Here is a 60948-nt window from a genome sequence, read left to right as displayed (position 1 = left end):
AGTTTGTCAATAATAAGGCCTTTGATTAAGTTGTTATATGCCGAGTCTTGCAACAGGGTATTATTAAGAATCCAGAGTCCAGGGCCTCTTTCGCTCGTATCAAAATTAAAAATACTGCATACGAAATTATGATCAGAAAAGTTATTATTTTGAATAAAATTATGCTGGGAGTAATGAGCTATGGGTGAAGTATAAAAAATATAATCAATACGACTCATTTTAATAGAGTTATCTCTCTTCTGAATGCGAGTAAATGCTCTTTTTGTAGGGTGTGTATATCTATATATATCTACCAGATTATTCCTTGCTACAAAGTTGTTAAACGCTGTGGATGAACTATGAATAGTTTGCATATATTTACATCTATCTAGGGTTTTATCTAAAACATCATTAAAATCACCTGAAATGATATTATTACATGTATCGTTAATATAATTAGAACTTAAATCATTAAAAAAGACAATTCGCTCTCTATAATCATTTGGTGCATAAATATTTACGATGAATACAGTTTGGCCACAAATTTCAGTTTCGACTTTCAAGACTCTGCCTTCTTTGTCTTTCCATACATTGTTAACACAGTTTTTGAATTTATCATTAAAAAATATCGCAACACCACGTCTGTTGTTATTGTAATTGTTATATACAATGCGTCCGTTCCCCAGTTTTTCGCATATTGCCACAGTTTCTTCGTCCCAGAAAGTTTCTTGGATGCAAATAATATCAAAATTGTAGAATATAAAAAGTGCGAACAAATTATTTATTTTTGAAACATTTCTAAGTCCATTAGAGTTAAAAGTTAAGAGTTTAGGCATTGCGGTGTTATTGTTTATTATTTTTAGATGGTTTCCATATCATACGGGTTCTTATCTATAAAGGTTTCATGATGATCTTCTAGGTCTTTTAATTTTTTGTTTGGGTCGGTAGGGCTTGACTGGGACAGGGTTCGTTTTCCAGCGTTGGTTAATTTTTTCGCGTTGGGTTCAGGAATATTTTTATGTTGTTGTCTCCCTTTAATTCGCCACGCATCGTTACGTTTGGGTAGTCTTGATCCGTGATTAGTATCGTTAGCTTGGTCGGATTTTGGTTCATTAGTCGCCTTTGTTGACATAGTGTCTTTTGTTTTTGAATCACTGATTAAACTTGTATTTATAGCCTTTTTTACAACTGTTTTGTTAGGGTTTTCAATCGATTCAGTGGGTTGAACGATATCTTTATTATTCGATGGGGGTGGGGATGAAGTTAAATTGACTGTAGTATTTACATCTTCTTTATTATTTGTATCTTCTGTTTTGTTTGGGTGGGTGGGGATGGTAATTCGTTCTTCTTTATTAGAGGAGGTATCATCGTTTGTTTCGTTTTCTGCTGTAGAGGGCGGTGGTTCACTGCATATGCAGACATATTCATAACATGCAGGGCATATTTGAGTAGTGCAGTTCCTAGCATAATGACCAGTCTTTTCGCACTTGCGGCATTTAAAGTCAGGACAATCGGCCTTCAGGTGGTCTCTCGATAGGCATCTAAAACATACTTTATTCTGGTCGTCGTGTTTCAAGCTAAAGTATTCGTAACCCTCTAATGTAGTAAAACCCACAGAAAAAGGGAGGGAACTTATTCCTGGAGGGAAAGTTACATTCATAACTCTTGTTCCGTCTGCACAACCGGTAAGCCTGTCCACCCTCTCCCTAATCTCTCCTTCAATTTTTACGCCCCATTTTTCGAATTTTTCTATGATATCCTCGTCTTCAATGTAATATGGTAAGTTCATAATACTCACTGTTTTTATTTTATTTGTGACATAGCAGCATCTAATTATCTCCTGTTCAATATTAATTCCATTTTGAATCAGTAGCTCACAATCTACAGAATCCATCAATGTCACTTCATACTTGTCGAAACGTGGGACACATGCTCTAACACAATCGATCCCACAAATATCCTCTATTTTATCAATCAGTTCGCTTGCACTTAATCCACGGCAGTTAATTGGAATTCTCACAGTTTTATCTTTAAACTTGTGTCTATTTTTTCTGTATCTCTTATCTTTATCCATAATGAAGATGTGAAAGTAAACTTTGCTAGTATAAACAACAGTGAGAGCGTATCGACACGTCCGTCTCTCGAGACGCACAATCGGCTTACCAAGCCAACGTCTTACTCACTGAGCCACTGCGACTCCCATGTCCCATTGAAAGGATTGTTCATAATTTCCTGACATAGAAAAATCATTTATTATAAAGATGTTTTACAATACAGTTTGTGTTTATTTTTAATTGAAATCTTGTTGTTTTTTTATACAGAAGCTGGACGAATGTAGACCACAAAAGTAGAGACAACCTGTACATATGTTTTAAATAGCTTACCTTAAATTACAATAAATATTTATTGTTATGTTCATAATAGAGTTTCTATTAAATTACAATAAATATTTATAGTTATATATCTAATAGAGATGCTATTAAATAGTTTAAATTGAAAAATACTAAAATTATTAATTATAATGTATTGTAGCCCAAAATGAAAATTTCGTGGATTCTGATTGGTCGAAAAGTGGCGTCGAATGAGTATAACAGTCCTCTAAATTTCCTGGGCGACTTACTGCGAATGAATATTTTCTGGGTGCTAGACTCTGTTTGCAGTGGCCAAAAATTCTACACCTCAAAACTTTATTCTAGGAAATCTTCACGAATTTTTTCTTGTATGTCATCAGGGTTGGGGCAACTTTGAACGTTTTTCAGTATTTTGTTTAAGCATCATATATATTTTATTTATTTGTTTATATTGTATAAATAATAATTGATTTGAATAAATATATTATTTTAGATAAAACAAAAATGTTTTGTATTTTATGAAATATTACTCCCATCATGCATCTGTAACCTTACTGTCAAGGTCGTGCCTAGAACAAATGTACAGCTTGTCAACTTTATACTAGAAATATGTAAGTATAGATTATTTAACCTTAGAAAACTCCATTTTATGTAGATTAAACATTTCTACCAAAGTTGAAACAGTTACTTTATGATTTTGAACAAAAATGAAAGTTTGAGCTTAACAAATTTTAAAATACACCATTTTCAAAGAAAAACGGGGCAACGTTGCCCCAAAGACATTTATTCATAATAATTGTCATGTTTCTGACATATCATAAACATATGAGTATTAGTAATGAATAAATTAACTACTCTTTTTGTATTTTTACATTAAATATGGTTCGGAATTACAAAAGAAAGCTTGGATCACATACATACAAGAACTACTCCGAAGATTCGTTAAAGATGCAGTAACATCAATTAAAAATGGCACTAATAGTTTAAGAAAGGCATCTATTATTTATAACACCTTGGTATGCCTGGTCGGCCTCCAGTTTTCTCACAAGAAGATGAAGATCATTTAATTAGTCATATGGTATTAGTGTCTGAATGGGGATTTCCTTTGGATCTATTAGATTTACGACTCCTAAATCATATTTAAATCGTCAAAATCGCACCATAGTTCAATTTAAACAAAACATCCCCAGTGTTGATTGGGCAACATTTAGTAAGAAGAAATTGCCAAAATATCAAATCAGCTCGGGCAGGTATATCGTCGTCGACTGTTGAAAGTTTTATTTTTTAATAATTTACAGCAAAGTTTACTTAATGATGATGGCAGCCAAATAAACCCAGAAAACGTCTTCAATTATGACGAAGCAAATTTATCTGATGATCCAGGTCCAAAAAATGTATTTTCCAAAGAGGTGTAAAATATCCGGAAAGAATTAAAAACAGCTCAAAAACAGCAACTTCCATTATGTTTTGTGGGTCTGCCGCTGGAAAAATGCTCCCAGCATACGTAGTATATAAAAGTGAACATATATGGTCAACTTGGATAGCGGGTAGACCCGCAAATACCAGATACAACAGGAGTAGAAGTGGCTGGTTTGATAATACGACTTTTGAAGATTGGTTTGTAACAGTTTTTGTTGCATGCACACGTCATTTAGAGGGTAAAATTTTAATTATTGGAGATAATCTTAGTAGCCACTTTGGTGAACGGGTTCTCAAAGTTGCAAAGGAAAATAATATTGTTTTTACTTGTCTACCACCAAATGCAACTCATATTCTACAGCCATTGGATGTATCTTTCTATGGGCCACTGAAACGTACTTGGCGAAAAATATTGGATGAATGGAAAACTAAACAAGGCAAGAAATCACAAGTTTTAAGTAAAGATCAATTTCCACGTCTTCTTAAATCATTATACTCTGAAATATACCCTACAGAATCTGAAACAAGTGAACATCTAGTTGCAGGATTTAAAAAATGTGGCATTTTCCCACTAGACCAAGATATTGTTCAAGCACGACTTCCTGACAGCTCATTAAATAAATCTTTGGATGTATCTAATTCATTAATATATTTGTTAATGACATTAAGAGGAGTTAATCCGGAAGACGAACCGCTAAAAAAGCGAAAGAAGAGAATAGATGTTGAACCAGGTTGTAGTATTAGTGTTGAAGATATTAATTCGGTAAAAGAAAACATACCGGTAGTCATGGAAGTTGATAAAGAAAATGAGAGTGGATTCGAATCGGATACTGTTAGTAGTATTGGTATGCTGGGAAGTGTTGATGTTGATGATGTGGAAGAAATTGATACTGATGATGCTGTAAAACAAATCCGAGAACCAACTGTTGGTCAATTTTGTGTTAAGTCAACCGATTCCCAAAACTATATGTATGATGTTTCTTTTCTCCGTGCTTCGCAAAAGGTGCCTTGTAGGTGTTTATGGCCGAATATCCCTGATGTTGGCACTATTGAGTTCAAACAAATTATTAAGGTTTTATCAGTTCCCGAAATCGATAGAAGATTTGGACTAACCTTTTTGAAACGTGAATTAGGTTCATACCTATGTAATTTACAGTAAATTGTTGATTCTTCTTAAAATGATAATTGAATTGTTGATGAATTGATTAAGTAAATATCTTAGATATTTTTATTTATATTTTTTTACAATAAATTGTTAATTTCTGTTAAATTGTTAATTCCTGTTAAATTGTTAATTTCTTTTCAATTGTTGATTATTTATTAAATAAATTTAATTAATATTTTTTTGTTAAAATGTTAATTCTATTTTAATAAATTTATTAAAATATCATAATACGTCTTATACAGTGTCTTAGTTTTTCTTCCCAGATGTCTCCAACGTGAATTGACATTTATCGAATGGAATTTTATGTACTGTTCAAAGTTACCCCATTGACGAGGCAACATTGAATACCCACAATTTTTTTAAAAAAAATGAAAAAGTGTTTTCCCATACCAAATCTAACCTGACTTTCCAATAAAACTTGTCCTTCCCCACCAATTATAGCCAAAAATTTTATGTAGAAATATGAAATAGCTGTGCAATCATAAATAAAGAAAAAAAACGTTCATATTAACACAAGGTACAATTTTATGGATATACAATTACTGAGTTTGATACACCATTTGCTTGATAAAGATGAGAGTATCCTCGTCGAAACGTCGCTTAGTATGAAACTCAGTAATTGTATATCCATAAAATTGTACCTTGTGTTATTGAAACACACCTGAAACCCACAAAAAACCCCAAAGTTAAGGCCCGGTCCCACTGCACGTACGGATGCAAAGAGGGTGTAAAACGGGGAAAAAACGTGCACTCAGTTTGAAAACGCCATGCATCCGTTGTGTACTCATTGCATACGTACCCCTCACGCAAATGAAGTGATGACGCCACCCATATGAAGTGTAGGTGACACTAAACCGAGACATGCTTGTTCTGTCTCGCTGACAGAGACGACCGCGCACGTGTTCTCAAACGTACTTTATGCTCAGTCTCAACTCAAATGGCCGTTCCGTCAGCTGCCCAGATAGCTTACGCGCACCTTTCTAATGATGAAAAAACACAACACAGTATTAGGTGCTAACCCATATTATTATTTTCTTCAAGTAAGTAGCGGTAAAAAGATTATGCGACGAAAACCCTGGTCACTTCGCTCAGCTCCTCGTGTTTATATTTTATTTTCGGTGATAATGCGCAGACGCGAAGTAAAACAGACTCGATTAACTACACTCCAAAAATGATCGGCTCGCTCAGTGACCAGAATTACCGTACACGACAAAAGTAAACATGAACACGCGAATATACTACAGTCTCAATGAACAGCACACTCCCCACTTAAAAGATGAAGTCTTTTACCATTGTTCACATTTCTCCTAAAGGTTTATCGTTATCGATTCGGCACAAAAATACAAGTTCACAAATGGGTCTCTTATAGGTTTTGTATTGTCCATTTAAACGCGGTTGGAAGGGATTCTCATCTCGGTAAATGGTGACCTCAGCTACTCTTGCTACTCCATCTGGATCCAGCTTGACACCAGTAACTCTTCCCTTGCTCCATTCACCTCGTACGACATCTTTATCTTTGACTAAAACTATGTCGTTAACTTGTATATTGCTCGTGGTATTCTGACATTTTCTTCGTGGTTGAAGACTCTGTATATACTCTCGTCTCCAACGGATCCAAAATTGGTCCACCAGGTACTGAACTCTTCTCCATTGCGTACGACAGTATAGGTCTGGTTTGGTAAATTCTCCTGGTGCTGGTAGATAGGGTCTCGTTTTAAGAGTAAGTAGGTTGCCGGGAGCTAAAATCTCAGGATTCTCAGGATCTGTTGATATGGCTGTTATTGGTCGTGCGTTTACAATGGCTGCTGCTTCTGCCATCAGCGTTACCAAAAGGTCGTGGGTTAGCTGCTGCTTACCAATACCAAGAAGCATGCCTTCTAATACCCTTCTCAGCGTACCAATTTGGCGTTCCCACACGCCACCAAAGTGTGAGGCGTGGGGTGGGTTAAATCTCCACTCACATTCCTTTGAAGTCAGGAATTTCTTCACAGATTCGTCTTTAATCTCACTTAAGGCTTCTCGTAACTCAGTTCTGGCTCCGACGAAGTTGGTTCCGCAATCTGACCATAAAAGTGCTACAGGTCCCCGGATTGCTATAAATCGGCGAAGGGCGTTGATGAATGCTGATGTGTCCATAGCATCTACAATCTCTATATGTATGGCTCGACTCACAAGGCAAGTGAACATAATGCCCCATCTCTTGCTATTTGCTGATCCTCCACGGGTTTTTCTGGTCATGACTTCCCAAGGACCGAATGCATCCATACCAACGTTGGTGAAAGGAGGCATGTTCTCGAATCTTTGCTCTGGTAGATCGGACATCTTGGGTGACTCTAAGGGTCTTCGTAAGAAGTTACAGCGAATGCAGTTTCTAATTTGATGATTGACTCTCTCTGCTCCACTGATAATCCAGAATCCAGCTTGCCTCACTGCTCCATGTGTGATGGACCGGCCTTGGTGGTGGTTCACGTCGTGGTAATGCTGGATTAATAAGGGCGTTATCAGACTCTTCTTGGGTATAATCCAAGGATGTTTCTCTTGATTGGAATAGTTTGCTCTACTCAGACGTCCTCCAATTCTCAAAGTACCATGGTTGTCGATAAAGGGGTCTAAACTTCTAAGTTGAAGGGTTTTCAGCTCGGTTTTCTTCATGGACTTCTCAGGATGTTTTAGGATCTTAAGCTCATCAGGAAAGGTCTCTTGTTGAATATGTCTGACGACTGCGGTCTCGGCTTCTTGTATTAAAGAAGGATTGATCTCTACCACGGGCTTCTCATTGTTCATATATCTAGTGAACAGTTTAAGACAACAAACTGCTCTCAGAAGCTTCTCCCAGCTGTTGTACGAACTGATTAGCGTACAGAATGAACAGGTCTTTTCTACAAGGGTTGTTCTACAGGATCTAATCTCAGCGTCTTCTTCGCTCAAAGAACTGGTGTAGTCCTCAAAGCTTGGTGTTTTCAAAGATTCCCATAAATGCTCTGGTCCTCTTAACCAATCGCTCTTAAGAAGTTTATGGATTCCACAACCTCTGCTCACTAGATCGGTAGGATTCAACTTGGTCTCAATGTATCTCCATTGGTTTGTGGCTGTTAGACTTCTAATGATTTGAACTCTGTTTGCTACGTAGATATAGAACCTCTTGGTTTGGTTGGTGATGTATCCCAATACTACCTTGGAGTCTGAATAGTAGATCTCCTCATCGATTGTATACTCAAGATCTCGTTTAATGTCTCTCACTGTGTTGACAAGTAGTACGGCTGCGGACAGCTCCATTCTTGGTATCGTAACCTGTTTGAGTGGTTTAACTTTGGCACATCCTTTAAGAAAGGATACCCAAATGCTCTTCTCTGAATTGATCACTCGAAGATATACGACTGCTCCGATCTGATCTTGGCTTGCGTCGCAATAACCATGAATCTCGACTCGTTCGACATTACCAAAGCTGGCTGGTTTAAGACATCTCTGTACTCGTACTTCTCCAATAGATGACAGGTCTCTGTTCCATATGCCCCATTCCAACTGGAATTCGTTAGGTAGTGGATCGTCCCATGCAAGATTTCCTCTGTGTTCGTTACCCAACTCAATCAGGCTCTGAAGTATTCTCTTACCAACTATTGTGTATGGTGCGAGGAATCCTAGCGGATCATATATAGAGTGGATTATTGATAGGACTCCTCTTCTCGTGTAGGGATTTTGTTTGTCGATCACTTGGAACGTTAACTCGTCTCGCTCTAGGTCCCACTGAACTCCTAATGACCTCTGGACTGGTAATATATCAGACGAAAAATCTAGGTTCTTCAGTCCCTTTGCTCGATCTTCTTCTGGTAGGGCATCCATAACCATGGGGCTGTTGGAGGCTACCTTGTGAAGCTTAATGTTTGACTCGTTCAATACGGCTTGTGAAGTCTTAATCAACTCAATGGCTTCTTGTGGTGTTGAACAAGAATACACACCATCGTCCACATAAAACTCCTCGTGGATAAACTTGTTTGCTGCTAACTCGTATTTATCCTTGACATCATCAGCCGCTCTTCGTAGACCGTATGTTGCGATCGCTGGACTTGGTCCATTACCAAACAAGTGAACGTTCATTTGGTACTCGATCACCGGCTTTTTACGGTCGTTGTTCTCAAACCATAGAAAGGATAGGTAACTTCTATGTTCCGGGTTCACGTAAAATGAGTGAAACATTTGCTCGACGTCGCAAGTAAATGCGACCTCCTCTTGTCGAAATCTATGCAGCCTTCCAATTAATCTGTTCATAAGATCAGGACCAGTTAATAACTCAGAGTTGAGGGAAGTGCTCTTGTACTCAGCGGATGAATCAAAAACTACTCGGATTTGGTTCTTCTTCTGTGGATGGTATACTCCAAAGTGAGGGAGATACCAAACTCTTCCGTCTTCAACAGTGTTCGTAGAAGGTGAGGCGTGGCTTTTTTTAAACAGCTTTGTCATAAACTCGAAATAATCGGTCTCAAGTTGTGGATTTCGGTTGAAATTTCTCAATAGACTCTGGAACCTTTTTTCAGCTTGAATACGGTTGTTGGGCATATAAACATCAGAATTCCGAAAAGGAAGAGGTGCTTCCCAATTCCCCAACTGGTTCTTATGGAAGCTCTTGTCCATAAGAGACAGGAATTGTCGATCCTCATGACTCAAACCAATCTCGTTATCTCTCGGTGATGTATAAAACTCATTAAAACTCAAACTCAGGTAGTCGTCTTTTGGCGATTGTTTACATATGAAGGAATTCTCACAAGGCTCATACTTGGTTTCAAATCCAACAGACGTTCTTCTAGCTATGATGTGGACGTTTCCTCCTTGGCGATCTAAGCACAGAACTCCACTCACTGTCCATCCTAAATCAAGACGCTGTGCCCATGCTGCTCCTATAGGCCCATTTATTGACTCTCGTACTTTCAATAACTCAGGTGCGTCACGACCAATAATAAGAAGGAAGGGTGCTTTATTGTCAATTGGTCGAAGATAATCAGCTATACACTGAAGATGTGGTATTTGTCTAACAAGCTCAGGATTTGGAATCTCGTTGGTACCATCAGGAACGTTACTGGATTCAGTTATGCTCGGAAGTGGAAATTCGTCTCCTCGTATTGTGCGTACACAAAGATTTTCTGCTCTGCGACCTACACATAATTCCTTACCATGACAGGTCTCGAGTGTGAACTCGTGCTCATCCCCGTACAGTTGTAGGCCCTCAAATAACTCAGTTGATCCTAATGAGTGGTTGGACTGGTCGTCTATAATGACATATCCTCGCACTGCTCTCTCAGGATTGCTCAATTCGTAAATGTCGACAAGGATTAATTTACCACAGGTTTTACCTCTCATGTTGACAGTCCCATCACCACAAATTTTGGTACATGCTGATTTTACAGCCTCCCCACTATAAGGTGCCAACTCTTTCTTCTTCGTCTCATCTCTGTCATCTTTATGCAGAACTAATAGGTGACGTCTGTTACATTTAGGACAAGATATATCTCTCCTGGTACAGTGAATGGCAAAATGTTTCCCCTCTAAACAACGGAAACATATCTCAAGCTCTTTTAATAACTGCAGTTTCTCGTCGTAACTTTTCTCTCGGAAGGTTCGACACTCAGAAAGATGGTGGTTGGTTTTGTGGATCGGACATTGGCTGTTCGACTTTTCTTGTTTAGGCTCTAAGTTAACGTCAGTCTTGAGACTAGTGGTGTGTGTACTGGGCTTATTGTCTTTAAAACCATGCTTATAAGGATTAGGCTTTGAACTCAGGTTGTTGTTAGGTCTCGAACTTGTGTATCTCGAACCTTTGTGCTCACTCTCTTGACTCGGTAATTTAGCAATAGATGGATGGTTCTGTTTTAGTGAAAGGTTATGGATCAGCTTAACAAAGGATTTGAATGGTGGGTAATCATCACTTCTATTATCGACCATGTGTTTGGTAACTTTACTGTCCCATTTCTCTTTAATGGATTTAGGTATTTTCTCAACTAAGGTTTTCATGAAATACGAAGTATTCAGGATGCTCAGGCCTTTCAAATAAGGTTCTTGTGTATTTAAGTTCTCACAAGTGTCATAAAATGTCTGAAGAGCCTCTTTATCTTCGTAACGAAAGTTAGCAGCCTTCAGTAAAGTCTCAATCAAATTATTCGCTACCTCAGCAGTATGTCCAAACCTTTCTTCTAGTGCTGACCAAAGGTCATTTAGTTTGACCTGGGGATCGGGATGTATTCGTCTGCGAAATTGATTTACAAGCTCTTTAGGTTTGCTACTGGTGTACTTCAGTAAGTACGTAATCTCTTGATTAGGTGTAGCCTCAGCTTCACATATTAAGGTTTTAAATGCTTGCCTCCAAGGAAGAAACAAGGCGGGATCTCCACTAAACACGTCAGGCTCACATTTAGGTAGTGCAAGTGAAGCAAGTAATCTCTTACTAATGTCATTAGAGTGCTCGGGTGGCCTAGTGTTAAACAAGTTGCTTTGTTGATTAGTGCTCTCAAATGGTCTAGGGTCACCATGCGTTGGCATACTAGGTGTGTATCTCAGTGTTAGCTCATGGTTAGGTTGAAATATGGGGGTGTTTGACGATTGCTCGTTATGTATATCACGAGGTGACTCTTTAGGCCTAGTCAAACATTGCTCAGTAGGCCCCTCAAACCTGGGTTGAAATACAGGTGCTGTTGGTAACAACTCAGTAAGGTTCTCATTTCTGTAGATCTCGGTAGGCCTGGATAGGGATAGCTCTGGGGGCTGCTCGAAAGGTAACTCCTTATGCCTGGTGTGGGCTTGCTCAGTGGACCTAGGGCTAGGTAGCTCAGTAGGCCGATGTGACTCAATCGTAGTAAGGCTCTTCTCGTGGGGTGTAGGCCCCTGGTTGTTCTCATGTGGGAGGTCTCCGATCTCAGAACCTATCTCGGATTGTATCCATTGTGCAGTACGCCGAGTACGGTCAGTGGAATTGAAACTATTATCAATAGGGTCAACAGAATTGACTTTTGATGAAGTATGGCTTAGTGTCTCGAAGCCAAACGACAAGGCCTCAGTTACAGCTAATTCTCGCTCATTTTTTATTTGCTCAAGTTTGGATTGGGTTTCTGCCTCAGCTACCTTCCTAGCTAACTCAATTTTGCGAATTTCCTCGTCAAATCTGAACTTCTCTCTTGCAACACGTATTTTAGTCTCAATATATTGAACAGAGCTCGATAATTCTGAACTACGAGTATGACGACTAGTCATAGACTTGTATGAGGGATGGTGACTTGAGGTTACATCGTGCGAGTCATCTTTCTCTACTGCAGAGTTGTTGGAAATTGCAGGGGTTGCCATGGCTCAACGGCAGTTTATAGTTTATATTTAAACAGTAATGTATTTTACTCGCGGCTGTCGATTCTGTCTGTTTACTCACGGTTATTAAACAGGAAACTCGGCAAACGTTTTATTCACGGCTCCGTATGGTTGTAGCCACTGCAGTCATTTTCTCACACTCACAGCTCTCAAACTCAGGAAAATTTGTAAAGTTTGTTCACAGCTCACGCACAGGCCAAGTTGGTGAAACAATCCTTTTCTTCTCAGCTCTTTTTTAAAACCAGGGAGGTCTTTTTATTCACAACTCATGGAACTAGGGAATTCTGCAATCTTTTTACTGTTCTGTCTCGCTGACAGAGACGACCGCGCACGTGTTCTCAAACGTACTTTATGCTCAGTCTCAACTCAAATGGCCGTTCCGTCAGCTGCCCAGATAGCTTACGCGCACCTTTCTAATGATGAAAAAACACAACACAGTATTAGGTGCTAACCCATATTATTATTTTCTTCAAGTAAGTAGCGGTAAAAAGATTATGCGACGAAAACCCTGGTCACTTCGCTCAGCTCCTCGTGTTTATATTTTATTTTCGGTGATAATGCGCAGACGCGAAGTAAAATAGACTCGATTAACTACACTCCAAAAATGATCGGCTCGCTCAGTGACCAGAATTACCGTACACGACAAAAGTAAACATGAACACGCGAATATACTACAGTCTCAATGAACAGCACAATGCTCGAAGTGAAAAATTTGATATCTGAAGTGTTCATTTCTACCACACTTCCGTAACAACACTTCAAATTTTCAATGAAATAAAGAAGGTAGAAATGATGTTGAAGTGAGGAAGAAGCCATGCCAAATATGCAAATTAGGCTTCAACGAAGTGTTCACTTCAACCAAGTGCTTATCGGGTGTTATTCTCACTTTAACCCAGGGCTTATCGGGTGTTTTTCTCACTCCAACCCAGTGCTTATGGAGTGTTTTTCTCACTTCAACTCAGTGCTTGCTCAGTGTTTTGCTCACTTCAACCCAGTGTTTTGCTCACTTCAACCCAGTGTTTTTCTCACTTCAAACCAGCGCTTATTGAGTGTTTTGTTCACTTCAACCAAGTGCTTATCGGGTGTTATTCTCACTTCAACTCAGTGCTTATCGGGTGTTTTTCTCACTTCAACTCAGTGCTTATCGAGTGTATTGCCCACTTCAACCCAGCGCTTATTGAGTGTTTTGTTCACTTCAACTCAGTTCTTATCTAGTGTTTTTCTCACTTCAACCCAGTGCCTATGGAGTGTTTTGCTCACTTCAAACCGGTGCCTATCGGGTGTTTTTCTCACTTCAACCCAGTGCTTATCAGGTGTTTTTCTCACTTCAACCCAGTGCTTATGGAGTGTTTTTCTCACTTCAACTTAGTGCTTGCTCAGTGTTTTGCTCACTTCAATCCAGTGTTTTGCTCACTTCAACCCAGCTTTTTTCTCACTTCAAACCAGTGCTTATCGGGTGTTTTTCTCACTTTAACCCAGTGCTTATCGGCTGTTTTTCTCACTTTAACCCAGTGCTTATTGGTTGTTATTATCACTTCTACCCAGTAAGGTTGCAGACTTCAACAGTGTGAGGCCTAGCTCACAAACCAGGTGGGGGGGGGGGGGGCTGTATTTGATCCCAGTGTCTGTCATGAAAGTTACTCCACCCTCCCAGGATTTTCTGCACCGTTCGCCTGATCAGTGGATCTGGGAACTGGCAAAGGATGGTGTTTGGTTGTGATAGTGATGGGGCTGAAAAGCCAAAGTTCCATGTAGAAATTGTCGTCCATGTAAAAAAAAAGAAACCTGTGTAATTAAAAGAGGACAATTCAGAAAAGCCACATCTGGGCTAAATTTCCCTCATAGCACACTGAATAATCCTAGTTATGCTGAAAAACCGCAAATATGAAACAAAATAACACTTTGATATTTATTATTGTTTTCAAAATATTACAACACAATTGATACAATTAACAAGTGGTTGCCATCTAAGATACACCCACATATTGCAAAAGAGAATAAGGAATATAAATAAGGCTAATCCACTCATTGTCCCAATGTTTCATATAGAATTAGAAAAAAATCTGTTAAAAAAATTGTAGCTTTATCACGTTCACATGGTTTCCAAAAAAGTGGGTTAAGTGTGGATTGCTGAAATTTATTGGATTTGTCCTCTCATGGTGCCAAAGCTACACGGCAAATTAATAAATTGTAGCCTCATCACATTCACAAGCTTTTTTGAAAAGGTTATCTTCTAATCACTGCATATCGTTGGGGTTTGTGATCTCATGAATCCAATGCTTCACACCAAATCTGAAAAGGATCGGTTAAAAACTGTAACTCCTATCAAATTCAAAGTTTTTGGCTATGGGGCATAACTCTGAACTCGAAAGTCAAATCTTCAGCAAAGAGGGGTTAATTCAGGCATGGGAAATGTTGGCATATAAAACTGCGAATTCTAGAGGATCCAGAAGTTAAAAACAATGGATCGTACAATCAGGTGTAATATTCTATGCCAAAATCCTCTGGATGGGCCCACATGCTAAAAACCCAATTTTCCACAATATAAGGGGCCATAATCCATGAGGTTAGAGTTCAAAATGAATCTGATCCCAGATGATTTGAATATAAATATACATTTAAATTTCATTAAAATCGGATAATTGTGACCACAAACAAATTTCACCGGAGGTACATCTGGACGAACAGAGGCAGCGACATGAAAATGTGGGTGCCATAAAAAATAAATAATTATAGACTCAAGGGCAGGTGTTTTGTAATTTGGATAGCGCCAGGCTATAATCCATTACAGTTTACACATTTCGTGTGTTTTCTTGCATCTTTAACACACCATATTCAACCCACATTCAATGTTGCTATTAATCACCTCCACACCTTATTCGACCACATTCATAGGTGCTGTTATTCTGGTTTGATTAACCTGAAATTAAAACAAAAAAAATGTTCAGTTAAAGATGCATTCAGAAAAAGTAATTATAGGGTGATTATTTCGAATAAAATATGGTAAGTTTGGATATGGAAAGTAGAGACACCCAATCTTACTAGAAAATACTAAATTCATGTGGAGAGAGAGAGAAATGGGGTTTAACGTCCACTTGATACAAACTAGGTCATTTCGGGACTAATATATGGGTCCATTTTATTTCAATAATTCGATAGCGCGTAGCAGTCTTTAGCAGTGGGAGGAAACTGGAGAAAACCCATGAGATTGGACAGTTGACCCTACTCCTCATCACATACAACTGAGGAATCGAAACCATGCCAGTTAACTCAATGACAGACATGAGCTAACCAGTCGGCCATCCAACCCCCCAGATTCCCATGGAAACACAGTGAAAACAAGCAGATGCCATGCAAGATACACCCACATTTTGTAAGAGGTGGACAGAGAACAAGCCAAAAAAGCGATTTAAGTTTCATCAAAATTGGATAACAGTTGTGATCTCTAGAATGTGATTTGTATAATCAGTCGCCATAATCCATAAGTTTTGGTCCGATATGCCCGAATATTCTAATGAACTGAGATCTTTGGGATATAAACATACATTTCAAGTTTTATCATAAAAATTGTCACTCTAAAGGGTCCACAAGCTAAAAATGCAATTTTTCATACGATCAGGGGCCATAATCTATAAGTTATGGTCTGATATGCATGAATATTGAAAGGAAATGAGATCCAGGGAGTTACGACACAATATGCGTGAATATTGAAAGGATCTGGGATCTTTTGGTTATATACATACATTTTAAGTTCAAAATTGCGACCTCTAGATGGGTCCAAAACCTTGGCTATTTTGTTGGGCAATTTCAGTCTGATTTTCACGAAATTTGAGCTCAACTGTTATTAAGATGTAACGGTGATATAGTTGAACGTTTTTTTTAAAATCAGATAAAAATTGTGATTCCTGGAAGTTTCACAAGCTCAAAATGTGATTTTTTCAATACAATCAGGTGCTATAATCCATGAAGGAAAGGGGATTAACTAAGACTAAGGCCTGTATTGTGCTAAGACAAATATGGATGACAGACCACAGGAGTGGATGACGGAAATATACGACTGTATTGAAATGTGAATGCCTACAAAGGATTACCTTCCATTGACTGTAATCAACATTGTTAGTACCAGTACAGAGCGTCATTAAAATCTTCAGCTGTAATGACTTTCAATGACTGATTTATACCGAATACTGTATACAGCACTTATGTGTCTTTCCATCATTCATCCATCCGGGTCACAAGCTCACCATCTGAAAACATAAAATTATCTTTTTAGATCAGATGGGATGATTCTTCTCAAAGATGAGGGTATGAAATGAAATGAAATGAAATGGAGTTTAACATCCTACTGTTCTGCTCCTAACCTGGGCTAATGAAGACGGGCATACGCCATACAGTGTGCTATGAGGGAAATTTTGCCCGGACAGCGGCACTACCGCCTACTCTTATATCGAATTCCAACTGCCAAGGGATCTTTTACGTGCACGCCAATGTGTACACAGGACCTTGGTTTTTCGTCCCATCCGAATGACTAGACAGCTTTCCTTGTCAGCCCCTCCGTATGAGTGGATGAGTTACATGTATAGTGAGAAAAAGATACAATTTAATTGCAGCAATTTACAAACAATCCCCATACTTTTTTTAACAAGCAGTTGCCATGCATGATATGCCCACATTTTGCAAGAGATGGACAGAGAACAAGCTAAAAAAAAGTGATTTTTCGTACAATCAAGGGCCATAATTCAGGAAGTTACGATCCGATATGCATGAATATTGAAAGGAACCAAGATCTTTCGGTTATAAACCTTGATATACCATATATTTACAATATTTGCGTACGAGGAGCAGCCATTTTGTCCGGCAGTTTTGGTCCAATTTGTACGAAACTTCGTACTCAACCATCATAAGGGTGTAACAGTGATATATTCAAACTTTTTTTAAATCAGATAAAAATTGTGACATCTTGAGGGATCACATCCTAAAAACGCGACTTTTCATATAATCAAGGGCCATAATTCAGGAAGTTACGATCCAATATGCATGAATATCGAAAGGAACCAAGATCTTTGCGTTGTAAATATGCATTTCAAGTCTCTACAGGGTCCACAACATTGATATACCATATTTTTACGCTATTTGACGAGGCATGGCCATTTTGTCTGTCAGTTTTGGTTCGATTTTTACGAAATTCGAACTCAACCATCCTTAGAGTATAATGGTGATATATTCAAACGTTTTTTTAAATCGGATAATAATTGTGACCTCTAGGGGGACCACAAGCTATAAATGCGATTTTTCGGCCATAATTCAGGAAGTTATGGTTCGATATGCGCGAATATCGAAAGGAACCCAGATCTGTGGGTTATAAACATGCATTTCAAATTTTATCAAAATCAGATGAAAATTGTGACCTACAGAGGGTCCACAACCCTGATACGCAATATTTTGACACTATTTTTGAACGAGGGCTGGCCATTTTGTAAGTCGGTTTCGATCCGATTTTTACGAAATTCAAACTCAACGTACCACCCTTAGGGTGTGACAGTGATATATTCACATAAAAATTGTGACCTCTATGGGGTTCATAAGCTAAAAACGTGATTTTTCGTACAATCAAGGACCATAATTTGGGAAGTTATGGTTCGATATGCGCAAATATCGAAAGGAACCGAGATCTGTGGGTTATAAACATGCATTTTAAGTTTCATTAAAATCAGATGAAAATTGTGACCTCCAGAGGGTCCACAACCCTGATACGCAATATTTTGACACTATTTGCGAACGAGGGGTGGCCATTTTGTCCGTCAGTTTCGGTCCGATTTTTACGAAATTCGAACTCAACCACCCTTAGTGTGTAAAGGTGATATATTCACACGTTATTTTTTAAATCGGATAAAAATTGTGACCTCTATGGGGTCCACAAGCTAAAAATGCGATTTTTCGTACAATCAGGGGCCATAATTCAGGAAGTTATGGTCCGATACATGCTAATATTAATATCAAAAGGAACCGAGATCTTGGGGAGATATACCTATATTTGAAGTTTTGTTTAAATTGGATAAGAATTGTGACCTGTAGAGTGTTCACAAGCAATTGTGGACGGACGGACAGGGGCGACGACAATATACGTCCACATGAAAATGTTGGTGTATAAAAAGGATCGGGGAGCGACATTAAAAGTTAACTGGAAATTTTTTATCAGACTACATAAACAATCCCACCTATATGACTTAATTATCCCACAAAGCAAAATTGATGCAATTTGTACATTTGGGCAATCAGTTTCATTTTCAGGCAAGTGAAATCATTGAACTACTTGCCCTAAAAAGTTAATGTTGAGTTAGGAATGTGTCATGTTTTATTTTCCAGCAACAATACCAAGCATAATAATTTAATCATATTTAATGTCTACTTTTAAGCACCCACCAGACTAATGAATACAGATATATGCCATACAGTGACCTATAAGGGAAATTTTGCCCAGAACCACTCCGCTAAAGCCTACTATATTGAATTCTGTCAAGGGTTCTTGTAGATCTTGTGTTTTTTGTACCATCTAATTCTGAACAATTGGATACTGTCCTTGCCAGGCCCTCCCAGTCCCACCACGCTGACAAGGGAAAACCACTCCAGAACTTTCTTGGCAAACCAAAGACCTCTTGGTTAGGGTGCCTGCGTCTTACTAAGCCTAATCATTTACAGTGTTCTAGGCTAAATTTGACCTGTGAAGCAAGTTTTCTTAAAAATCAATTTAAATATTACCTACACATGCATAAGGTAATGAGTGTTTCGCATCATGTCATACACGTCTTTGAATTCTTTACTTTAAAATTGGAATTTTTCTGAAAAAAAAAAGGGAAATGAGGTTGAATGAAGATGAACATACGCTATGCAGTGGCCTATGACAATGAGGGTTTCTGTTGCTTTGAGGGAAGTTTTGTTTGGACCACAGAATTGCAGCCTTTTATAACAAATTCCAACTGCCAAGGGTTCTTTTATGTGTCCTCCATGTCCATGGTTTTCTTCCTATCTGAATCTGACAAGGAGAAATCATGCCAGGAAATTCTGAGGAACTTACTTGGCAACACTGTTATCGAACCCTGAACTGTAACAGTGGCGAGGGTGGATTCCATGTGATTTCTACTTGAGAAATTATTCAATATTGGGACCATCGGAATAAAAGTTTGAAAGATTAGCTGCCTTTAAACTACAGGGAATTAGGGAACGTATGATTATTGGACAGCAGTACTGAGGGGTAATCTCTATAACTGACTTTCAGATTCTCAGGCCGCCCAACCATGTATCAACCTCAAGAGCCATTGAACTAACGGATTTCAGATCATCAGCCCATGTATGGGATAACAGACATGTAGGGTGACAGAATAAGTTTACTTCAATTTACCATCTTGTCTAGACACATTTTTCACATACCGCACTGGTGGATTATTAATTTACAACCTCTGAAAAAAAAAATAAAGACGAAATAAATTCACCTTTTTTCAAGTACCAATACAGTGTACCGCAGTTTAAATTTACCGAAAACAACTGTAATCATTCAAAATGAATGCCAGTTAACTTGTCCACACAAAAAGTCTAGTTATGTAGTCCACAAATATCAAAATACATGTACACTGGTTAGTCGTTGACACGGAATAGGTCAACTCGTCCACACACCCATGGCGCTTCAATTCGACAATCACAATGGCAATGATATGCCATGAAAATGAAATGAATAAATCAATTCTCTGCATAGATCTAGTTCCAATTAAACTGAAGAATTTTCTGGGACAAATCGTCAAATTATAAATAATTCGGTGTACTTCATCAATCAATGAAATTGGCATTTCGACGCCATGCATAATACCAAATCCAAATTGTGTGCGAGTCATAATCACACTAAACTTATTTTTACGCGATTTTCAGCAACTTAGACATTTTGTTAGTGATAAATCGTAACTAATCATTAAATTGGCTAGCTATAAGAAAAACCTGGTCTTTACAACAATTAAAACTTTGAGAAATATTATAATAACTTACCTTAAATTGTTTTCAGTATCAATCATGTTAGCGAAAAGAAAAAGATGGCGCCCATGGGCCATAACGTCATTTCACTTACGTCATTATTGACCAATCCTACCGATCTTTAGAAAATACGAGTAAAAAAAAAATAGAAAGTTAAAAATCATTTTTTACTACCGGTATCATTAACAGAAATTCTTTTGTTTGTGTTTGGTTATAAATCTATTTCCTAAAAAAATGTTGAATTGTGTATCAAAACATTGTTTTCCAATATCTTAACAACTTTCATGAACTGGGCTATAGGCCTAAATTTCGCTTGAGACTTGTGATGTATTAATTATCTCACATCTGGGTCACAGTAACACCCACACACCCACAAAAATAAATAGGTCAACAATATTTTTAAATACCGGTACTTGATCGCCATTTTGATAATACTAATAGGCTAATTTAATTACAACTAGACCTACAATTAAAAATTTAGTTTAAGATGTTGTAGGCCTACATCTTTATATATTTATTTAAAAAAAAACAATTTAAAAACACATATTTAAACAGGATTCTATCTGACCCTGTTGTATTTTAGTACCGGTACTCTATACCATGGAACTTATAATACAACTGTTAACATTGTTTTTTTGTATTGTCACTCTGTAAGTTCCCCTGAGCACTATAAATATGCTGTAATAATAATAATAGTATAATATTAATAAACAGAAATAATAATAATAAGCAAATTTTAGCAATGTCTCAATGTCAACATTTTTTGTAATCTTTTTACATTTCTTCCAAAGCAAATGTTAATTATTGTATCAAAACATTGTTGTTCAATATTTTAACTTTTCATGAATTATAGTTTCTGAAATTTCGACTACATAAACAATCCCACCTATATGACTTAATTATCCCACAAAGCAAAATTGATGCAATTTGTACATTTGGGCAATCAGTTTCATTTTCAGGCAAGTGAAATCATTGAACTACTTGCCCTAAAAAGTTAATGTTGAGTTAGGAATGTGTCATGTTTTATTTTCCAGCAACAATACCAAGCATAATAATTTAATCATATTTAATGTCTACTTTTAAGCACCCACCAGACTAATGAATACAGATATATGCCATACAGTGACCTATAAGGGAAATTTTGCCCAGAACCACTCCGCTAAAGCCTACTATATTGAATTCTGTCAAGGGTTCTTGTAGATCTTGTGTTTTTTGTACCATCTAATTCTGAACAATTGGATACTGTCCTTGCCAGGCCCTCCCAGTCCCACCACGCTGACAAGGGAAAACCACTCCAGAACTTTCTTGGCAAACCAAAGACCTCTTGGTTAGGGTGCCTGCGTCTTACTAAGCCTAATCATTTACAGTGTTCTAGGCTAAATTTGACCTGTGAAGCAAGTTTTCTTAAAAATCAATTTAAATATTACCTACACATGCATAAGGTAATGAGTGTTTCGCATCATGTCATACACGTCTTTGAATTCTTTACTTTAAAATTGGAATTTTTCTGAAAAAAAAAAGGGAAATGAGGTTGAATGAAGATGAACATACGCTATGCAGTGGCCTATGACAATGAGGGTTTCTGTTGCTTTGAGGGAAGTTTTGTTTGGACCACAGAATTGCAGCCTTTTATAACAAATTCCAACTGCCAAGGGTTCTTTTATGTGTCCTCCATGTCCATGGTTTTCTTCCTATCTGAATCTGACAAGGAGAAATCATGCCAGGAAATTCTGAGGAACTTACTTGGCAACACTGTTATCGAACCCTGAACTGTAACAGTGGCGAGGGTGGATTCCATGTGATTTCTACTTGAGAAATTATTCAATATTGGGACCATCGGAATAAAAGTTTGAAAGATTAGCTGCCTTTAAACTACAGGGAATTAGGGAACGTATGATTATTGGACAGCAGTACTGAGGGGTAATCTCTATAACTGACTTTCAGATTCTCAGGCCGCCCAACCATGTATCAACCTCAAGAGCCATTGAACTAACGGATTTCAGATCATCAGCCCATGTATGGGATAACAGACATGTAGGGTGACAGAATAAGTTTACTTCAATTTACCATCTTGTCTAGACACATTTTTCACATACCGCACTGGTGGATTATTAATTTACAACCTCTGAAAAAAAAAATAAAGACGAAATAAATTCACCTTTTTTCAAGTACCAATACAGTGTACCGCAGTTTAAATTTACCGAAAACAACTGTAATCATTCAAAATGAATGCCAGTTAACTTGTCCACACAAAAAGTCTAGTTATGTAGTCCACAAATATCAAAATACATGTACACTGGTTAGTCGTTGACACGGAATAGGTCAACTCGTCCACACACCCATGGCGCTTCAATTCGACAATCACAATGGCAATGATATGCCATGAAAATGAAATGAATAAATCAATTCTCTGCATAGATCTAGTTCCAATTAAACTGAAGAATTTTCTGGGACAAATCGTCAAATTATAAATAATTCGGTGTACTTCATCAATCAATGAAATTGGCATTTCGACGCCATGCATAATACCAAATCCAAATTGTGTGCGAGTCATAATCACACTAAACTTATTTTTACGCGATTTTCAGCAACTTAGACATTTTGTTAGTGATAAATCGTAACTAATCATTAAATTGGCTAGCTATAAGAAAAACCTGGTCTTTACAACAATTAAAACTTTGAGAAATATTATAATAACTTACCTTAAATTGTTTTCAGTATCAATCATGTTAGCGAAAAGAAAAAGATGGCGCCCATGGGCCATAACGTCATTTCACTTACGTCATTATTGACCAATCCTACCGATCTTTAGAAAATACGAGTAAAAAAAAAATAGAAAGTTAAAAATCATTTTTTACTACCGGTATCATTAACAGAAATTCTTTTGTTTGTGTTTGGTTATAAATCTATTTCCTAAAAAAATGTTGAATTGTGTATCAAAACATTGTTTTCCAATATCTTAACAACTTTCATGAACTGGGCTATAGGCCTAAATTTCGCTTGAGACTTGTGATGTATTAATTATCTCACATCTGGGTCACAGTAACACCCACACACCCACAAAAATAAATAGGTCAACAATATTTTTAAATACCGGTACTTGATCGCCATTTTGATAATACTAATAGGCTAATTTAATTACAACTAGACCTACAATTAAAAATTTAGTTTAAGATGTTGTAGGCCTACATCTTTATATATTTATTTAAAAAAAAACAATTTAAAAACACATATTTAAACAGGATTCTATCTGACCCTGTTGTATTTTAGTACCGGTACTCTATACCATGGAACTTATAATACAACTGTTAACATTGTTTTTTTGTATTGTCACTCTGTAAGTTCCCCTGAGCACTATAAATATGCTGTAATAATAATAATAGTATAATATTAATAAACAGAAATAATAATAATAAGCAAATTTTAGCAATGTCTCAATGTCAACATTTTTTGTAATCTTTTTACATTTCTTCCAAAGCAAATGTTAATTATTGTATCAAAACATTGTTGTTCAATATTTTAACTTTTCATGAATTATAGTTTCTGAAATTTCGATGTCATTGAAAATATGATAGGTGTACACCGTGTAGGGCCTATGCGGGGATCACATGGCTAAGTGGGTAAGATGCTGGCTCGCTAGCCTGGAGGTCGGGAGGTCGGGTGTTCGATCCCTGCATTGGCCGAGAAAGTTCATTGAGATTTTCCAGCGTGGTTCCCCCTTGCCAGTGATGCAGGACGGAGGGCCTGACAAGGACAGCTGTCTAGTTGTTCGGTTGGGACAAAAACCGAGGTCCCGTGTACACATTGGCGTGCACGTAAAAGATCCCTTGGCAGTTGGAATTCGATATAAGAGTAGGCCGTAGCGCCGCTGCCCGGGCAAAATTTCCCTCATAGCACACTGTATGGCGTATGCCCGTCTTCATTAGCCCAGGTTAGGAGCAGAACAGTAGGACATTAAACCCCATTTCATTTCATTTCAGGGCCTACGTAGGCCTAGGAATGTTGTTTTTTTAAATGACAGATTCTCGCAATTTTAATATAGATTATAGACCTACTTAATGTCTTTTTGAGACAAACATATGGTTCAATTTTATTTCAATAATTTGCGCATGCACGTAGGGGTCTTTAGCAGTGGGAGGAAACCGAAGGACCCGGAGAAAACCGTCAAGGTTGGACAGGCGACTACTCCTAGTCACGTAACTGGGGAATCAAAACCAGGAGCAGAACAGTAGGACGTTAAACCCCATTTCATTTCATTTCATTTCAGGGCATACGTAGGCCTAGGACTGTTTTTTTTTTTAAATGACAGATTCTCGCAATTTTAACATAGACTACAGACCTACTTAATGTCTTTTTGAGACTAACATATGGTTCAATTTTATTTCAATAATTTGTGCATGCACGTAGGGGTCTTTGGCAGTGGGAGGACCCCGAGAAAACCCACAAAGTTGGACAGGCGACTACTCCTAGTCACGTAACTGGGGAATCAAAACCAGGAGCAGAACAGTAGGATGTGAAACCCCATTTCATTTCATTTCTGGGCCTACGCAGGCCTAGGACTGTTTTTTATTTTAATAACAGATTCTCGCAATTTCAATATAGACTACAGACCTAATTAATGTCTTTTTGAGACTAACATATGGTTCAATTTTATTTAAATAATTTGCGCATGCACGTAGGGGTCTTTAGCAGTTGGAGGAAACCGGAGGACCCAGAGAAAACCCACAAGGTTGGACAGGCGACCCTACTCCTTGTCTTGTACAGCTGGGGAATCGAAACCACGCCAGTTGACTCAATGACAGACTTTATAATACAGCGCACACGTGCTACCCATACGGTCATCCACCCCCCCTCAGTGAGTGAGACGTTGGCACACTATCCGAGTCGTCCCGTGTTCGATCCTGTCATTGCCCAGGAAAGCTCTTCTAGATTTTACGCCTTGGTTCCCCCTTTCCAGTGGTGCAGGACATAGGGCCTGGCAAGAAGGGAGAGAAATGAAGTTTAATGTCCACTCTACACAAACTACGCCATAGCAGGACTAACACATGGATCAATTTTTTTTCAATTATTTGGCTGTAGGGGTCTTTTGTAGTGGGAGAAAACCATGGGGACCAGGAGGAAACAGTTGTATAGTCGTGCGGATGGCACAACAAAAAAAAACAGACATCACACATGCACATTGGCGTGTATGTAAAAGTTGGACAGTTGGATTTTGAAATAAGATACATGTAAGGCCTTAGTGCCTCATTGCACACTGTATGGCATATGTAATGGGTGTCTTTTTTGAACGTTTTTTGATAATAAGAGCATGAGTAATTCTTTTGTGTTAAGAATAAATGCTTCAATTATCCCAGGTTGGATCCCGGCATGTCAACAAAATTACTCAGGATTTCCGGAATAATTTACCATTGACAGTGGTGTCGGACAAGGGTCCTGGCAAGAAACAGCATCTAGTTGTTCATACTGTTCATATAGCACCGCTGTCTGTGCATTCTCCCAAATTGTCTGACCGAGAGAGAGAGAAATGGGGTTTAATGTCCAGTCGATACAAACTAGGTCATTTGGGGCCTTTCATATGGTATAATTTTATTTCAATAATTCGCTTGCGTGTAGGGGTCTTTAGCAGTGGGAGGAAACCGGAGGACCCGGAGAAAACCCACGAGGTTGGACAGGCGACCCTACTCCTTGTCTTGTACAGCCGGGGAATTGAAACCACGCCAGTTGACTCAATGACAGACTTTATAATACAGCGAATCGAAACCAGCATGTAAAAGAATCCATGGCAGTTTTAATTTGATATAAGAGTAGGTCATATGGCAGCTGTCAAGGTAAAATTTCCCACAGCACATTTTGTGTTTGTATATGAGATAGTGAGAAAAATGGGGTTTAATGTCCACTCAACACAAACCAGGTAACTTCTGGGCTAACATTTAGTTCTTTGCTTGTGTCTTTTCTTTTCAATGTGGGAGGGGGTCACGTGGCTAAGTGAGTAAGACGCTGGCTCGCTAGCCTGGAGGTCGGGGGTTCGATCCCTGCATTGGCCGAGAAAGTTCATTGAGATTTTCCGGCGTGGCTCCCCCTTGCCAGTGATGCAGCACGGAGGGACTGACAAGGACAGCTGTCTAGTCTTTCGGATAAGACGAAAAACTGAGGTCCCGTGTATACATTAGAATGCACGTAAAAGATCCCTTGGCAGTTGGAATTCGATATAAGAGTAGGCGATAGTCCCGCTGCCCGGGCAAAATTTCCCTCATAGCACACTGTATGGCGTATGCCGTCTTCATTAGCCCAGCATAGGAGCAGAATAGTAGGATGTTAAACCCCATTTCATTTCATTTTTTCAATGTGGGGGTTGAATGGTTTTGTGCTTAATGTGTGCACATGAAATCACAAGGTCTGTCGTGGATACACTAGCTGAATCATTCGGCCAAATAAGTGGGCATACTCTCACCTGATTCACAAGTCGATTGCATCACCTTTGACATCGCATGATTAAACATGGCAGCAACCATGTCTTCAAACAATCACGTGACTTCTCGATATGATTGGTGATTAAATATAATTCGGGCAAATATATCAAACATGTTTGATTCGCGAATCATTAAGCGCGGATTCATTCGGCAGAATCATTCGGCTACTGCGTCCAGCGCTTAAAGCAATATGCACTAACTCATTTCAACAACAATAAAATGTCAGCAGCATAATATTGTAAACATAGGATATAGCAATTTATAGCTATCACTTTCACATGCAAAATTGTTTATATATTTTATGGCCAAATGGAATTTTCATTTGCCAAATCTTAATTTGCTTTACATTAGCCCATTCTTTAGATGCTTTACTAAGATCCAGTTTATTATTTGGTTATATTAATAAAGTTTTGCTTAAATATCACAGCAATATTAGGCTATCATATACATTTACAAAATTTTATGACAGTCAGATGTAAAACTACATGTATTGCTTATTGAGTATTATTGGTGGCTTTGGTCTTTTAAAATACCGTACCGGGTATTGAATGAAATATTTTAAATATGTACCGGCACCGTGCAGCCTACACAACACATCAAGTCTTACAAGGATTACCAAATTTCCAGCAAATTTACTTTTACTTTTACCGTGTAGCCTACACATGATGGTCTGTTATTTAAAATAGGTACCTGAAACATTGATAGAAATAGCAAGTTTATTTGTAAGATTAGCTTTACATAAGACTCGTCATTCACTTGTGTACATTTTGAAGCGGTAGCCTGATAAAAGAAATGCCGACCGTAAATCTCGATCATTCGGGAATCGTCGCTAATCGCTATATAACGCCTACGGCCCATGGTGGCAGTATAATTTGAAATAATATAATGTCAAATAAGGCAGGCATGCTTGCATGCCGTGTGTTCAAAGCCACATTAGGTCCTAATCAAATTCAACTATCAAAACATTCAATTCTCGTCGGCCATTTTGATTATAGTCTATGCCTATATATAGAGCGTACCGGTATCCGATACATGACCTAGATACAGGACGCCGCCATGTTGGTGGACAACAACACACCACCTCTGCGTAAACATGGTAATAGATTTTAGTACCATCCAACATTGATTGTTTTTCAAAGTAAATAAAAATAAATGTGCCAAAAAATAATTTACATATTTGAAAAGTGCAAAGAACGTGCTTTTCAGTGATACGTAATATGACATCTGGAATTTTGTATTGTAAGACCAATATTTTTAATTTAAATACCCGGCCATATCCCCGTCCAATAATACGAGTTCCGTACCACTGGACTTTAGACGAAGCGAAACAGCGAATAACCACCAATATGATTAATTATTATGTGTAAATAATGAATACAGGATTACATTTCCTCGATACAGAAAGGGGGGATATCGCAATAATAAGCTGCGTATCTAGTACTTGGACTCCGTGAAGAGCGAACCCCGCTAATGACCTATTTTTAGACAGACGCCATATTTCAGTACATTCACTTATTTGTTTCAATCGAGTGTCTATAGAAGTGTGTTGGAAATGAACACTTCGGAGGAAGTGTACACTTCATTTCGGTACGGGGTGTTTCATACGCTCTATCCATCGAGCATCCGTTCACTTTGATTTCATCCGCGCAAAAACTTTTGAGCTGCACAAAACTTTTATAAGGGACGAACTTTCTGCCATGTACGATGTAAATGCACAACATATACGAGCACCAAACGTTCCATGTCCGTTATCATCCGTTAAACGTCCACTGTATCCTCTTTGCATCCTCTGGGCATCCTCGCAACTCACATCCGCTCCAGCTGAAAACAGAAAGAGGGAGGAAAGATAAGGTACATGGAACGTCTATACATCGTTAGTAGCACGGAAATAGAAAGGGTGTAAGCGTATGCATCTCGTATAATAAAGTTTTCAAAACGGACAAAGCGTCAAAGCGTTTTTATCTGGGATGTATCTGGTATATTGAAGGATGTCTGGAATTTGCCTAACCCCTTCGGAGCTGTCATCCACTTCCACCCGCTTTCATCCACTAGGCTTCCGATGAACTTCCATTTAACATCCCCGCTACATACTTCCCACGTTCGTTCTTTTCCGGGGATCACGGTGGCTAAGTGGGTAAGACGCTGGCTCGCTAGCCTGGAGGTCGGGTGTTCGATCCCTGCATTGGCCGAGAAAGTTCATCCAGATTTTCCGGCGTTGTTCTCCCTTGTCAGTGATGCAGGACGGAGGAGCTGACAAGGAAAGCTGTCTAGTCGTTCGGATGGGACGAAAAAACCGAGGTCCCGTGTACACATTGGCGTGCACGTAAAAGATCCCTTGGCAGTTGGAATTCGATATAAGAGTAGGCCGTAGTGCCGCTGTCCGGGCAAAATTTCCCTCATAGCACACTGTATGGCGTATGCCCGTCTTCATTAGCCCAGGTTAGGAGCAGAACAGTAGGACGTTAAACCCCATTTCATTTCATTTCATTTTCGTTCTTTTCCGTTCTGTTTTCTGCAAATTTTCGTCAATTTTGTCCATTTCTGGAGCGGATGAAAAAGGATTGAGCCACCCACAAAAGTTTGTTCGTCCGCTGTGCCCTTTTTGCATACGTTGTGTCCATCGGCCACTAGGACCGGGCCTTAAGTGAGTGTATTTGAAAGATAATAAGTAAATTTAATTTCAAGGCTGGTCTGACAATAATGGTTGCTATGGTCATTCTATCATAACCAGACTAGTCAAAATCGAAGATTTTCAACAAGTGAATAAAAATACTACAATTTATTGAACTCCATATGGACCGTAATATATTTTTAAAAATATACAAGTCGGGCTGATACTGATATGAATAGGACAGAGACTAATTCTCATATAGGCCTACAGGCCAGGGTTTTTTGCGAAGAAAAAAATCACATTCACAGCGTCGAGTTGACAACGTAAACAAGCATAGCAACCACATGCGTACGCTACACAGCTACACGGTCACACGAGTGTATACATGGACATTTATCAAACATGATATGCAATTTATTTCGAACCTAGCCACTGCTGGAGTTCAAATTCATTTAAAATGTACATAAAATACACTTACGATTTCTATTTCGATCTTTAAAGTTATCGCAGAGTGACCTCCCTTTCCAAACAGACACAATTAACCAGTCGCTTAGTGAACCAAATAGAACTGAAATGAGTGTTTATCTCAATGACGTATATATATATTAACTAGACCGATGACGCCAATCTGTTTACTAATGACGCGATGACAAATCAGTGCCGAGTTCCGGTTCAGTCAAGAACAGTCGAAAGCGTGACGTTTCTAATGTAAACAATACACGTTGTGCACCTTATTTTGATCGTTATATCGCTTGTAAATATTCGATCTGATTAAAATACAGATCTATATTTCTTTTCGTTTCTTTATACTTTCGATGGACTACACTACATGAAGATCTGACAAGATATAGCGATAGGTCACGCCAGGGGTCAAAAGACCGACTTACGACCCTTTTGACGTCAGACATTTGATTAACCAATCAGCATTGATGTTACTAGTGGATTACCCACAGTTCCATGAAAAACACGCCTAACGCTCGCCGTAACAGACCGTTTCATTGGTTTATCCCTGACACCATTCAGAACACGAGTTAAATAACAACTCTTCCAGATCCAAGTGTAGTAAAGACAAGTAAAACGAAATTTTGAACTATAAAAACGAAATGAAATAGGATCTGTGTTTTAACCAGATTGGTAAATAAAAAGATTGATTGGATTTTAGAATTTTTTTTAGTTACCGTACAGTACACAAATATAGTTTTATATTTTTTAGAAGTGATCATATCGTAATAACTTATAATTTCCAGTGTATGACCATGAGTGGGTAATGCGCTGATCGAGATCTGGCTGGACTATCTGTTTTCATATTAGCTTCATAGGCGTATAACACCACCCAAAAAATTTAAAATAATATAAAAAGTTTGTGTTTACGATTCCCCAACCGAATCTATTTTCGTTAGCCATAATCGCCGACCCTAAATAATTTTTCCTCGTTTCCCATATTCTATAAATCTGTAAAGGCGTGCTTGTTTGCAAACAAAATCGCCGACTCTACAAAACATTTTTGTTCTCATTTACCAGGACCTATAAATCTGTCTTTGGGCGGTTTTCTACAATTTCCAACACAGTCCAAATCGTCATGTCACCGTGTTTGACAAGGGTTAAAGATTGCAAGTATCGACGTAGGTTATAAAAGATTAATATTACGACGTTTTCCGACCGAGCCCATTTTTTTATAGGCAAGCAACCGTATCTACCGACCCTATCTTTTAAAAGCCAAATTCGCCGACCCTAAGCTTCTGAACTGTTTACAGGTGATCAGTTTGCTCTTTCCCCTCACAACCCAGGGCCCTGTTTCACGAAATTTTAACTAAAGATAAAATCCAAATTTTAGTAGATACTTCAATTTTGATTGGCTAACACTAAAATCAATCTAATATTATCCAATCAAATTACTAAAATTTAGATTTTTATCTTAGTTAAAATTTCGTGAAACAGGCCCCTGGATCTATAAATCGAGATTAGTGTGGATTTCTGCTCCAAAATGCCACCACTCAATTTTCAGTATTTACACCAGTATGCTACGAATCACCATTATTTTCTAGAACCTTCGGCTGCTCAGTAATTCAACTAGAAATGCTTGGAAATAAATAATATAGGCTTACACTTTATGGTTGTTTATATGACACAACAAGGGCTATGGACAGGGCTGCACAGCAGGAGGTATTGGGGATGGGCTGATTTTTTTTTTGCCGATTGCCCGTTTTTTTTCGGAAAAATGGGCCATTTTGTTGGAGTCTCTTAAACATCCAATAAAACCAAAATGAGGCCTACAAATCAATATTCAACGGAGTCATTTCATTATTACATAATGCTATACTTACTACTTTTCGACCTATAACTGGGGGTAATAATTGATAATTTTTTAAAATGTTTTCCGTCTCCGGGACGGGCGATGCTATTTTTATTGGGTGCAAAAATAAGGTAATGGTGGGCCGATTTGATTTTCTAATGTTGAGTGGGACGATTTTTTGATGGCGCCCCCACTCCCGTCACCAGGGAAATTATGTTTGTCCTCCCCAGGCTATGGAATGAAATAACCCATGTTGGTTTTTAAAAAAAAACCTAAATTGTTTTTGAGCCAAGCGACCTTAGGCACTTGTATTATTATATGTTTCATTTTGTCTAATGATCGAGTGTCATTGGAAATAATGAAAACCAATGTTTTCGAGAATAACTTTAGCGGCAACCACGATATTGGACAACTATTTGCAAATAATATGCCCAAACGAATTACAATGTAATGTGTATATTGTCATAAAATAGCTGTAAATAATTATCTTTTCAGTAAGAAAACAAACATTACAATGGCTATTCAAAATTTTAATAAAAATGCATATTGCAGTAGATTATGAAATTTATCACACAAGCGATATCTACTGTAGAATGTTTTATTGGGTGATAATAAACTTTTTGTTATCAAGCTATCTTGCAATATTCAATCGTGCAGTAATATAATGGTGCACGATATTAAGAAATTAAGATCCATTATGTAAGAGTTGGTAAGATTAAATACAAAGATGGCAGTTCTAGCTATAAGAATTTTATTCATTTAGTTCCTAACTTAGAAATGAAATAGAGTTTAACGGCCCACTTTTCTTGGCATACGCAATAATGGGCTATGGGGGGAAATTGTGCCCCGGACAGGGGCTCTACGAACTACTCTTATTTTGAATGTCAATTGTCAAGGGTCCTTTTACATGCAGGGGGTTGGATGGTCGAATAGTAAGCACGCGTGCGTTGTATCATAAGGTCTGTCATTGCGTCAACTGGCGTTGTTTCGATTCCCCGGTTGTACGTTGTACGGTCTCGAGTATACTCCCGGTGGTAGTTTAAAAAGTTCCTCGTGATGTTCGGGCGCGGGTTCGGTGGTGCAGGACGAGGAGCCTGGCAAGGGCAGTCGTTCGGGTGGTACGAAAAACCGTGGTCCCGTGTACACATTGGTATGCATGTAATAGAGAGAGGGAGAGAGAGAGGGGAGAGAGAGAGAGAGAGGTCGGATTTAACGTCCACTCGACACTGACTAAATCATTTCGAGAATAACATATATGGTTTAATTTCATTTCACTAATTCGCTTGTGCATAGGAGTCTTTAGTAGTGGGAAGAAACCGGGGGACTCGGAGAAAACCCACGAGGTTGGACAGGTGACCCTACTCCTTGTCACGTACAACTGGGGTATCGAAAAACGCCAGTTGACTTATTGACAGACCTTATGATACAAGACACACGAGCTAACCTTTCGCGCCACCCCTCTTGTTCATTAGAATGTGGGTTCGAAATGGATGTTTCAAAGCAACGACAGCACGTTTCCAACCACTAAAAGACTAGCATACTGACATATACAAAATATATTTACTACAAAATATACGTATTGATATGTAGGCACATTTCAGATGTATCTAAACATTTGAGCTGACACATGTTTGTAATACTGTTCAACTTTTAATAATCCAATAAAAACAAAAACAACGCGCCGTGCGTGTTATGTAGCGCGCAGACCAAGAACGAAATTATTTGTGATATCTTAAGAAAGTCATAATGGTGACCCAAATTATTAGAGACACAATCATTTCATTCAATATTATATGTTGTTTAAATGTGGACTGGCTGGGTATGCGAGACTATTAAATGGAAATTGAAAATAGACGTTTCTAGGAATATATACACTAATGTTAAATCAGATATTGTGAATACCTATTATTACTTCCAAGAATTAAAACTGAAAGTTGAACAGTGGTGGTTATCATGTGTCACGCGTCAGTAAGTGTTTGTATGTAGACATATACTGTTGTATACACATGTATATATCATTGTGATATGTTACGTGTAAGTACACTATGACCTACCTTATAATCAAGAATATTCAGTTATGCTTATGTTACTATAGGATCTATATCATAATAGGACAGTGTAAAGTCAAACCGTGTTTCATTTTAGAGGTGCATTACATGAAAACAAACTTGAATAGCTAAACGGTATAAATAGGCTTTCTGTGATATCTGGTAGTGGTATATGTATTAAAACAGGGACACTATTACTGTAATAACAGCGACCTATTTATTATACATGATAACTCACATTTGGAGGTGAATTAATATATTTGTAAGCGCTGGATGTAAATATACCGAGACAGACAAGACAGGATAATATTCATGTGATTGACGACCGTAACCCTTTAAGTTTGCAGATGTACTATTCATGTGAGAAGGCGACTTTAACTTAGCGAGTTTCAAGAAACATTATTCGTGTGATAGGTGACTTTACAATCAACATGGCTACTTTCGACCAAGAAAAACCAGTATGCAGTATTTGTTTAAACGAATTTCAACAACCCAAGATTATCGACTGTCAACATTCTTTCTGTCTGAACTGTTTAGAAGATTATATCAACAAAGTATCTACTAACAATCAGTTTCCATGTCCATTATGTCGTAATACTGTTAGTATCCCTACTGATGGCGTTATGGGTTTTGCCTCTAATGTAGATGTTCAACAGGAGTTGGCTAGTGATATTTGTAAAACAGAAGTTCCACCATGCGATGTTTGTAAAACTGGTGTTGATTCTGAGTTCAGGTGTGAGGATTGTGAACAATATCTGTGTAAGTCTTGTAGAACCACACATGATGGACTTAAGTCTTGTCGTGGACACGTGATTTTGGATGTTAGGGTCGCATTACAGACACCAGGTAGGGGTACCGCCGAGTCTAAATCTAAAGATATCTGCCCAAACCACCATGATAAAGAAGTGCGATGTTATTGTAAAGATTGTTCAACAGCTGTTTGTTCCGATTGTTTTGTGACAAACCACATTTCGCACAAATTTGTTGATCTTTATGGTGAAAACATCGACGTTGAAACCAGAGATGAGCTAAAAGTTTTGCAAGACGATATAGAAACTCAAATTAGTCAATTTGAAAAGTTCTACAAATCGTTGACCAAAATTAAAACAGATATTGAATACTCTGCAAAAACGTCATGTGATGCCGTTGACCAACAAATTGAACAGATCTGTTCTGAAGCCAAACAAGCTGGAGAGGAAATAAAAGCCGAAATTCAAAAGTCACGTGATGAGGAAATAGATAAAATGATCAAACCTCTGGGAGAGATGAAAATATTAATAGAAGATTTAAAAGCCAGTGTTAAATGTACCGGAGATGTTATAGAAGATACATCTATTGTCCAGGTTTTTAACAGAATACCACAAGTTAAACAGGAAAAGGAGGAGAGCGGTTTAAGAAAGTTGGATATACCTGATGTAAAATACACGTTTTTTGAACAATCTGTGATTGATAAAACATTGTTAGTAAAACAACTAGGATGTTTACTGTATCAAGAAGGATCCATTTTTACAACTAGTTTCAACTTGGATGAAGTTGAGTCAGAATCACAAGGAGATGATGGAGTAGATGGTGATGATTATTATATTAAAGGTCTACCATGGTATATTAGAGCTGTAAAGAAAGAGAAGACAAACACTGTACCAACTCTAGGTATTTACCTACGACTAAATGACACAGAAGACACAGCCGATATTAAATCATGTGAGGCTAACTACAGGTTCACACTGATTAATATAAAAGATAAACAACAATCTAAGAATAGAGAAAATAATAAATATAATACATATAAACCTGGCGTAGGCGGTTGGGGTTGGTCTGGATTCATAGACTGGAATAGACTTTCTGATAAAGAAAATGGATTTCTTGATGACGACAACAACTTTACTATACAGACAACAGTCAAAATAATCAAGATTATTATAGATGAGTTCTAAATACATACCTTTCTAGTTGTATGACAAACTCATTATAATATTTAAACTGAATGATTATCTCATAAAACAACTAGGTCATTTCGGGACTAACACATGGTTCAATTTTATTTCAATAAATCGCTTGTAGAAAACCCTCTTCGACTTCGCATGGCTGTACTTATGGATCTGCAAATTGCTTTATTATTTCCTACCATATCCTTATATTATGATATTGTACATTTTCACCCGAAAAGGCTTTATTGAAATTTGCATATACTTATATTATAACTACTGTTCTCTTGATAATCAACTTAACAATATATAGTGATTAGAACTGTTTAAGTGTCATTCATATTTTCAGTTACGTTTACTAACTATAAACGTATTAAAGCCTTATCAGTTGTTCTTATTTTTATTTCCAGCCCCGTATACAATCTAGAGACTGATTATTACACAGAGATTGCCCCCTATATTAATACATGTATTATAGATCAATGAACATGTCTATCTTACTTGAATCGGACTATTTTCCCCTAGACGAGATCAAACCTATGTCATCTCCTTATATGATGGGTCGGTGAAGAACATTTCACACTAAAATTAAAAATCTCATTTAAATTGGGTTGTCTCCTGACATTCAGTTTATATTAAAACTTGTCCATAATCTTATATCTTCGCTCTATCCCAATAGATAGCACATATATGGTCAATGATCATTAGACTATTCACAGTTGTATCCAAGTAGGGTGTCTTGTCACAATCGCAGTATTAGTTGCTCAATTATACACCGCGTTTCAATGAAAGGGTCTGTTGAAGTTGTCCGTTTAAGGAAAGTATCCTTTTGATCGATCAATGTAGCAATACCTGTGCTCTGTTTGTCACGATCATGAAGCTCATCAGAAAAAGAATAGTTCAGCAAATTTACCAAAAATGCTTCTGTAAAAGACGATTTAAATCGCACGCGGTGAATAAGAAGTTGGCTGGCTCACTAGGTCATGGTCCCGTGTCCGATCCTGGTGTTGGCCGAGAAAGCTTCCAGTGCGATGCAAGTGGTGAAGGAAGGAGAGCACAGATCAAACCAGGCGCATATATTTCTTGCAAAAGGTGTTCATTGGCTAATCCCTCATGCCAGCCCCAGAACGCAGATTTTATAACAAAACTTCCAGAACCTAGTGTAGTAAAGACAAGTAAAACGAAATTTTGAACTATGAAAAACGAAACGAAATAGGATCTGTGTTTTAACCAGATTGCATAATCTGCAGCAATTACGTCTATTGGCTGATGTAATCACGTCTATTGGCTGATGTAATCACGTCTATTGACTGATGTAATAATCTGGTACAATAGGAAGAAAAAAAACCCAAAAATATAAAAAAATATAAAAAGGCTTAGGGGTCTATAACTTTTGATAAAGTATACTCTTTTTATTAAGAGTATACATCTAATATTCTGATACAGTATAACGTGATACCACTGTCTAAACAACTCAACGAAGTTGAATCGATTTCTGATACAAAAATAGAGGACCATTTGCAAGATATAAAGAGAGCTCGGATAGAACTACCCCCCCCCCCTCTCCATTCCTACACGAATAAAAATGTCCTGTAAAGAATTATAAACACAAAGGCTAGTGTATAAAATATAACTTTAAACTGGGCACATAAACACAATATTTATTTGGAGGAGGGGGGGGGGTATTTTGAGATGTGTGGAACATGAAACATACTAGAATTGATTTGTTGCGTTTCTTTTCTTTGATGTATGTTGAGCATAATTATTGCAACCGTTTCAGAGAGGGGGCGCACAATTTCTAAACCCATGACGCAAAAGGCGCCACTGCACTCTTTCACGGGGATCACGGTGGCTACGTGGGTAAGATGCTGGCTCGCTAGCCTGGAGGTGGGGTGTTCGATCCCTGCATTGGCCGAGAATGTTCATCCAGGTTTTACGGCGTGGTTTCCCCCTTGTCAGGGATGCAGGAAGGAGGCCCTGACAGGGACAGCTGCTAGTCGTTCGGATGGGACGAAAAACTGAGGTCCCGTGTACACATTGGCGTGCACGTAAAAGATCCCTTGACAGTTGGAATTCGATATAAGAGTAGGCCGTAATGCCGCTATCCGGGCAAAATTTCCTTAATAGCACTGTATGGCGTATGCCCGTCTTCATTAGCCCGGTTCGGAGCAGAACTGTAGGACGTTAAACCCCATTTTATTTCATTTCATTGCACCCTTTCACTTTAACCTTGTTACAGAATAGAGAAAGCATGGTGAATATTGTGTAGTAAATATTCTATAGGTGTAATAATCTACTGCAATTATTTAAAAATGGGTTAAATTACAAAAATGTGTTTTTGTATGTGCAACCAGTTTTTAATAAACGTTCGATTTCAAACAGAATTATAACAGAATTGAATGTTTATTATAAAACTGCTTTCTATAATCTTACACTACCATATTAAAAAAACCCTGAAGATACCGTTTTGATTTTAAAGATTTTATTCTAACAAAATGGTAATAAATAGATGACCAATGGCTAGTTTTAACATTATATCTTCTATATCACAGATGTTCCTGTAAATAAACAAACGTTTATATAAATATATTACAGATTTAAATAAAATATATTTATAGACATTATTATAGTGATTACATTAATATACAGGTGTAGACTGGTTAGCTCTGATCAACCAGACCAACTGTTTACCATGGTTAAGAACACGTGACAGGGTGTGAACTGAGTAGCTCTGATCAACCAGACCAACTGGTTTCCATGGTTAAGAACACGTGACAGGGTAGCTCTGAGCAACCGGACCAACTGTTTACCATGACGAGAAAACTAAACTAGCTTGATTCACAATTTCTGCATCCCACTCACATATCATTTTTTATCTCGGAGTTAGGTCATTATATTTATCAGTTGATGCAAGATCAATTTTATATATTTTGAAAAAAAAATATACGTTAATTTTATTTGCCAATCATGGCCGATTTGCCCTTCACCACGCCCGACGATCCGAGGTCCAGCTCGTCCCTATTAATATACATGGTAGTAGATGTATATATTACAGTAGTGTATCATGAATGGTTAGACGTATGGAGTTCAAAAAGGGGTAATTGTTTTATCTAGAAAGAATAAACATTTACTACTTCGTGCATGATAACCGTCATAAGGAGATAGTTGGGCAGAAATACAACACACCCGTTCTGTTAATTTATTCCAACTGATAAACAAAACAAATGACACCAAGTCTACTTGACTTGTTTATTTAACAGATCTTTATGCCCAGAATGGCATACGTTATTTTTATGAAAAACGGTCATTCCTACACTCCCACCCCAAATTACAAGACTTTAAGCAGCCTACTGCGTGTTACTTCCATCGCGATCATTCGATTATTTACAAACATTAATAAATTATTAATTTAGATTTCGAACTTACTTTACTTTTTGTATCCGGTCATACCAAGACCTCCCATGCCAAGGCCTCCCATGCCAAGACCTCCCATCATCATAGGACTGTACATTCCACCCATCATACCAAGTCCACCTCCATACATACCCATACCACCCATCATGTATGGACTGTATCCTCCCATCATACCCAAACCTCCCATACCCATATCTCCCATCATCCCAAGTCCACCCATCATACCCATACCTCCCATCATGTATGGACTGTATCCTCCCATCATACCTAATCCACCACCCATCATTGGGTTTACTCCTAGAGCAACAGTGGCTAGAGCCAGACAGAGAGCGAGGGATAGGATGGTGTTCATTTTCTTGTTTTGAGTTGATGCTGAAATGTAATTAAAACAAAATCGTAAACTTAAATAAAGCTGTACACACACCCACATTCACATACACAGGGGCGGACTGGACCTCAACCGCCGGACGTGATCCGAGGGCCCAGAGGGGTTAGGCGTTCATAGGCCCCGATTGGAAAAAAATTGACATATATCCTTTTCAAAATCAATAAAATCTATCTTGGCATCCACTGAAAATTATAATGACCCAAATCCGAGGAGACAAAATGGTATATAAGAGGGTGAGAGAAAATTGAATCAAGCTAGTTTCATTTTCTGGCCCCGTCACGTGATCTTCAACGTAATCTAAAGAAACCAGTTCGTCCACTCGCTTCCTATTTATAAATGTTTTTGATTGGTTGATAGCACAATTATCAAGGGCGGATAATTTGACTGTGTGTCTCCCCCGTGAATGGATCCAGGGGATAGTGGAGTAAAACGGAACGATACTACAGGAGATACCATGTAGACTCTGTTGTGAGGGGAATTTTTTCCGGACATCGGACTTACCTGTAGATATTTACACGAAGATGTGTTGTAGAAAACTGTTGGTTATCTTATCAAATATACCTATATTTATATACTACCTTTAATTGGTATACTATAGTATTCAAAAAAAGTAGGGGATATTTGATTTTGGGGGCATAATACTAAAATATGCAAATGACTACGAAAAAAGTCACTATAGAACCTAACAGAAGAAACATTTCCAGTTACATGTGACGCCCAAACGCACCAATAGCTACCGCATGGAATGCAGGTGATGCTTGGGATCATCATGGGGGTCCAACCCAAGATTTGCACGACTCTGACTTTGAATGTTACAGTCATTGTGGCATTGAATTCCAGGGTGGAAACATCAGTTTAATTGTTTTAGTGACCAGAAAACAAATTTTGATATGCGTCGGCTTACCCAAAATGAAAGGTTACGTGCCCTTGGCATGCTACAGATCGGCACAACACAGGCGGTTGTGGCGCGGACGATGAATGTTTCTCAGTCTGTCATAAGCAGGCTATGGTCCAGATACCGTGATACACAATCTGTACAGGACAGACCACGCTCAGGTCGACCAAGGGCGACAACTCAAGCCCAGGATCGATTTATCCGTACCTTGGCCTTGAGAAATCGTGTCATCACAGCAAATCAGATCAGCGCTCGTCTTCAAACAGACACTGGTGTGAGAGTAAGTGGCCAGACGATTCGGAATCGACCGCATAGGGGTCACCTTCGCGCCCGACGTCCTCGCGAGATCCCTTGTTTGAGAGATCATCACATTCAGGCAAGACGTCGTTGGTGTAGGGATCGTCAACACTGGGATAATCGACGCTGGAGCAATGTGATGTTTTCAGATGAGTCAAGGTTCACTGTTGATTTTTTGGACAGACGTAGGAGGGTGTGGCGTCGTCGAAACGAGCGCTTCCAAGACGTTAACGTCATCAGACATGATCGATTTGGGGGTGGTTCTGTTATGGTGTGGGGAGGCATCACTGTTGCTAGAAGAACGGCTTTACATGTTGTTGCAGGGCGTGTTACAGGCCAGTACTACCGGGACAACATCTTGGCAGTCCATGTTGTGCCGTTCGCACGACGTCATGGCCGCCGTTTCATCTTCCAGGATGACAACGCAAGATGTCACAGGGCCAGGATCGTTACAGGTTACCTCCAACAACAGAACATCACCACATTACCTTGGCCAGCACTGAGTCCCGACCTCTCCCCCATCGAGCATGTCTGGGACATGCTTGGACAGAGGTTACGTCAACGTCAACAACGTCCTGCCAATGTCCAAGAACTTGCTGCTGCGTTGCAACAGGAATGGGACAATCTGGACCAAAATGACCTTAGACATCTCATTAGGAGTATGCCACGTCGATTCAATGCTTGTTTGGCAAACAGAGGAGGATTTACCCGTTACTGACTTGGTTGTGATGCTGTGGTAACTTTGCTGTTTGACCCCGGGTATCATTTTACCCTTATAATGGTCAGTCTGTGCCTTACTTAGTCTAACGATCATTTGGAATAAATCGATGAATGTGAACTTCATTTCATTTTGTCATTTGTTTCTTCGTCAGTTTCATTAGGTGACTTTAATAACACTTAAAAATCAAATATCCCCTACTTTTTTTGAATAGTATAATTACACTTCCCTGTACACGGATCTTATACTGGGGTCAATACGACAACTCATCTAATTCAAATAACATTAAGTCACTAATATGGTATTGTGTATGACCCGCCTTGGGGTCATTCATTTATTCGTTCATTCGTTCATTTAAAATAATATATAACAATGACATAATGAATAGAAAATATGTCCGTTTACAAGCATCTTATGTCTCTGAATAGCCGTGTTATTAATGTCAATTAAATTAATTTTGACATAATTCCGAGTAATGTGAATCAAATCTATTACGAGCGTGATTTTTCGGATGAACCATGACGGAAGAAAATTTATAAAAACAAACGACTTGAATGAAATCTTCACAACAGGAATTATTCTTAACAAGATATCTCAGATTAAAGCACCAGGTAAAAAGATTCTATTTGTATTATAAGTGTTGTTTATGATCGAATCCCGTCTCCAGTAGCCCAGCGGAGCTGCGGTGACTTAGAGAATAAGACGTTGGCTGGCTAAGCTGGGGGGCCCGTGTTGGCCGAGAAAGTTCATATTGATTTTCCGGCGTGGTTCCCCCTTGTTAGCATCGTAGGTCTGAGGATATTATCTGCTGTTTTGGTTTTGTTTTCTCGGTTAAATGTTCAGTTATCAATTTAGCATTTATTAATCCGTGAAAAATTAGATATTGTGTGAAAAACGATCAAAATCGTCGATTTTAATGTATACCTTTTTAACATATAAATTTTAATTTCGTTTGAATGATTTATATATCGAAAGGTGTGTTTTCAGAGAGAACAGTGTATTAAGCGTCTATATGTTTCAATTTCTTCCGACAAATTTTCAAAGAAAAGAAATGAAAGGATGTATAACGTCCTACTTTTCTGGACCAATCAAAATGTACACACACTATGTAATGTGTGGTGTGCGGGAAATTCAAACTGCCCAGATTTTTTTTACGTGTACACCAACATGTACACACGGATCCCCGGGATTTTGACCATCCGAAGGACTAGACACTGTTCCTTGTCAGCCCCACCACCTCCTCGTCCTGCATCACTGACAACACAGGGTTCAAAGCCGAGTCATCTTCTTTAGTAAACTACCGCGTTACCCACTCCGCCACGATGGCCCCTGTTACAGTTTAAAAGACTCCTAGGGCCCAAGTTGCTTATTTTTTTTTAATATTTTACATTTTTGATTTTCAGTATCAAATCACATCATGAACACCATCTTATCTCTCACTCTCTGTCTGGCTCTAGCCACTGTTGCCCTTGGAGTAGACCCGATGATGGGAGGGTTAGGTATGATGGGAGGATACAGTCCATACATGATGGGCGGTATGGGTATGATGGGTGGACTTGGTATGATGGGTGGTATGGGTATGATGGGAGGTATGGGTATGGGAGGTATGGGTATGATGGGAGGATACAGTCCATACATGATGGGAGGTATGGGTGGCATGGGTATGTATGGAGGTGGACATGGTATGATGGGCGGAATGTACAACCCTATGATGATGGGAGGTCTTGGTATGGGAGGCCTCGGAGGTGTTTATGGCAAATAAGGTGAGACATACAGACAATTTTATTCTAAGAAAAGATTTATTCAAATAATATTATTCCTTTTCGTACAATTCTTGGCATTTAAAGACACACAGTATGCCTGAATTTGTGGACGTATTATGTCGTCGCCCTTGTCCTTCCGGGCGTCCTTTCACAATCAGAGTAGGCCGTGGTGCCGCTGCCCAAGTCAAATTCCCCTCATAGCAGAACAGTAGGCCTGACAAGAGGGTACCAAACCGGAAAATCCCGATGTACTTTCTCAACCAATACCGGGTTCGAACACGCGACCTCCAGGTTAGCGAGCCAACGTCTTACTCACTGAGCCACTGCGACTCCAATGTCCCATTGAAAGGATTGTTCATAATTTCCTGACATAGAAAAATCATTTATTATAAAGATGTTTTACAATACAGTTTGTGTTTATTTTTAATTGAAATCTTGTTGTTTTTTTATACAGAAGCTGGACGAATGTAGACCACAAAAGTAGAGACAACCTGTACATATGTTTTAAATAGCTTACCTTAAATTACAATAAATATTTATTGTTATGTTCATAATAGAGTTTCTATTAAATTACAATAAATATTTATAGTTATATATCTAATAGAGATGCTATTAAATAGTTTAAATTGAAAAATACTAAAATTATTAATTATAATGTATTGTAGCCCAAAATGAAAATTTCGTGGATTCTGATTGGTCGAAAAGTGGCGTCGAATGAGTATAACAGTCCTCTAAATTTCCTGGGCGACTCACTGCGAATGAATATTTTCTGGGTGCTAGACTCTGTTTGCAGTGGCCAAAAATTCTACACCTCAAAACTTTATTCTAGGAAATCTTCACGAATTTTTTCTTGTATGTCATCAGGGTTGGGGCAACTTTGAACGTTTTTCAGTATTTTGTTTAAGCATCATATATATTTTATTTATTTGTTTATATTGTATAAATAATAATTGATTTGAATAAATATATTATTTTAGATAAAAAAAAAATGTTTTGTATTTTATGAAATATTACTCCCATCATGCATCTGTAACCTTACTGTCAAGGTCGTGCCTAGAACAAATGTACAGCTTGTCAACTTTATACTAGAAATATGTAAGTATAGATTATTTAACCTTAGAAAACTCCATTTTTATGTAGATTAAACATTTTTACCAAAGTTGAAACAATTACTTTATGATTTTGAACAAAAATAAAAGTTTGAGCTTAACAAATTTTAAAATACACCATTTACAAAGAAAAACGGGGCAACGTTGCCCCAAAGACATTTATTCATAATAATTGTCATGTTTCTGACATATCATAAACATATGAGTATTAGTAATGAATAAATTAACTACTCTTTTTGTATTTTTACATTAAATATGGTTCGGAATTACAAAAGAAAGCTTGGATCACATACATACAAGAACTACTCCGAAGATTCGTTAAAGATGCAGTATCATCAATTAAAAATGGCACTAATAGTTTAAGAAAGGCATCTATTATTTATAACACCTTGGTATGCCTGGTCGGCCTCCAGTTTTCTCACAAGAAGATGAAGATCATTTAATTAGTCATATGGTATTAGTGTCTGAATGGGGATTTCCTTTGGATCTATTAGATTTACGACTCCTGATAAAATCATATTTAAATCGTCAAAATCGCACCATAGTTCAATTTAAACAAAACATCCCCAGTGTTGATTGGGCAACATTTAGTAAGAAGAAATTGCCAAAATATCAAATCAGCTCGGGCAGGTATATCGTCGTCGACTGTTGAAAGTTTTTTTTTAATAATTTACAGCAAAGTTTACTTAATGATGATGGCAGCCAAATAAACCCAGAAAACGTCTTCAATTATGACGAAGCAAATTTATCTGATGATCCAGGTCCAAAAAATGTATTTTCCAAAGAGGTGTAAAATATCCGGAAAGAATTAAAAACAGCTCAAAAACAGCAACTTCCATTATGTTTTGTGGGTCTGCCGCTAGAAAAATGCTCCCAGCATACGTAGTATATAAAAGTGAACATATATGGTCAACTTGGATAGAGGGTAGACCCGCAAATACCAGATACAACAGGAGTAGAAGTGGCTGGTTTGATAATACGACTTTTGAAGATTGGTTTGTAACTGTTTTTGTTGCATGATAATCTTAGTAGCCACTTTGGTGAACGGGTTCTCAAAGTTGCAAAGGAAAATAATATTGTTTTTACTTGTCTACCACCAAATGCAACTCATATTCTACAGCCATTGGATGTATCTTTCTATGGGCCACTGAAACGTTCTTGGCGAAAAATATTGGATGAATGGAAAACTAAACAAGGCAAGAAATCACAAGTTTTAAGTAAAGATCAATTTCCACGCCTTCTTAAATCATTATACTCTGAAATATACCCTACAGAATCTGAAATAAGTGAACATCTAGTTGCAGGATTTAAAAATGTGGTATTTTCCCACTAGACCAAGATATTGTTCAAGCACGACTTCCTGACAGCTCATTAAATAAATCTTTGGATGTATCTAATTCATTAATAGATTTGTTAATGACATTAAGAGGAGTTAATCCGGAAGACGAACCGCTAAAAAAGCGAATGAAGAGAATAGATGTTGAACCAGGTTGTAGTATTAGTGTTGAAGATATTAATTCGGTAAAAGAAAACATACCGGTAGTCATGGAAGTTGATAAAGAAAATGAGAGTGGATTCGAATCGGATACTGTTAGTAGTAGTGGTATGCTGGGAAGTGTTGATGTTGATGATGTGGAAGAAATTGATACTGATGATGCTGTAAAACAAATCCGAGAACCAACTGTTGGTCAATTTTGTGTTAAGTCAACCGATTCCCAAAACTATATGTATGATGTTTCTTTTCTCCGTGCTTCGCAAAAGGTGCCTTGTAGGTGTTTATGGCCGAATATCCCTGATGTTGGCACTATTGAGTTCAAACAAATTATTAAGGTTTTATCAGTTCCCGAAATCTATAGAAGATTTGGACTAACCTTTTTGAAACGTGAATTAGGTTCATACCTATGTAATTTACAGTAAATTGTTGATTCTTCTTAAAATGATAATTGAATTGTTGATGAATTGATTAAGTAAATATCTTAGATATTTTTATTTATATTTTTTTACAATAAATTGTTAATTCCTGTTAAATTGTTAATTCCTGTTAATTTCTTTTCAATTGTTAATTTCTGTTCAATTGTTGATTATTTATTAAATAAATTTAATTAATATTTTTTTGTTAAAATGTTAATTCTATTTTGATAAATTTATTAAAATATCATAATACGTCTTATACAGTGTCTTAGTTTTTATTCCCAGATGTCTCCAACGTGAATTGACATTTATCGAATGGAATTTTATGTACTGTTCAAAGTTACCCCATTGACGAGGCAACATTGAATACCCACATTTTTTTTAAAAAAATGAAAAAGTGTTTTCCTATACCAAATCTAACCTGACTTTCCAATAAAACTTGTCCTTCCCCACCAATTATAGCCAAAAAATTTATGTAGAAACATGAAATAGCTTTGCAATCATAAATGAAAGAAAAAAAACGTTCATATTAACACAAGGTACAATTTTATGGATATACAATTACTGAGTTTGATACTGAGTTTGATACACCATTTGCTTGATAAAAACGAGAGTATCCTCGTCGAAACGTCGCTTAGTATGAAACTCAGTAATTGTATATCCATAAAATTGTACCTCGTGTTATTGAAACACACCTGAAACCCACAAAAAAACAAAGTTAAGGCCCGGTCCCACTGCACTTACGGATGCAAAGAGGATGTAAAACGGGGAAAAAATGTGCACTCAGTTTGAAAACGCCATGCATCCGTTGTGTACTCATTGCATACGTCCCTCACGCAAATGAAGTGATGACGCCACCCATATGAAGTGTAGGTGACACTAAACCGAGACATGCTCGAAGTGAAAAATTTGATATCTGAAGTGTTCATTTCTACCACACTTCCGTAACAACACTTCAAATTTTCAATGAAATAAAGAAGGTAGAAATGATGTTGAAGTGAGGAAGAAGCCATGCCAAATATGCAAATTAGGCTTCAACGAAGTGTTCACTTCAACCAAGTGCTTATCGGGTGTTATTCTCACTTCAACTCAGTGCTTATCGGGTGTTTTTCTCACTTCAACTCAGTGCTTATCGAGTGTATTGCTCACTTCAACCCAGCGCTTATTGAGTGTTTTGTTCACTTCAACTCAGTTCTTATCTAGTGTTTTTCTCACTTCAACCCGGTGCTTTTCTCACTTCAACCCAGTGCTTATGGAGTGTTTTTCTCACTTCAACCCAGTGCTTATGGAGTGTTTTTCTCACTTCAACCCAGTGCTTATCAGGTGTTTTTCTCACTTCAACCCAGTGCTTATCAGGTGTTTTTCTCACTTCAACCCAGTGCTTATCGGGTGTTTTTCTCACTTCTACCCAGTGCTTATCAGGTGTTTTTCTCACTTCAACCCAGTGGTTATGGAGTGTTTTGCTCACTTCAATCCAGTGTTTTGCTCACTTCAACCCAGTGTTTTTCTCACTTCAAACCGGTGCTTATCGGGTGTTTTTCTCACTTTAACCCAGTACTTATCGGGTGTTTTTCTCACTTTAACCCAGTGCTTATCGGGTGTTTTTCTCACTTTAACCCAGTGCTTATCGGGTGTTTTTCTCACTTTAACCCAGTGCTTATTGGTTGTTATTATCACTTTTACCCAGTAAGGTTGCAGACTTCAACAGTGTGAGGCCTAGCTCACAAACCAGGTGGGGGGGGGGCTGTATTTGATCCCAGTGTCGGTCATGAAAGTTACTCCACCCTCCCAGGATTTTCTGCACCGTTCGCCTGATCAGTGGATCTAGGACCTGGCAAAGGATGGTGTTTGGTTGTGATAGTGATGGGGCTGAAAAGCCAAAGTTCCATGTAGAAATTGTCGTCCATGTAAAAAAAAAGAAACCTGTGTAATTAAAAGAGGACAATTCAGAAAAGCCACATCTGGGCTAAATTTCCCTCATAGCACACTGAATAATCCTAGTTATGCTGAAAAACCGCAAATATGAAACAAAATAACACTTTGATATTTATTATTGTTTTCAAAATATTACAACACAATTGATACAATTAACAAGTGGTTGCCATCTAAGATACACCCACATATTGCAAAAGAGAATAAGGAATATAAATAAGGCTAATCCACTCATTGTCCCAATGTTTCATATAGAATTAGAAAAAAATCTGTTAAAAAAATTGTAGCTTTATCACGTTCACATGGTTTCCAAAAAAGTGGGTTAAGTGTGGATTGCTGAAATTTATTGGATTTGTCCTCTCATGGTGCCAAAGCTACACGGCAAATTAATAAATTGTAGCCTCATCACACTCACAAGCTTTTTTGAAAAGGTTATCTTCTAATCACTGCATATCGTTGGGGTTTGTGATCTCATGAATCCAATGCTTCACACCAAATCTGAAAAGGACCGGTTAAAAACTGTAACTCCTATCAAATTCAAAGTTTTTGGCTATGGGGCATAACTCTGAACTCGAAAGTCAAATCTTCAGCAAAGAGGGGTTAATTCAGGCATGGGAAATGTTGGCATATAAAACTGCGAATTCTAGAGGATCCAGAAGTTAAAAACAATGGATCGTACAATCAGGTGTAATATTCTATGCCAAAATCCTCTGGATGGGCCCACATGCTAAAAACCCAATTTACCACAATATAAGGGGCCATAATCCATGAGGTTAGAGTTCAAAATGAATCTGATCCCAGATGATTTGAATATAAATATACATTTAAATTTCATTAAAATCGGATAATTGTGACCACAAACAAATTTCACCGGAGGTACATCTGGACGAACAGAGGCAGCGACATGAAAATGTGGGTGCCATAAAAAATAAATAATTATAGACTCAAGGGCAGGTGTTTTGTAATTTGGATAGCGCCAGGCTATAATCCATTACAGTTTACACATTTCGTGTGTTTTCTTGCATCTTTAACACACCATATTCAACCCACATTCAATGTTGCTATTAATCACCTCCACACCTTATTCGACCACATTCATAGGTGCTGTTATTCTGGTTTGATTAACCTGAAATTAAAACAAAAAAAATGTTCAGTTAAAGATGCATTCAGAAAAAGTAATTATAGGGTGATTATTTCGAATAAAATATGGTAAGTTTGGATATGGAAAGTAGAGACACCCAATCTTACTAGAAAATACTAAATTCATGTGGAGAGAGAGAGAAATGGGGTTTAACGTCCACTTGATACAAACTAGGTCATTTCGGGACTAATATATGGGTCCATTTTATTTCAATAATTCGATAGCGCGTAGCAGTCTTTAGCAGTGGGAGGAAACTGGAGAAAACCCATGAGATTGGACAGTTGACCCTACACTTCATCACATACAACTGAGGAATCGAAACCATGCCAGTTAACTCAATGACAGACATGAGCTAACCACTCGGCCATCCAACCCCCCAGATTCCCATGGAAACACAGTGAAAACAAGCAGATGCCATGCAAGATACACCCACATTTTGTAAGAGGTGGACAGAGAACAAGCCAAAAAAGCGATTTAAGTTTCATCAAAATTGGATAACAGTTGTGATCTCTAGAATGTGATTTGTATAATCAGTCGCCATAATCCATAAGTTTTGGTCCGATATGCCCGAATATTCCAATGAACCGAGATCTTTGGGATATAAACATACATTTCAAGTTTTATCATAAAAATTGTCACTCTAAAGGGTCCACAAGCTAAAAATGCAATTTTTCATACGATCAGGGGCCATAATCTATAAGTTATGGTCTGATATGCATGAATATTGAAAGGAAATGAGATCCAGGGAGTTACGACACAATATGCGTGAATATTGAAAGGATCTGTGATCTTTGGGTTATATACATACATTTTAAGTTCAAAATTGCGACCTCTAGATGGGTCCAAAACCTTGGCTATTTTGTTGGGCAATTTCAGTTTGATTTTCACGAAATTTGAGCTCAACTGTTATTAAGATGTAACGGTGATATAGTTGAACGGTTTTTTTAAAATCAGATAAAAATTGTGATTCCTGGAAGTTTCACAAGCTCAAAATGTGATTTTTTCAATACAATCAGGTGCTATAATCCATGAAGGAAAGGGGATTAACTAAGACTAAGGCCTGTATTGTGCTAAGACAAATATGGATGACAGACCACAGGAGTGGATGACGGAAATATACGACTGTATTGAAATGTGAATGCCTACAAAGGATTACCTTCCATTGACTGTAATCAACATTGTTAGTACCAGTACAGAGCGTCATTAAAATCTTCAGCTGTAATGACTTTCAATGACTGATTTATACCAAATACTGTATACAGCACTTATGTGTCTTTCCATCATTCATCCATCCGGGTCACAAGCTCACCATCTGAAAACATAAAATTATCTTTTTAGATCAGATAGGATGATTCTTCTCAAAAATGAGGGTATGAAATGAAATGAAATGAAATGGAGTTTAACATCCTACTGTTCTGCTCCTAACCTGGGCTAATGAAGACGGGCATACGCCATACAGTGTGCTATGAGGGAAATTTTGCCCGGACAGCGGCACTACGGCCTACTCTTATATCGAATTCCAACTGCCAAGGGATCTTTTACGTGCACGCCAACGTGTACACAGGACCTTGGTTTTTCGTCCCATCCGAATGACAAGACAGCTTTCCTTGTCAGCCCCTCCGTATGAGTGGATGAGTTACATGTATAGTGAGAAAAAGATACAATTTAATTGCAGCAATTTACAAACAATCCCCATACTTTTTTTAACAAGCGGTTGCCATGCATGATATGCCCACATTTTGCAAGAGATGGACAGAGAACAAGCTAAAAAAAGTGATTTTTCATACAATCAAGGGCCATAATTCAGGAAGTTACGATCCGATATGCATGAATATTGAAAGGAACCAAGATCTTTGGGTTATAAACATGTATATCAAGTTTCATCAAAATCGGATCAAATTTGTGTCCTCTCTCCAGAGGGTCCAAAACCTTGATATACCATATATTTACAATATTTGCGTACAAGGAGCAGCCATTTTGTCCGGCAGTTTTGGTCCAATTTGTACGAAACTTCGTACTCAACCATCATAAGGGTGTAACAGTGATATATTCAAACTTTTTTTAAATCAGATAAAAATTGTGACATCTTGAGGGATCACATCCTAAAAACGCGACTTTTCATATAATCAAGGGCCATAATTCAGGAAGTTACGATCCAATATGCATGAATATCGAAAGGAACCAAGATCTTGCGTTGTAAATATGCATTTCAAGTCTCTACAGGGTCCACAACATTGATATACCATATTTTTACGCTATTTGACGAGGCATGGCCATTTTGTCTGTCAGTTTTGGTTCGATTTTTACGAAATTCGAACTCGACCATCCTTAGAGTATAATGGTGATATATTCAAACGTTTTTTTAAATCGGATAATAATTGTGACCTCTAGGGGGACCACAAGCTATAAATGCGATTTTTCGGCCATAATTCAGGAAGTTATGGTTCGATATGCGCGAATATCGAAAGGAACCCAGATCTGTGGGTTATAAACATGCATTTCAAATTTTATCAAAATCAGATAAAAATTGTGACCTACAGAGGGACCACAACCCTGATACGCAATATTTTGACACTATTTGCGAACGAGGGCTGGCCATTTTGTAAGTCGGTTTCGATCCGATTTTTACGAAATTCAAACTCAACGTACCACCCTTAGGGTGTGACAGTGATATATTCACATGTTTTTTTAAATTGGATAAAAATTGTGACCTCTATGGGGTTCATAAGCTAAAAACGTGATTTTTCGTACAATCAAGAACCATAATTTGGGAAGTTATGGTTCGATATGCGCAAATATCGAAAGGAACCGAGATCTGTGGGTTATAAACATGCATTTGAAGTTTCATTAAAATCAGATGAAAATTGTGACCTCCAGAGGGTCCACAACCCTGATACGCAATATTTTGACACTATTTGCGAACGAGGGGTGGCCATTTTGTCCGTCAGTTTCGGTCCGATTTTTACGAAATTCGAACTCAACCACTCTTAGTGTGTAAAGGTGATATATTCACACGTTTTTTTTTAAATCGGATAAAAATTGTGACCTCTATGGGGTCCACAAGCTAAAAATGCGATTTTTCGTACAATCAGGGGCCATAATTCAGGAAGTTATGGTCCGATACATGCTAATATTAATATCGAAAGGAACCGAGATCTTGGGGAGATATACCTATATTTGAAGTTTTGTTGAAATTGGATAAGAATTGTGACCTGTAGAGTGTTCACAAGCAATTGTGGACGGACGGACAGGGGCGACGACAATATACGTCCACATGAAAATGTTGGTGTATAAAAAGGATCGGGGAGTGACATTAAAAGTTAACTGGAAATTTTTTATCAGACTACATAAACAATCCCACCTATATGACTTAATTATCCCACAAAGCAAAATTGATGCAATTTGTACATTTGGGCAATCAGTTTCATTTTCAGGCAAGTGAAATCATTGAACTACTTGCCCTAAAAAGTTAATGTTGAGTTAGGAATGTGTCATGTTTTATTTTCCAGCAACAATACCAAGCATAACAATTTAATCAAATTTAATGTCTACTTTTAAGCACCCACCAGACTAATGAATACAGATATATGCCATACAGTGACCTATAAGGGAAATTTTGCCCAGAACCACTTCGCTAAAGCCTACTATATTGAATTCTGTCAAGGGTTCTTGTAGATCTTGTGTTTTTTGTACCATCTAATTCTGAACAACTGGATACTGTCCTTGCCAGGCCCTCCCAGTCCCACCACGCTGACAAGGGAAAACCACTCCAGAACTTTCTTGGCAAACCAAAGACCTCTTGGTTAGGGTGCCTGCGTCTTACTAAGCCAAATCATTTACAGTGTTCTAGGCTAAATTTGACCTGTGAAGCAAGTTTTCTTAAAAATCAATTTAAATATTACCTACACATGCATAAGGTAATGAGTGTTTCGCATCATGTCATACACGTCTTTGAATTCTTTACTTTAAAATTGGAATTTTTCTGAAAAAAAAAAAGGGAAATGAGGTTGAATGAAGATGAACATACGCTATGCAGTGGCCTATGACAATGAGGGTTTCTGTTGCTTTGAGGGAAGTTTTGTTTGGACCGCAGAGTTGCAGCCTTTTATAACAAATTCCAACTGCCAAGGGTTCTTTTATGTGTCTTCCATGTCCTTTTATAACAAATTCCAACTGCCAAGGGTTCTTTTATGTGTCCTCCATGTCCATGGTTTTCTTCCTATCTGAATCTGACAAGGAGAAATCATGCCAGGAAATTGTGAGGAACTTACTTGGCAACACTGTTATCGAACCCTGAACTGTAACAGTGGCGAGGGTGGATTCCATGTGATTTCTACTTGAGAAATTATTCAATATTGGGACCATCGGAATAAAAGTTTGAAAGATTAGCTGCCTTTAAACTACAGGGAATTAGGGAACGTATGATTATTGGACAGCAGTACTGAGGGGTAATCTCTATAACTGACTTTCAGATTCTCAGGCCGCCCAACCATGTATCAACCTCAAGAGCCATTGAACTAACGGATTTCAGATCATCAGCCCATGTATGGGATAACAGACATGTAGGGTGACAGAATAAGTTTACTTCAATTTACCATCTTGTCTAGACACATTTTTCACATACTGCACTGGTGGATTATTAATTTACAACCTCTGAAAAAAAAAATAAAGACGAAATAAATTCACCTTTTTTCAAGTACCAATACAGTGTACCACAGTTTAAATTTACCGAAATCAACTGTAATCATTCAAAATGAATGCCAGTTAACTCGTCCACACAAAAAGTCTAGTTATGTAGTCCACAAATATTAAAATACATGTACACTGGTTAGTCGTTGACACGGCATAGGTCAACTCGTCCACACACCCATGGCGCCTCAATTCGACAATCACAATGGCAATGATATGCCATGAAAATGAAATGAATAAATCAATTCTCTGCATAGATCTAGTTCACGTAACTGGGGAATCAAAACCTGGAGCAGAACAGTAGGATGTGAAACCCATTTCATTTCATTTCTGGGCCTACGCAGGCCTAGGACTGTTTTTTATTTTAATGCCAGATTCTCGCAATTTCAATATAGACTACAGACCTACTTAATGTCTTTTTGAGACTAACATATGGTTCAATTTTATTTCAATAATTTGCGCATGCACGTAGGGGTCTTTAGCAGTTGGAGGAAACCGGAGGACCCGGAGAAAACCCACAAGGTTGGACAGGCGACTACTCCTCTTCACGTAACTGGGGAATCAAAACCAGGAGCAGAACAGTAGGACGTTAAACCCTATTTCATTTCATTTCAGGGCCTACTTAGGCCTAGGACTGTTTTTTTTAAATGACAGATTCTCGCAATTTTAATATAGACTACAGACCTACTTAATGTCTTTTTGAGACTAACATATGGTTCAATTTTATTTCAAAAATTTGCGCATGCACATACGGGTCTTTAGCAGTGGGAGGAAACCGGAGGACCCGGACAAAACCCACAAGGTTGGACAGGCGACTACTCCTAGTCACGTAACAGGGGAATCAAAACCATGCCAGTTGACTCAATAACAGACCTTACGATACAACGCACTCACGCTAACCATTCAGCCATCCAAAACCCACCCCCGGTATTATCAAAAGTTTACATAGGTGTATTGGAAGGTTAATTTATGGTATCAAAACCAAATTTTGTCGGCATCAATAACAAATTTGGTCAAATACTGAAAGAGAAAATTTCAATAGGGCCTACAGTAACTTTTTGTTTTACAAAACCAAATTTGTTTTGAAACTGTATATATCAAACAACTTTACAAGTACATGTCGTACAATTTCTTTTCACTTTAATGAATGTAATATAATTTTAAACCACATCTAAAAAAATTGTCTCAAATTAAAACAATTCTGGTTCTTACATGTATATTGAATATAATCCAGCTTGTCAGATCAAAGAAAATTCTTGCTTGATATTGGGAGACACTGTGGCTCAGTGAGTGAGAGAGAGAAATGGGGTTTAATGTCCACTCGACACAAACTAGGGCATTTCGGTACTAACATATGGTTCAATTTTATTTCAATACTTCGCTTCCGCTTAGGGGTCTTTAGCAGTGGGAGGAAATCGGAGGACCCGGAGAAAACCCACAAGGTTGGACAGGCGACCCTACTCCTTGTCTTGTACAGCCAGGGAATCGAAACCATGCCAGTTGACTCAATGACAGACTTTATAATACAGTGAGCACGTGCTACCCATACGGTCATCCACCCCCCCTCAGTGAGTGAGATGTTGGCACACTATCCGAGTCGTCCCGTGTTCGATCCTGTCATTGCCCAGGAAAGCTCTTCTAGATTTTACGCCTTGGTTCCCCCTTTCCAGTGGTGCAGGACATAGGGCCTGGCAAGAAGGGAGAGAAATGAAGTTTAATGTCCACTCTACACAAACTACGCCATAGCAGGACTAACACATGGATCAATTTTTTTTCAATTATTTGGCTGTAGGGGTCTTTTGTAGTGGGAGAAAACCATGGGGACCAGGAGGAAACAGTTGTATAGTCGTGCGGATGGCACAACAAAAAAAAACCGACATCACACATGCACATTGGCGTGTATGTAAAAGTTGGACAGTTGGATTTTGAAATAAGATACATGTAAGGCCTTAGTGCCTCATTGCACACTGTATGGCATATGTAATGGGTGTCTTTTTTGAACGTTTTTTGATAATAAGAGCATGAGTAATTCTTTTGTGTTAAGAATAAATGCTTCAATTATCCCAGGTTGGATCCCGGCATGTCAACAAAATTACTCAGGATTTCCGGAATAATTTACCATTGACAGTGGTGTCGGACAAGGGTCCTGGCAAGAAACAGCATCTAGTTGTTCATACTGTTCATATAGCACCGCTGTCTGTGCATTCTCCCAAATTGTCTGACCGAGAGAGAGAGAAATGGGGTTTAATGTCCAGTCGATACAAACTAGGTCATTTGGGGCCTTTCATATGGTATAATTTTATTTCAATAATTCGCTTGCGTGTAGGGGTCTTTAGCAGTGGGAGGAAACCGGAGGACCCGGAGAAAACCCACGAGGTTGGACAGGCGACCCTACTCCTTGTCTTGTACAGCCGGGGAATTGAAACCACGCCAGTTGACTCAATGACAGACTTTATAATACAGCGAATCGAAACCAGCATGTAAAAGAATCCATGGCAGTTTTAATTTGATATAAGAGTAGGTCATATGGCAGCTGTCAAGGTAAAATTTCCCACAGCACATTTTGTGTTTGTATATGAGATAGTGAGAAAAATGGGGTTTAATGTCCACTCAACACAAACCAGGTAACTTCTGGGCTAACATTTAGTTCTTTGCTTGTGTCTTTTCTTTTCAATGTGGGAGGGGGTCACGTGGCTAAGTGAGTAAGACGCTGGCTCGCTAGCCTGGAGGTCGGGGGTTCGATCCCTGCATTGGCCGAGAAAGTTCATTGAGATTTTCCGGCGTGGTTCCCCCTTGCCAGTGATGCAGCACGGAGGGACTGACAAGGACAGCTGTCTAGTCCTTCGGATAAGACGAAAAACTGAGGTCCCGTGTATACATTAGAATGCACGTAAAAGATCCCTTGGCAGTTGGAATTCGATATAAGAGTAGGCGATAGTCCCGCTGCCCGGGCAAAATTTCCCTCATAGCACACTGTATGGCGTATGCCGTCTTCATTAGCCCAGCATAGGAGCAGAATAGTAGGATGTTAAACCCCATTTCATTTCATTTTTTCAATGTGGGGGTTGAATGGTTTTGTGCTTAATGTGTGCACATGAAATCACAAGGTCTGTCGTGGATACACTAGCTGAATCATTCGGCCAAATAAGTGGGCATACTCTCACCTGATTCACAAGTCGATTGCATCACCTTTGACATCGCATGATTAAACATGGCAGCAACCATGTCTTCAAACAATCACGTGACTTCTCGATATGATTGGTGATTAAATATAATTCGGGCAAATATATCAAACATGTTTGATTCGCGAATCATTAAGCGCGGATTCATTCGGCAGAATCATTCGGCTACTGCGTCCAGCGCTTAAAGCAATATGCACTAACTCATTTCAACAACAATAAAATGTCAGCAGCATAATATTGTAAACATAGGATATAGCAATTTATAGCTATCACTTTCACATGCAAAATTGTTTATATATTTTATGGCCAAATGGAATTTTTATTTGCCAAATCTTAATTTGCTTTACATTAGCCCATTCTTTAGATGCTTTACTAAGATCCAGTTTATTATTTGGTTATATTAATAAAGTTTTGCTTAAATATCACAGCAATATTAGGCTATCATATACATTTACAAAATTTTATGACAGTCAGATGTAAAACTACATGTATTGCTTATTGAGTATTATTGGTGGCTTTGGTCTTTTAAAATACCGTACCGGGTATTGAATGAAATATTTTAAATATGTACCGGCACCGTGCAGCCTACACAACACATCAAGTCTTACAAGGATTACCAAATTTCCAGCAAATTTACTTTTACTTTTACCGTGTAGCCTACACATGATGGTCTGTTATTATAGGTACCTGAAACATTGATAGAAATAGCAAGTTTATTTGTAAGATTAGCTTTACATAAGACTCGTCATTCACTTGTGTACATTTTGAAGCGTTAGCCTGATAAAAGAAATGCCGACCGTAAATCTCGATCATTCGGGAATCGTCGCTAATCGCTATATAACGCCTACGGCCCATGGTGGCAGTATAATTTGAAATAATATAATGTCAAATAAGGCAGGCATGCTTGCATGCCGTGTGTTCAAAGCCACATTAGGTCCTAATCAAATTCAACTATCAAAACATTCAATTCTCTTCGGCCATTTTGATTATAGTCTATGCCTATATATAGAGCGTACCGGTATCCGATACATGACCTAGATACAGGACGCCGCCATGTTGGTGGACAACAACACACCACCTCTGCGTAAACATGGTAATAGATTTTAGTACCATCCAACATTGATTGTTTTTCAAAGTAAATAAAAATAAATGTGCCAAAAAATAATTTACATATTTGAAAAGTGCAAAGAATGTGCTTTTCAGTGATACGTAATATGACATCTGGAATTTTGTATTGTAAGACCAATATTTTTAATTTAAATACCCGGCCATATCCCCGTCAAATAATACGAGTTCCGTACCACTGGACTTTAGACGAAGCGAAACAGCGAATAACCACCAATATGATTAATTATTATGTGTAAATAATGAATACAGGATTACATTTCCTCGATACAGAAAGGGGGGATATCGCAATAATAAGCTGCGTATCTAGTACTTGGACTCCGTGAAGAGCGAACCCCGCTAATGACCTATTTTTAGACAGACGCCATATTTCAGTACATTCACTTATTTGTTTCAATCGAGTGTCTATAGAAGTGTGTTGGAAATGAACACTTCGGAGGAAGTGTACACTTCATTTCGGTACGGGGTGTTTCATACGCTCTATCCATCGAGCATCCGTTCACTTTGATTTCATCCGCGCAAAAACTTTTGAGCTGCACAAAACTTTTATAACGGACGAACTTTCTGCCATGTACGATGTAAATGCACAACATATACGAGCACCAAACGTTCCATGTCCGTTATCATCCGTTAAACGTCCACTGTATCCTCTTTGCATCCTCTGGGCATCCTCGCAACTCACATCCGCTCCAGCTGAAAACAGAAAGAGGGAGGAAAGATAAGGTACATGGAACGTCTATACATCGTTAGTAGCACGGAAATAGAAAGGGTGTAAGCGTATGCATCTCGTATAATAAAGTTTTCAAAACGGACAAAGCGTCAAAGCGTTTTTATCTGGGATGTATCTGGTATATTGAAGGATGTCTGGAATTTGCCTAACCCCTTCGGAGCTGTCATCCACTTCCACCCGCTTTCATCCACTAGGCTTCCGATGAACTTCCATTTAACATCCCCGCTACATACTTCCCACGTTCGTTCTTTTCCGGGGATCACGGTGGCTAAGTGGGTAAGACGCTGGCTCGCTAGCCTGGAGGTCGGGTGTTCGATCCCTGCATTGGCCGAGAAAGTTCATCCAGATTTTCCGGCGTTGTTCTCCCTTGTCAGTGATGCAGGACGGAGGAGCTGACAAGGAAAGCTGTCTAGTCGTTCGGATGGGACGAAAAAACCGAGATCCCGTGTACACATTGGCGTGCACGTAAAAGATCCCTTGGCAGTTGGAATTCGATATAAGAGTAGGCCGTAGTGCCGCTGTCCGGGCAAAATTTCCCTCATAGCACACTGTATGGCGTATGCCCGTCTTCATTAGCCCAGGTTAGGAGCAGAACAGTAGGACGTTAAACCCCATTTCATTTCATTTCATTTTCGTTCTTTTCCGTTCTGTTTTCTGCAAATTTTCGTCAATTTTGTCCATTTCTGGAGCGGATGAAAACGGATGGAGCCACCCACAAAAGTTTGTTCGTCCGCTGTGTCCTTTTTGCATACGTTGTGTCCATCGGCCACTAGGACCGGGCCTTAAGTGAGTGTATTTGAAAGATAATAAGTAAATTTAATTTCAAGGCTGGTCTGACAATAATGGTTGCTATGGTCATTCTATCATAACCAGACTAGTCAAAATCGAAGATTTTCAACAAGTGAATAAAAATACTACAATTTATTGAACTCCATATGGACCGTAATATATTTTTAAAAATATACAAGTCGGGCTGATACTGATATGAATAGGACAGAGACTAATTCTCATATAGGCCTACAGGCCAGGGTTTTTTGCGAAGAAAAAAATCACATTCACAGCGTCGAAATGACAACGTAAACAAGCATAGCAACCACATGCGTACGCTACACAGCTACACGGTCACACGAGTGTATACATGGACATTTATCAAACATGATATGCAATTTATTTCGAACCTAGCCACTGCTGGAGTTCAAATTCATTTAAAATGTACATAAAATACACTTACGATTTCTATTTCGATCTTTAAAGTTATCGCAGAGTGACCTCCCTTTCCAAACAGACACAATTAACCAGTCGCTTAGTGAACCAAATAGAACTGAAATGAGTGTTTATCTCAATGACGTATATATATATTAACTAGACCGATGACGCCAATCTGTTTACTAATGACGCGATGACAAATCAGTGCCGAGTTCCGGTTCAGTCAAGAACAGTCGAAAGCGTGACGTTTCTAATGTAAACAATACACGTTGTGCACCTTATTTTGATCGTTATATCGCTTGTAAATATTCGATCTGATTAAAATACAGATCTATATTTCTTTTCGTTTCTTTATACTTTCGATGGACTACACTACATGAAGATCTGACAAGATATAGCGATAGGTCACGCCAGGGGTCAAAAGACCGACTTACGACCCTTTTGACGTCAGACATTTGATTAACCAATCAGCATTGATGTTACTAGTGGATTACCCACAGTTCCATGAAAAACACGCCTAAAGCTCGCCGTAACAGACCGTTTCATTGGTTTATCCCTGACACCATTCAGAACACGAGTTAAATAACAACTCTTCCAGATCCAAGTGTAGTAAAGACAAGTAAAACGAAATTTTGAACTATAAAAACGAAATGAAATAGGATCTGTGTTTTAACCAGATTGGTAAATAAAAAGATTGATTGGATTTTAGAATTTTTTTTAGTTACCGTACGGTACACAAATATAGTTTTATATTTTTTAGAAGTGATCATATCGTAATAACTTATAATTTCCAGTGTATGACCATGAGTGGGTAATGCGCTGAT

General features: G+C 38.2%; 1 protein-coding gene and 3 long non-coding RNA genes across 9 annotated transcripts; 1 reads left to right on the top strand and 3 right to left on the bottom strand.

Annotated features, from left to right (window-relative positions):
- Positions 1-14159: 14159 nt before the first annotated feature.
- Positions 14160-21063, bottom strand: LOC130012147 (uncharacterized). Of its 3 annotated transcripts, XR_008787485.1 has the most exons (5): positions 20293-21056; positions 19658-19715; positions 19022-19097; positions 16350-16505; positions 14160-15178 (listed from the first exon to the last, which is right to left on the bottom strand). It is a non-coding gene; the product is annotated as an uncharacterized LOC130012147 (long non-coding RNA). The 3 variants fall into 3 exon arrangements; XR_008787486.1 differs by having other exon boundaries at positions 19018-19097; positions 19658-21063; XR_008787484.1 differs by having other exon boundaries at positions 19658-21053.
- Positions 21064-21703: 640 nt separating this feature from the next.
- Positions 21704-29898, bottom strand: LOC130012146 (uncharacterized). Its single transcript, XR_008787483.1, has 3 exons — positions 29784-29898; positions 22345-28568; positions 21704-21784 (listed from the first exon to the last, which is right to left on the bottom strand). It is a non-coding gene; the product is annotated as an uncharacterized LOC130012146 (long non-coding RNA).
- A 3581-nt stretch (positions 29899-33479) lies between these two features.
- Positions 33480-35999, top strand: LOC126815388 (tripartite motif-containing protein 45). Its single transcript, XM_056099458.1, has one exon. It carries the CDS (start codon positions 34131-34133, stop codon positions 35631-35633), a length of 1503 nt encoding a protein of 500 aa, XP_055955433.1. The 5' UTR covers positions 33480-34130; the 3' UTR covers positions 35634-35999.
- A 12153-nt stretch (positions 36000-48152) lies between these two features.
- LOC126815973 (uncharacterized) lies at positions 48153-60291 on the bottom strand. Of its 4 annotated transcripts, none has more exons than XR_007678147.2 (5): positions 60150-60291; positions 53788-58881; positions 53099-53174; positions 50349-50504; positions 48153-49177 (listed from the first exon to the last, which is right to left on the bottom strand). It is a non-coding gene; the product is annotated as an uncharacterized LOC126815973 (long non-coding RNA). The 4 variants fall into 4 exon arrangements; XR_008787481.1 differs by having other exon boundaries at positions 53095-53174; positions 60097-60210; XR_008787480.1 differs by having other exon boundaries at positions 60097-60210.
- Positions 60292-60948: the final 657 nt, after the last annotated feature.

Source organism: Patella vulgata, chromosome 3, assembly GCF_932274485.2.
Source record: "Patella vulgata chromosome 3, xgPatVulg1.2, whole genome shotgun sequence".
In the NCBI taxonomy this organism is placed as follows: domain Eukaryota; kingdom Metazoa; phylum Mollusca; class Gastropoda; family Patellidae; genus Patella; species Patella vulgata.
The sequence above is the reverse complement of the archived record's forward strand: the minus strand, read 5'-3'. Positions and strand labels throughout refer to the sequence as shown.

What these genes read in the sequence shown, in the direction of transcription:
- LOC126815388 (XM_056099458.1), top strand. Translation starts at nt 34,131, where the DNA reads ATGGCTACTTTCGACCAAGAAAAACCAGTATGCAGTATTTGTTTAAAC.